This window comes from Triticum aestivum, chromosome 2A, assembly GCF_018294505.1.
Source record: "Triticum aestivum cultivar Chinese Spring chromosome 2A, IWGSC CS RefSeq v2.1, whole genome shotgun sequence".
NCBI lineage: Eukaryota > Viridiplantae > Streptophyta > Magnoliopsida > Poales > Poaceae > Triticum > Triticum aestivum.
This window is the reverse complement of record NC_057797.1, coordinates 778,859,950-778,932,038: the sequence shown is the minus strand read 5'-3', so window position 1 is coordinate 778,932,038 and position 72,089 is coordinate 778,859,950. Positions and strand designations below refer to the sequence as shown.

The 72,089-nt window shown below is 46.9% G+C and overlaps 1 non-coding gene and 2 pseudogenes across 1 annotated transcript; 1 reads left to right on the top strand and 2 right to left on the bottom strand.

Moving 5' to 3' along the window:
• Positions 1-40,153: 40,153 nt before the first annotated feature.
• Positions 40,154-53,602, bottom strand: LOC123038292 (uncharacterized; annotated as a pseudogene).
• Positions 53,603-60,548: 6,946 nt separating this feature from the next.
• On the bottom strand, positions 60,549-60,621 carry TRNAR-CCG (transfer RNA arginine (anticodon CCG)). The gene has a single exon. It is a non-coding gene; the product is annotated as a tRNA-Arg (tRNA).
• A 540-nt stretch (positions 60,622-61,161) lies between these two features.
• On the top strand, positions 61,162-65,807 carry LOC123191175 (L-type lectin-domain containing receptor kinase IX.1-like; annotated as a pseudogene).
• The last annotated feature ends 6,282 nt before the right edge of the window (positions 65,808-72,089 follow it).

Sequence of the window (72,089 nt, the reverse complement as noted above, 5' to 3'; positions counted from 1 at the left end):
AAGAGGCTCGACAGAGCGTCCGTCAATCTAAGGCCTTCACTGTGATTAGAGGACAACTGTTCAGGGAAAGCGTGACTGGAGTTGGTCATAAATGCATAACGCCAGAAGAAGGTCGAATGATCCTCAATGACATCCACTCGGGGACCTATGTTCACCATGCGTCCTCTCGGGCCATCGTGGCTAAAGCATACCGAGCCGGATTCTATTGGCCACGAGCAAATGAAATGGTGAAAGATATAGTCGACAGATGCGAAGGCTGCCAGTTTTACTCCGACATGTCTCACAAGCCAGCGTCGGCCCTGAAGACCACTCCCCTCGTCTGTCCCTTTGCTGTTTGGGGACTGGATATGGTTGGACCACTGAGAACTGGTAGGAGCGGCTTCACTCATGTGCTCGTTGCAGTCGACAAGTTTACCAAATGGATCGAAGCTAAACCTATCAAGAATCTTGAAGCCAGCACCGCTGTCAGTTTTATCAGAGAATTGACACTCAAATATGGAGTCCCTCACAACATCATCACTGACAACGGATCGAACTTCGATTCTGATGAGTTTAGAGCTTTCTGCGCTTCTCAAGGCACACGAGTCGACTATGCTTCAGTCGCTCACCCGCAGTCGAATGGACAAGCAGAAAGAGCCAATGGCCTAATTCTCAAAGGATTGAAACCCCGACTGATGCGTGATCTCAAACACGCAGCAGGCGCTTGGGTCGATGAACTTCCATCAGTTCTGTGGGGTTTAAGGACAACTCCCAATCGGTCGACTGGACAAACTCCTTTCTTTTTGGTTTATGGAGCCGAAGCTGTTCTGCCAAGTGACCTGCTCCACAACACACCCCGAGTCGAGCTTTTCTCCGAAGAAGAAGCAGAGCAGGCCCGGCAAGATTCAGTCAATCTCCTAGAGGAGGAAAGAGAGATGGCCTTGATCCGTTCGACCATCTATCAGCAAGACTTGCGTCGATTCCACGCTAGAAACGTGAGGGGTCGAGCCTTTCAAGAAGGAGACCTGGTTCTTCGAGTGAATAAACAGAAACCACACAAGATCGCCCCAGCTTGGGAAGGCCCCTTCATCGTCACCAAAGTTCTCCATAATGGAGCATACCATCTTTACAGTGTTGAGCATCAGAAGGATGAGCCACGAGCCTAGAACGCGAAGCTGCTCCGCCCCTTTTATACTTAAGCACTCGTTCGAATAAAATGTAATAAGAAACACCTTTGTAATTTGTTTACCAAAGACAAGAGCTTTACAGTCCTCTCGTACGATTGTTGTTGTTCTTATTTACCTCTGAAATCCCCCAGTGGGTGGGCTTAGCCGCGAATCCGTTTCGCCTAAGTTCGAAAGAAAATCCTACCGAGTGATGAGCAAGCCTCTCACTCGGGAGGCGTAGCTGCGAATCCATTTCGCCTAAGCTCGAATGAAAATCCTACCGAGTGGTGAGCAATCCTCCCACTCGGAGGCTTAGCTGCAGTCCAGTGCTCGCCTAAGTTCTCTTACTCGGAGGCTTAGCTGCAGTTCGGTACTCGCCTAAGTTTGAAAAAAATCCTACCGAGTGGAGAGCAATCCTCCCACTCGGGGGCTTAGCTGTAGTCCAGTATTCGCCTAAGTTCTCTCACTCAGAGGCTTAGCTGCAGTCCGGTACTCGCCTAAGTTTGAAAAAATCCTACCGAGTGGAGAGCAATCCTCCCACTCGGGGGCTTAGCTGCAGTCCAGTACTAGCCTAAGTTCTCTCACTCGAAGGCTTAGCTGCAGTCTGGTACTCGCCTAAGTTAAAAAAACCCTACCGAGTAGAGAGCAACCCTCCCACTCGGAGGCTTAGCTGCAGTCCGGTACTCGCCTAAGTTTGAAAAAAATCCTATCGAGTGGAGAGCAATCCTCCCACTCGGGGGGCTTAGCTGCAGTCCAATACTCGCCTAAGTTTAAAAAATCCTACCGAGTGGAGAGCAATCCTCCCACTAGGGGGCTTAGCTGCAGTCCAGTACTCGCCTAAGTTCTCTCACCCGGAGGCTTAGCTGCAGTCCGGTACTCACCTAAGTTTAAAAAATCCTACCGAGTAGAGAGCAACCCTCCCACTCGGAGGCTTAGCTGCAGTCCGGTACTCGCCTAAGTTTGAAAAAATATCCTACCGAGTGGAGAGCAATCCTCCCACTCGGGGGGCTTAGCTGCAGTCCAATACTCACCTAAGTTTAAAAAATCCTACCGAGTGGAGAGCAATCCTCCCACTCGGGGGCTTAGTTGCAGTCCAGTACTCACCTAAGTTCTCTCACTCAGAGGCTTAGCTGCAGTCCGGTACTCGCATATGTTTGAAAATATCCTACCGAGTGGAGAGCAATCCTCCCACTCGGGGGCTTAGCTGCAGTCCAGTACTCGCCTAAGTTTAAAAAATCCTACCGAGTGGAGAGCAATCCTCCCACTCGGGGTGAGGGAGTCCTGGATTAGGGGGTGTTCGGATAGCCGAACTATACCTTCAGCCGGACTCCTGGACTATGAAGATACAAGATTGAAGACTCCGTCCCGTGTCCGGAAGGGACTTTCCTTGGCGTGGAAGGCAAGCTTGGCGATACGGATGTTCAGATCTCCTACCATTGTAACCAACTCTATGTAACCCTAACCCTCTCCGGTGTCTATATAAACCAGAGGGTTTTAGTCCGTAGGACAACATACACATCAACAATCATACCATAGGCTAGCTTCTAGGGTTTAGCCTCTCTGATCTCGTGGTAGATCTACTCTTGTACTACCCATATCATCAATATTAATCAAGCAGGACGTAGGGTTTTACCTCCATCGAGAGGGCCCGAACCTGGGTAAAACTTCGTGTCCCTTGCCTCCTGTTACCATCTGGCCTAGACGCACAGTTCAGGACCCCCTACCCGAGATCCGCCGGTTTTGACACCGACATTGGTGCTTTCACTGAGAGTTCCTCTATGTCGTCTCCGTCAGGCTCGATGGCTCCTACGATCATCTATAGCGATGCAGTCCAGGGTGAGACCTTCCTCCCCGGACAGATCTTCGTCTTCGGCGGCTTCGCACTGCGGGCCAATTCACTTGGCCACCTGGAGCAGATCGAAAGCTACGCCACTGGCCGTCAGGTCAGATTTGGAAGTTTAAACTACACGGCTGACATCCGCGGAGACTTGATCTTCGATGGATTCGAACCACTGCTGAACGCGCCGCACTGTCACGACGAGCACGATCTAGCTCTGCCGCCGAACAGTGCCCTAGAGGCCGCACCCGCATCGGCTCCGACCCTTAGTTCGGAGCCAACCGCGCCGATCAAGGATGGGCGGTTGGACGCCACCTCGGGGGCTGTAATCCCAACGGCGGTTGAGCCGAACACCAGCCCCGTACTCTGCGAGACTCGTGACTCCATGGAGCCGGATTCTTCTCCGGACTCTGAACCCTCCGCGCCCCAGCCGATCGAATCTGATTGGGCGCCGATCATGGAGTTCACAGCCGCGGACGTCTTTCAGCACTCGCCTTTCGGCGATATCCTGAAGTCACTGAAGTCTCTCTCTTTATCAGGAGAGCCCTGGACGGACTATGGTCAGCAAGGTTGGGGTACGGACGATGAAGAAATTCAAAACCCACCCACCACACACTTCGTAGCCACTGTCGACGACTTAACCGACATGCTCGACTCCGACTCCGACGACATTGACGGTATGGACGCCGATGAAGGAGACGATGAAGAACCAGCGCCTATTGAGCCTTGGGACACCACCTCGTCATACGATGTATACATGGTGGACGCACCAAAAGATGACGACAAAGAGCGGAAGGACGCACCGAAGGCTTGTTCCCTCGAAAAGCAGTCAAAGCGGCGACGCAAGCGCCGCCCCAAATACCGCCTCGACAGAAATAGCGATCACACAGACCCAGCGCTGGAGCAGGGCGAACTGCTGCCGGACAACGGCAATCTGGATAATCAAACCAAACAAACAAACCCTATCAAGGATAATGGTCCGGACGACATAACGCCGGACAAACACCCGGAGCAGCAGACTGCCCGTAAAAGGCTTGTTGCCACTGCGAGAAGTCTGAAAAAGCAGAAGCAAAGGCTCAAGGCTGCGCAAGACACACTCCACATTAGATGGAGCAAAATACTCAACACAGCAGCGAGGTACGGCGACAATCGCCCCTCCAAGAGCTACCCAAAGCGGAAGCTGCTACCCGAATTCGATGAGGAGGCCGCAGATCCCCCACAACCAAATATCAAAGCAGCCACCTGGTCGGATAGACAACCCCTCTACCAACACAGAGCGGCATACAACGCCGCTCACAATACAACACGCGACCCAGGCGAGGGTTCGCACCCAAAGGACGGTGCAACAAGATCCATCTATGGACCACGCAAGCGCCCCCCAGCATACAATGCAACACAACAAGTATCCGAACAACGCGGCACACCCAGCTACAGGGGTGCCGCACACCCCCTGTGTTTCACCGATGAGGTGCTGGACCATGAATTTCCAGAGGGATTCAAACCCGTAAACATAGAGGCATACGATGGAACAACAGACCCTGGGGTTTGGATTGAGGACTATATCCTTCATATCCATATGGCTCGAGGAGATGATCTCCATGCAATCAAATACTTACCCCTCAAGCTCAAAGGGCCAGCTCGTCACTGGCTCAAAGGCCTCCCCGAAAGCTCCATTGGAAGTTGGGAAGAGCTCGAAGACGCCTTTCGGGCAATTTTTCAAGGGACTTATGTCTGACCTCCGGATGCGGATGATCTGAGTCATATAACTTAGCAGCCCAGAGAGTCAGCCTGAAAGTTTTGGAATAGGTTTCTTACTAAAAAGAACCAGATTGTCGACTGTCTGGACGCCGAAGCCTTAGCGGCTTTCAAGCATAGCGTCCGTGACGAATGGCTCGCCAGACACCTCGGCTAAAGTAAGTCGAGAATGATGGCTGCATTAACAAACCTCATGACCCACTTTTGCGCGGGTGAGGACAGCTGGCTAGCTAGATGCAGCACCAGCGACCCCAGTACATCGGAAGTTAGAGATGGAAATGGGAAATCACGGCGCAACAGCAATAACAAACGCCGGAATAAAGAAGACAACACGAAGGGCACGACAGTAAATGCCGGATTCAAAAGCTCTCGTCCAGGTCAAAAGCCGCCCACTAAAGGCACCAGGGATGAACTGTCCAGCCTCAACAAAATTCTGGACCAAGTATGTCAGATCCACAGTACCCCGGGTAAACCTGCTTATCATACCTACAGAGAATGTTGGGTCTTCAAGCAGTCCGGCAAGCTCAACGCCGTACACAAGGGGGAGGACAAACCAAGTGAAGACGAGGACGAGCCCCCCAAGCAAGACACGGGGGAGCAAAAGAAATTCCCACCAGAAGTCAAAACAGTAAACGTACTACACATGATCAAGGGAAAAAACAATGCGGCACCCCCAGGAAAATATACCCAAGTGCCTGTCACCTTGAAGTCCTGCCAATGGTCGTCTCAACCGATCACTTTCGACCATCGTGATTACTCAGCAAGTATCCGACACGCAGGATGGGCTGCCTTGGTATTAGACCCAGTAATTGGCGGATATCACTTCACATGAGTCTTGATGGACGGCGACAACAGCCTAAACCTAATATACCAGGATACAATCCGCCGGATGGGGTTAGACCCAACACAAATTCGCCATAGCAATACGACCTTTAAAGGAGTAACGCCAGGCCCAGGGGCTCGTTGTACGGGCTCCCTCCTACTACAAGTTATATTCGGCTCCCCCGATAACTTTCGTCGCGAGCATTTAACTTTCCACATCGCTCCATTTCAAAGTGGCTATCAAGCACTGCTCGGACGCGAAGCTTTCGCTCGCTTTAATGCAATACACACTACGCCTCCCTCACACTCAAGATGCCCGGTCCACGTGGCATCATTACAGTGCACGGAGATATCAAGCGCTCTCTGCGCGCCGAAGAGAGTGAGGCTGCCTTGGCAGCCGAACATTAAAGACGTCCGGACCAGCGATCGAGTCCGGCGCCGCTATTTACACCGAATAAGTGATCACACCCCTATTCATCAATACATGGGGCTCAGCGCGCATAGACAAGTGGCAAATTCTTATCATCTTCAATTATACATGGTTTCTTTAAAAACCATGTTTTTGCACGACAACTCTTTCACTTAACGTCCTCTCTTTTACAGACGATCATCGTGCTACACCCGTCCAGGATACGGCACAACGGAGACACGGGCGCAGACGTGCAGCAGGGACCCGCTCAAAGGATTCTTTTTAGATTAAGACCCTGCGTAAACCTTTTTTACTGTCTCTTGTTGATACATATCCATTGTTGTGAAGGATGCTGACGTCTTGGCATGTGGCCACGCTAGAACAATGCACATACCTGGACACAAGGGGCTTCTTACAAAGGCCATTATTTAGGCCTGGTTTATACCACAAAGACCGAATACCTTAGGGAGTGTTCGACGTCGCGAGTTTGGCCCTATATGCATCAGCTCCGAATAATTGTCTTTGGTCAAATGTTGGGTTTGTCCGGCTCCTGTGTTTTGGTGCCTTACGTTCCGCTTTACCGGCTAAGGTAGCACCAGGAGAACTACTGCAATTGTGCCATGGTTCATCCGGACGAGCACCTTACTTGAGAAAGCCGAAAACTGACTGTCATGATATAGCGTGAGACTGGTCAACCACTCGATGACCTGTGGGAATGTTAGAATTCCTCCGCCTTAACAAAGGGACGTTTTCCAGCCAGGCATATATGCACCCCGAGATCGGGAGAGTGCGGAGCCACCAGGGGCTATCTAGTAGCCCAACTGTCAAACTCCTATGGCTAAGTGAAAGTGTTAAAGCATTATAGTCCGGTTGCCTCGCTCGCTCCGCTATCACCTCCTTAATAGGACCAAGACGTTGGGTTAAGTGTGAACACGTGTTTTTGCTAGCACCTCTGCATTATATGCGTGGGGGTTGAAGCCGACGACTGCAATCTTTCAGGTTATACACACGTATACAAAAACGGCCGCCCAGGAGGCATCATATTACTTTCAGGCAAAAGTATAAAAATAGCCTTATACAACTCTATAAAAGCATTTCGCTTACAATGAGATTACATATCACTCAAACATAATATTTTTTGAGCACTGGGTCTCTACCAAACGGGCACCCTCAAGAACTTCTTCAAAGTAGTGCTGAGCAGCCGTTCGACCTATGGCCGAATCCCGCACTGCAACATTGGTAGCATCCATCTCCGCCCAGTATGCCTTGACACGGGCAAAGGCCATCCATGCGCCCTCTATGCACGCCGACCTCTTCATCGCATCAATGCACGGCATCACATCGAGTAACTGCTGCACGAAGCTGAAATAGCTGTTCGGTTTTGACCCTTCCGGCCATAACTGATCCACAACAGACCTCATGGAGAGTCCGGACAACCTATTTAGTTCAGCCCATTCAGCTAATTGGTCAGTCAATGAAAGTGGACGCTCGGGAGTATGGAATTGTCTCCAAAACAGCTGGTCTACTCCACGGTCCGTCTGACCCTGGAAGTACTTGGCCGCATCGGCAGCGCTCGCCGCCAAATCCATATACAAATCCTCCGAGCTCCACAGCCGATCCAGGGGGGCATACCGTGGACCTCCGAACTTCCTCCGCAACATAAAGGATTTCCCAGCTACAATATCCTCGGCTTCCCGCAGCTCCTCCTTCTTTGCCCTCATAGCAGAGCGGAGGTCCTTTCTCGTCACAGCAGCCTTCTCAAGGTCCGATGCCTTCGCCTGGTTTTCCTTTTCAAGAACCCGGCAACGGTCGGCGGCGGCTTTTAATTCTATGGCCATCTTGGCCATCTTGTCTCGGCTCTCACCATGTGTGGCCTTCTCGGCTTGCAACTCTTCGGCCGCCTTTAAAGCAGCCGCATTACCGAACCTCGCTTGTTCCTTGGCTCGGGCAAGTTCTGCCCGCAAGGCTTCAACAGTGGCAGCCCCATCTGCAGTCACAACATATTAAAGACACTGGCATCATGCTACTCTTCCCATGTGACGTTCACCAGATAATGGCACTTGCCCTGTGCCTTGTCAAGCCTTTTGTTAACAAGCTCGATGTCGGTGTCCGCCGCATCCAACTGCCATTCTACATGGGCAAAGTCGGTAGTCCGGCTAGCCACCGGAGCTTCCATCACCTACACATCGAGGCAGTATGGTTATTACCTGGGAATATAATCCTCTATTCGTCGTCGTTTCCAACAACAACCAGAGTCTCAAGGGCTACTATCTACACAGGGCACACCTAGTATGTGCAGGACTATCATACATTATTTTACATACCTCAAACCCTATCAGTAGACTCATAAAAGCTTTATGCAATCTGCTTTTGGCGGACGAGATTCTCTCCATCACCGTATTCATCAGCACACGGTGTTCATCCGAGATGGCCGCTCGCCCCACCAACTCCCTCAGAACATCCGACCGCACACTAGACGGTGCCGGACTCGTTTGTCTGCTCTCTTCGGGAGCCGGACACTAGGAACTTCGGGGGTCGACGAGATTATCTTTTGGCCTCGCCGGACTCGGAGAGGCCCTCCGCGACGACACTTCAGGGTCGCCCTCTTCCGGAGCGGAGGAGTCCGGAGGAGGCATTTCGCTCTCCATCATCTCTGGAAGAAGATCCCCCAAAGACGAGCTCATTTGAGAGGGGCTAAGGCCCGAACTGCAAAGATACATGCAGCGGTTATCTTCTCAGAAGAAAAGATGACATATCTGTACTATTAAGGTATTTAGGGTCACTTACGACTCGTGGGAGAATTGATCCCCTCGCAGACTTTGTGCGGCAACGGCGCCCCCCGAGGTAGGACCCTCTGTGGGAGACTTCTTCCCCCGTTTGGAAGTTTCGGCTTCCGAATCCCCGGGCGCAGTTCTTTTCCTCTTCTGGTCGTCTTCCTTCATGGAGACGCTCGCTCCCTCGGGTAGAATGGGCAGCGTTGAGGGCCCGTGTCCACCCGCATTACCCTCCATAGTATTTTCCTTTAAGGGCTCCGGGCAGGGTGCGGTCTGGAGCATCTTCTCCAATACCGGATTTTCCAAACCCTCAGGGAGGGGGGCCGAACACCGAATCAACTTCGCCTTTGTTAGCCAGTCCTGGTCAAAAAGTGAACTCTCAGAAATAACTTCATAACAAAGGAGAGATTGTATGTTCGGCCGGAAGATGCCTTACCTGTTCGGCGGCGCGGTTGCTACTCAGGCCTGCGTCGTCGATGAATTCCGGACACTCCACTTGAGGTCTGAAGAACGACTTGTACATCTCCTCATGCGTCAGGCTGAGGAAATTTTGAATGGCGCATGGTCCCTCGGGATTAAACTCCCACAAGAGAAGAGGCCGGCGTTTGCAAGGCTGGACTTGGCGAACCAGCATAACTTGTGCTACCGCAACCAAACTGAAATCTCCATTAAAGAGATCTTGAATGCGGCTTTGCAGTATAGGCACGTCCTTGGCCGGACCCCAGCTCAATCCTCTGCTAATCCATGACATATGTTGTGGTGGAGGGCCCGGGCGGAAGACAGGGGCGGCCGCCCACTTGGCACTTCTAGGAGCCGTGATGTAGAACCACTCCTGTTGCCACAATTCAAACACCTCTGGAATGGAACCTTTGGGCCATGCGGCACCCGTCATCTTGCGTATTGAGGCACCTCCACACTCCGCATGTTGCCCCTCGATCATCTTCGGTTTTACTTCAAAGGTCTTGAGCCATAGGCCAAAGTGAGGGGCAACCCGGAGGAAGGCCTCGCACACAACAATAAATGTCGTGATATGAAGAAAGGAGTCCGGAGCTAGATCATGGAAATCTAGCCCGTAGTAAAACATCAAGATCCTGACAAAAGGATCCAATGCAAGGCCTAGACGTCGAAGGAAGTGGGAGACGAACACGACGCTCTCGTTGGGTTCGGGGGAGGGGACGGCCTGCCCCCGGGGAGGCAGCCGATGCAGAATCTCGGCGGTCAGATATCCGTGACGGAAGAAGGCACCCATCGGCCTTGAAGGCTAGATCCGGACATGACTGAAGGTTCGGAGCACCTGACCTGAACTTTGGGCGTTTGAGCTTGAGGTGGGGGAAGGATTCGATTGAGCACGTGAGGAAAAATAAAAGGCCTCGTCCCTTTATAAAGAGGGTGGATATCGAGCGTCCTCCCCGTGTCCGTTTGGACTTGCCTATGATCTAGGAGTCCTAGAAGCGGTTGGGTTACCCACGCCCATATTGATGAGAATCCCGGAATAAGGGGACACGATCTCTGCTTTAACAAGACGTGCCAAGGGAAACCGCCTCGCATAACGTGCTAAGATGGGACAGCAAAATGGTTCGAATAAAAGCTTGGCCGTGGTGTGATGTCACACTACAGAGTACATCAGCAGATTAGATTTGTGTAAATATTATTCTCTCTATGGCAATATATGGAAACTTATTTTGCAGAGTTGGACACTATCTTTGTGTTCAAAATCTTCTATGAAGTACTTGGAGGAGGAACCCGCCTTGCAATGCCGAAGACAATCTGCACGTCGGACTCGTCGTCATTGAAGCCTGGTTCAGGGGCTACTGAGTGAGTCCTGGATTAGGGGGTGTTCGGATAGCCGAACTATACCTTCAGCCGGACTCCTGGACTATGAAGATACAAGATTGAAGACTCCGTCCCTTGTCCGGAAGGGACTTTCCTTGGCGTGGAAGGCAAGTTTGGCGATACGGATGTTCAGATCTCCTACCATTGTAACCGACTCTATGTAACCCTAACCCTCTCAGGTGTCTATATAAACCGGAGGGTTTTAGTCCGTAGGACAACATACACACCAACAATCATACCATAGGCTAGCTTCTAGGGTTCAGCCTCTCTGATCTCGTGGTAGATCTACTCTTGTACTACCCATATCATCAATATTAATCAAGCAGGACATAGGGTTTTACCTCCATCGAGAGGGCCCGAACCTGGGTAAAACCTCGTGTCCCTTGCCTCCTGTTACCATCCGGCCTAGACGCACAGTTCGGGACCCCCTACCCGAGATCCGCCGGTTTTGACACCGACACGGGGGCTTAGCTGCAGTCCAGTACTCACCTAAGTTCTCTCACTCGGAGGCTTAGCTATAGTCCGGTACTCGCCTAAGTTTGAAAAAATCCTACAGAGTGGAGAGCAATCCTCCCACTCGGGGGCTTAGCTGCAGTCCAGTACTCACCTAAGTTTAAAAAATCCTACCGAGTGGAGAGCAAACCTCCCACTCGGGGGCTTAGCTGCAGTCCAATACTCGCCTAAGTTTAAAAAATCCTACCGAGTGGAGAGCAATCCTCCCACTTGGGGACTTAGCTACAGTCCAGTACTCGCCTAAGTTTGAAACATATCCCCATCCGCAAGGACAGTGAGGTGCAGGTCGACTGCAACCTTCCACCTCAGAGCTACATCTCAAGCACAAGGATTATTCAGAGCAAAAAACAAAGTCCACTTGAAGGCAAAACACTAGCATCTTCAGAAATAAACCAAATTCGGATAAATCCTTAAGTTCCAAGCAGCAAACCAAAAGTATTCGAGCACCAAGCCCGAAGGAGTTTAACGGCTACAGCAATCACTCAGTATTTCGAGGCAAATTTAAGGCAGATTCAAGTCTCATAAGTTTGTTCACTCGGCAGGAGGAGGGCTGGCAGGCTCGACGAATTCGTCCAAGTCGATCCCATCCGCGATCCGAGCGGCAGCAACGATGAAAGTCTCCATGAAGGACTGGAAGTCATACTTTTTGGTGTTAGCGACCTGGATCGCCGCCAGCTTGTCTTCACGAGCTTCCTTGCAGTGGACTCGCACCAAGGACAGCGCCATGTCAGCACCACACCGGGCGGAGGACTTCTTCCATTCTTGCACTCGGTCAGGGATCTCGTTGAGTCGAGCCATCAGGGATTCCAGGTCATTTTGAAGCGTCACCCTTGGCCAAAGAAATGAGTCGACTCATGAGACTGCTTCCTTCAGACGCGCGAGGTAGCTTGAGACACCGGCGACACGAGACTCCAATCGGAGCATGTTCATTGCAGTTTCGTCGCAAACTAGAGAAGCGATAGGGTCCAGACCCGTCTCGACCCTTCCAGTTTCCTCGTCAAAGTCTTGATAGAATTCTACAGTCAAAAAATTAGTGAGTTGACTGGACAGGGTTCATTCGCAAGCATCAACACAGTCGGGTTGAATGGAGTACCTTCCAGCATCATATAGAGCTTCTTGGCGAGAGTTCTCAGATAAGCTTCCGTGTCATTCCTCTTGTGGACCGCAGACTCCAGCTTTTCATTCAGGGAAATTTTATCCTTCTTCAGATGACTCACTTCTTGGTTGGACTCACTGAGGCTGGACTTAAGTTTATTCACCTCCCCTTCCAGCGCTCCTACTGAAGCCAGCTTCTACTCTGCAAGGGCAGTTTTATCTTGTGCTTCTTTTTGCGCGACGGCGAGGTCCGAGTCCTTCTTCTCTAGAGCCAACTTCATTTTCTCTGCAAAAGAAGCAATCGAATCAAACAAGAGATCGAAGAAATATATTGAAAGACAGTCGACAGGCAGTTACCTTCCATACCAGCAGCTTTGTCTTGAGATTTCTTCAGATTCTGCTGGGCCAATTCCAAGTCAAGGTTGAGTTGCCTCTGCTTCTCCTCAAGTTCAGCAAACTTGGAAATAAGAGTACAAGACTTCTGCAGAAGGCAAAAGACGGGTCAATCGACAAGATCAAAGGTTGTTTACTTCCGAGTGGATAAAACCTAAAGAGGTCACTTGAGACCCCAGCCGACTGCACGCAGTCGACTGTGCTCTCGGGGACTACACCCAGCGGGTGCACTTGGCGTGCCCCCGCTGATCCAGACCCCACTCGACCGGCCCGCCCGGGTCGAGTATAAAAAAACTATTCAGACCCCGGCCGACTGCGAGCAGTCGACCACGGTCTCGGGGACTACACCCAGTGGGTGCACTTAGCGTGCCCCCACCGGTTTAGATCCTACTCGCCCAGACCGAGTGGAAGAACAGAAAAGAAAAAGGACTCAGACCCCAGTCGACTGCCAGCAGTCGACTGCGGTCTCGGGGACTACACCCAGTGGGTGCACTTAGCGTGCCCCCACCAGTTCAGATCCTACTCGCCCAGACCGAGTGGAAGAACAGAAAAGAAAAAGGACTCAGACCCCAGTCGACTGCCAGCAATCGACTGCAGTCTCAGGGACTACACCTAGTGGGTGCACTTAGCGTGCCCCCATCGGTTCAGATCCTACTCGCCCAGACCGAGTGGAAGAACGCAAATACCAAATACAACAAAACACCCAGTGGGTGTACAGATTCGACGCAAACAACAGGAGATTGTATGGAAGAAAATGTTTCAGATAGCATATCTTGACAGAACAAGGTCAGCCAAAAAGTCTACTTACCTGGACATTGCCCGGAGAGCAGCGCTGGCGTCATAAGCAGCCTGGCTATTCTCATGCACCGTCTTCATCCACTCCATCATCATGTTAGCCTGACGGATGGCTTCCGCAGCCGCTTCCGACTGGTTGTCCGGAACGCGGTAGCTGGTGAAAAAGAGAGCAGACGACCCAGGTGTGGTAGTTTGGAGCTCCGTGGCGTGGAGTTGGACGACTGAAGGAATCACCGGTGCAGTCGACGGTGCATGGTGCTCACTCGACAAGGGTGCAGCGAAGGTTACAGAGGCCATGTCCGTGTCTTCAGATTGACGGACGGGTGGTGTTATTGTTGGCCCTTGTTGAGACATCCTGCCAACTGCTACCTTTTTGCTCTTCTCGGGCTTAAGAGCCACATCTTCATCGTCATCTGGAAGATCGATGACGTTGGGTGGAGCTGCAAGACAGATCAGTCGACCCCAAGTGAACCACTAGAATGCAATCGACCAAATAATCAATAACAAGATCATAAGAGTTTCTACCTGGGTTGGAGGTAACCGCATCTTCCATCTCCTCGTCTCGATACTGGAGGGAAGAGGTTCCTGATGTAGCAGCATTGCAAGCGTCCGTACTTAGTCGGTTACGTTCTATTGCTCGAATTGACGAAAAGAACAAGTCAGATGATTACCCGGATATGGCAGGGATGGTCACTTTGATCCTGGGCAAAGCCTTGGGCAGTTTGGAGGAGGTGGCCTTTGGTGCTTTTAGAGCTGGAGGCGGCACAACCTTAGGCTGCTTTGGGGCCTTATCAATCGGCGCTAGGGAAGACGTACGGGGCGCTTCGAAGACTGCCCAGTCGGCACGGTCGCCAGGTCCGGGGTGCTCGCTGGGTCGTGTGCGTGCTTGGACCTCCTCTCTCTGCGAGGAGGCGAGTCAACTTCTTTGTCATCGCTCGAGTCGTCGCTTTCCTCGTCCTCCTCTGCATCCGAGTGCGACTCGTCGCTCTCGCCCCCGCTCGCTCCCTCCTTGACGTCTTGCTCCTGCACTTCGTTGGGCATCGAGTACATGTCAATGAGAGCCTGAAAGAACAACGAGCAAAAGGAGTACAGTCGACCATCAACAAGGTGTCACACAGTGAACCCGGAAAGATACTTGATAAAACAGAATCATACCTGCTCCAGCTGGCGCGAGTGGTCGAATGGAATCACCCTCCTAGACCCCCGGGGGTTGTCTTTGTTGCTGGTGATTCCCATCAGCCACTTCTCCAAGATGTCTTCACTAACGTCCTCCGGGTGGATCCGAGTGGAGTCCTGGAGTCCAGAATACATCCACATCGGATGATCACGGGCCTGAAGCGGTTGGAGACCGAGAAAGACCTCCAGCAGGTCCATCCCAGTCACCCCGTCGCGGACGAGTTGGACGACCCGCTCGACCAGCACCTTGACCTGCGCCTTCTCTTTGGGAACCACGTTCAAGGAGGAGGGCTTGTCCACTCGAGCCAGGGAAAAGGGAGGAAGTCCAGTCGACTGACCCTGGGTCGGCTGATCCTTGCAGTAAAACCAAGTCGACTGCCAGCCGCGGACCGAGTCGGGAAGGATCATCGCCGGGAAGGTGCTCTTGTTCCTCATCTGGATCCCCAGGCCCCCGCACATCTGGATCATGTGCGTCCTCTCATCACTTGAATTGACCTTTTTGACCGACTCGGAGCGGCAGGTGAAGATATCTTTGAAGAGGCCCCAGTGCGGTCGACGGCCCAAGAAATTTTCACACATTGACACAAAAGCGGCCAGATAGACTATGGTGTTTGGAGTGAAGTGGTGGAGCTGAGCCCCTAAGAAGTTCAAAAAGCCTCGAAAGAAAGGATGGGGAGGCAGAAAAAATCCCTCGATCGACGTGGGTGGCGAGGAGAATGCACTCACCCTCCCTTAGCTGCGGCTCGGTCTCGTCCCCCGGGAGCCGCGCCGATTTGTGGGGAATCAGTCCCCCCTCCACCAAGTCGTCGAGGTCGTCCTGGCTGATCGTCGAGCGGATCCAGTCGCCCTGCATCCAGCCCGGCGGCAGGCCGGATCTCGATGAGGATCCGCCCCGACTGGTCCGCTTGCCCTTCGCCTTCGCGGTCGCCTTCTTCGCGTGCTCCAACGCCACCATCTTCTCTTTTCCCATGGTGGCGGATCGAGTTCGAGCGAGGGTTCAGCAACGAGAGCAAAAGCGAGCGTGGCGGAGAGGTCGGAGGAAGAAGAAAAAAGAATGCGAGCGCACGGTGCAGAGACCCGGTCCGGTGCCTTTTATAAGGTCATTCCCCGAGTGACTGACTGGTTGGCTCGGATGATCTAAACAAATCCCGCAACAGTCGCGCACGTAGTACATGGCGAAAAAGGTGGCGCGGAGATCGAGGAGACCTGCCTAATCCGTCCCGATTACCACGGCCTCGCCCGTCTGGCGCGCTTCCCGAAGGAATCCCGCAAAATCCGCGGAGAGCAGAGCAGCTTGTCAGACTGAAAACGTCCTCCGTATTATCATTCAGAATTATACCGTGAGAATTGACTCGACAAAAACTAAGAATGGACCAAGGCGACTAAAAAAGAAGTTGATGTTGTCTCCTCAGTTCATGGCTCCACAACAAGTTATACTCACAACACGAAGAATGAGTCGGAAGTGTTCTCAACTCCTTGCCCACTCAAACCCTGATCCATTCAAGGGCTAATGACGAAGCTATGTACCTAGGGTAGGGTCATGGATCTGTCCAAGATACCCTCCCCAAGGACATCTCTAAAAGAACCAGAAGCAGTCGAGGAGAAATCATCATCCACTCGACCATGAAGCTATGTTCCAGTCGACAGTCTTGAAGACACTCGACCATACGAACAACCACTCGACCACCAGAAGATGTGAAGCCACTCACTCCGCAACGGTCGGGATTTAAGTCATAGCTTTAATAATCATTTATAGCACTTTACTTCAGATGTTACCAGTAACGCTCCTCCTTTATGAACATTGAACCCTGTGTAACGGAGGGGAGCTGGGGTCCTGGCGCACTCTATATAAGCCACCCCCTCCTCTGGGACAAGGGTTCGCACCCTTTGTAATACACACGCATATATCCAGTCGACCGCCTCCGGGCTCCAAGATGTAGGGCTGTTACTTCCTCCGAGAAGGGCCTGAACTCGTAAAACTCGCATGTACAACTCCTCCACAGCTAGGATCTTTCCTCTACATTCCTACCCCCCTATTCTACTGTCAGGCTTAGAACCACGACACCACCCAAGCAACAACGTCCGGATAGGTTCATGGCGGCCACCATGATGCTTGGCAGGCCACTCTTGGTCGATGAGGAGTCGCTGGTCCGCCCGGGGCCAGTCCGTATGCGTTTCGCATGCCGCAACCCAGCCAAGCTCCAGGGCATGGTGCAGATCTGGTTTAATGGTGAGGGTTTCAACATCTCGGTCGAGCTAGAGTTTGGTGAGGATTAGCTGGCGGCGCCAGCCCTTCCCTCCCCGCCCCTTCCCCGTCCCAACAACGGCAAGGGTCACGACCAGGACGGGCCGGGGCGAGACGATGACAAGGATCATGATGCAAGTATGGAGGATGATTCCATCGACATGGCGGCTTCGGAGAAGCTGGGCATAACTGACAAAGGAGGGGCGGCGTTTCCCTCTCAGCAGAAGCAGCATGAGCACGAGGGGTTGTCCACTGGGATGGAGCGCTTGATCCCGAACCAGTACGGCTCCAATCTGAGTTCGGTGACTTCCCCTCCGGTGCGGATGGTGGACGGGGTGACCTCGGACCTGGTGGAGGCGGCGCTGTCCGACGATGTGCGTACCCCTATCCTCATGTCCGTCGACACATCGCAGCTCCTCCCTCCCGTTCGCCGACCCAGGGTGGACGCAGTAGCAACAAGGTCAGCACGGTGAACAAGCTCAAGAAGGTGGCAGTTCGCAAGGTCAGCGCGGAGGCAGGGCGGGTGGCCGAGCATCTAGGGGCCCCTGCGAATCCTCGCCAGACGGTCATGGCCCTGGCGGTGCCCAACTCCGCCCAGGCCATGCCGAAGGAACCCAAGATGGCGCCCATCCCGAAGGCCAAGCGCTCCAAGGCCATGGCGGAGGCGCAGGTGGCCCCGGTGTGGGTCAGCTCACGCTCCAAGGGTGCCAAAGGGAACCCCCTGTCGCTCCAGCGCGCTCAGCTACTTCAAGCACAGAAGAACCTGGAAACTTCAGGTAACCCACCGCCCCGTTTTACGATTCTTGATGCCTTTTCGGACGACCATTTGAGCGCGGTGCTGGGGGAGAGCGGGGCAGAAGCGTTAGGTGCGGGAGGGACCAATGAGCTCATCTCACTGATTCGTGCTAAGGAGCTAGCGCAGGCAGTGCTTGTAGTGGCGGCTGTGCAACACGCGGACCGGCTGGCAGCTGAGGCAGAGGCCTCGGAAATGCTTCCAGTCAGGCCCGATGGGGACACAACAACAGGGGTTGTTGCCCCCCCTCACCAAGCCGCGATAGGGTGAGGCGAGTGTCCAAGGCGATCACCTCCAGGGGTGTTCGTCTGCGAAATCACGTTATTTAGATGCATGTTTTATTTTGGAACATTCGTGGTTTTGGCCACGTGGGGCGTCGCACTCAAATGAGAGAATACATTAGGAAAGAGGCTGTCGATATTGTCGGGCTTCAGGAAACGATCAAAGCCAAGTTTCGCCACCAGGATATTCTATCAGTTGATCCCCTTGAGCGATTTGCATGGAATCATAGCCCAGCGACAGGCCATTCTGGCGGTATGCTGCTTGGTGTCTGCAATTCCACGTATGAGGTACTGACCTGGGAGGTTGGTACCTTTTTCATGACCACCAACATTCGTGTTCGCGCGTTGCTTCGCGAGCTCATGATCATGCAAGTCTACGGACCAGCGGACCACTTACGCTCGGGAGAGTTCTTGGGAGAACTCCAAGCCAAGGTGCTCGCGGTTTCAGCAGCCCAGATTCCCCTGATGGTAAGGGGTGATTTCAATCTGATCCGCTCAGGCGCTGATAAGAAAAACGACAACATCAACTGGCCAAGGGTGGCCATGTCTAACAAAGGGTGGGGCGCGAACCAAGGGCACGACGACAAGCTACTCAGGGCGAGTCTCGTGATACGTCTTCAATGTATCTATAATTTTTGATTGTTCCATGCTATTATATTATCTGTTTTGGATGTTTAATGGTCTTTAATATGCTCTTTTATATTATTTTTAGGACGAACCTATTAACCTAAGGACCAGTGACATTTTCTGTTTTTTTGCCTATTTCAGTGTTTCATAGAGAAGAAATATCAAACGGAACGAAACCTTCGCGGGGATCTTTCTTGGAACAAACGCAATCCAGGAGACTTGGAGCGGAAGTCTGGAACTCCGCGAGGCATCCACAAGGTAGGAGGGTGCGCCCAGGGGGGTAAGCGCGCCTCCCACCCTCGTGGACCCCATGGAGCTCCACCGACGTACTTCTTTCGCCTATATATACTCTTATACCCTAAAAACATCAAGGGGAGCCACGAAACCACTTTTCCACCGCCGCAACCTTCTGTACCCGTGAGATCCCATCTTGGGGCCTTTTCCGGCGATCTGCCGGAGGGGGAATCGATCATTGAGGGCTTCTACATCACCACCATAACCTCTCCGATGATGTGTGAGTAGTTTACCACAGACCTTCGGGTCCATAGTTATTAGCTAGATGGCTTCTTCTCTCTCTTTGATCTTCAATACAAAGTTCTCCTCGATGTTCTTGGAGATCTATTCGATGTAATACTTTTTTGCGGTGTGTTTGCCGAGATCCGATGAATTGCGGATTTATGATCAAGTTTATCTATGAATAATATTTGGTTCTTCTCTGAATTCTTATATGCATGATTTGATATCTTTGTAAGTCTCTTCGAATTATTGGTTTAGTTTGGCCTACTAGATTGATGTTTCTTGCAATGGGAGAAGTGCTTAGCTTTGGGTTCAATCTTGCGGTGTCCATTCCTAGTGACAATAGGGGCAGCAAGGCACATATTATATTGTTGCTATCAAGGATAAAAAGATGGGGTTTATATCATCTTGCTTGAGTTTATCCCTCTACATCATGTCATCTTGCTTAAGGCATTACTCTGTTCTTATGAACTTAATACTCTAGATGCATGTTGGATAGTGCTCGATGTGTGGAGTAATAGTAGTAGATGCAGAATCGTTTCGATCTACTTGACACGGACGTGATGCCTATATTCATGATCATTGCCTAGATATTCTCATAACTATGCGTTCTTCTATCAATTGCTCGACAGTAATTTGTTCACCCACCGTAATATATGCTATCTTGAGAGAAGCCACTAGTGAAACCTATGGCCCCCGGGTCTATTTTCCATCATATTAGTTTTTGATTTACATTTCTAGTTTCCTATTTATTTTATTTTGCAATCTTTACTTTTCGATCTATACAACAAAAATACCAAAAATATCTATCTTATTATCTTTATTAGATCTCACTTTCGCGAGTGGCCATGAAGGGATTGACAACCCCTTTATCGCGTTGGTTGCAAGGTTCTTGACTGTTTGTGCAGGTACTAGGTGACTTGCGTGTTATATCCTACTGGATTGATACCTTGTTTCTCAAAAACCGAGGGAAATACTTACGCTACTTTGCTGCATCACCCTTTCCTCTTCAAGGGAAAAACCAACGCATGCTCAAGAGGTAGCAAGAAGGATTTCTGGCGCTGTTGCCGGGGACATCTACGCTCAAGTCAAGACATACCAAGTACCCATCACAAACTTTTCTCCCTCGCATTACATTATTTGCCATTGGCCTCTCGTTTTCCTCTCCCCCACTTCACATTTGCCTTTTCTTCGCCTCTTTTCCATTCGCCACTTTTCGCTTGCTTCTTGTGTGCTTGTGTGTTGGATTGATTGTTTGTCACGATGGCTCAAGATAATACTAAATTATGTGACTTTTCCAATACCAACAACAATGATTTTATTAGCACTCCGATTTCTCCTATTAGCGATGCTGAATCTTGTGAAATTAATGCTGCTTTGTTGAATCTTGTCATGAAAGATCAAATTTCTGGCCTTCCTAGTGAAGATGCCGCTACCTATCTAAACAACTTTGTTGATTTGTGTGATATGCAAAAGAAGAAAGATGTGGATAATGATATTGTTAAATTGAAGCTATTTCCGTTTTTACTTAGATAACGTGCTAAAACTTGGTTCTCTTCTTTGCCTAAAAATAGTATTGATTCACGGAATAAGTTCAAAGATGATTTTATCTCTAAGTATTTTCCTCCCGCTAAGATCACCTGTCTTAGAAATGATATTATGATTTTTAAGTAACTTGATAATAAGCATGTTACACAAGCTTGGGAGAGGATAAAATTAATGATACATAATTGCGCTACACATGGTTTGAATTTATGGATGATTATACAATTTTTTTATGCCGGATTGAATTTTGCTTCTAGATATCTTTTAGATTCAGCCGTGGTAGGCACTTTTATGGAAATCACTTTAGGAGAAGCTACTAAACTCCTAGATGATATTATGGTTAATTGTTCTCAATGGCACACCGAAAGATCCACTAGTAAAAAAGTTCATGCGAATGAAGAGATTAATGTTTTGAGTGGAAAGATGGATGAACTTATGAAATTGTTTGCTAATAAGAGTGTTTCGTCTGATCCTAATGATATGGCTTTGTCTACTTTGATTGAGAATAATAATGAATCTATGGATGTGAATTTTGTTGGTAGGAACAAGTTTGGTAATAACGCGTATAGAGGAAACTTTAATTCTAGGCCGTTCCCTAGTAATTCCTCTAATAATTATGGTAATTCCTACAACAACTCTTTTGAAAATTTTAATATAGAGTGCAATCCTTCATGTCCTATTGTTGGAAATATGAATTATGTGACCATAGATTTCATCGTTCTTGATACAGATTGCAATCCTTTATGTCCTATTATTCTTGGTAGACCTTTCCTTAGAATGATTGGTGCAATTATTGACATGAAAGAAGGAAATATTAGATTCCAATTTCCGTTAAGGAAAGGCATGGAACACTTCCCTGGAAAGAAAATTAAACTACCTTATGAATCTATTATGAGAGCCACATATGGATTGCATACCGAAGATGGTAATACCTAGATCTATTCTTGTTTTTATGCTTAGCTACGGGCGTTAAATGATAGCGCTTGTTGGGAGGCAACCCAATTTTATTTTTGCTTTTAATTTTTTATTCCAATTTAGTAATAAACAATTTATCTAGCATCTGTTATGATTGTGTTTTTTTATGTTTTACTTAGTGTTTGTGCCAAGTAAAGCCTTTAGGATCTTCTTGGGTGATTGTCGTTTGATCTTGCTGATAAAAACAGAAAGTATGCGCTCACGAAAATAATTATCATCTTTTACCAGAGAGCGATAAAATACCAATTCTAACTGCAGTAGATCAATATACTTTTTATCCTGGTCTTCCTAAGTTCTCAGAATTTTTGGAGTGATCGAAGTATTCGAATTATCCAGATTGCTACAGACTGTTCTGTTTTGACAGATTCTGTTTTTCGTGTGTTGTTTGCTTATTTTGATGAATCTATGAGTAGTATCGGAGGGTATGAACCATAGAGAAGTTGGAATACAGTAGGTTTAACACCAACATAAATAAAGAATGAGTTCATTACAGTACATTAAAGTGGTGGTTTGTTTTCTTATACTAACGGAGCTCATGAGATTTTCTGTTAAGTTTTGTGTTGTGAAGTTTTCAAGTTATTGGGTAAAGATTTGATGGATTTTGGAATAAGGAGTGACAAGAGCCTAATCTTGGGGATGCCCAAGGCACCCAAGGTAAAATTCAAAGAAAACCAAAAGCCTAAGCTTTGTGATACCCCAAGGTAACTTTACTTGAGGCCAGGGGCGGACCTAGAACAAAAATGTTCCGGTGTCCATGTGTACATCATATATATAATAGCACACCTGACAACTCAAAATGTATGGCAGTAAGATTTCCTCCCAAAATGAAATTTCTCACTTCCACTTGAAATACTAGTTGATTATGTGAAGTTCAACACGAAAGCATGCAAACTCCAAACAATGAAAATAAATATAATCGGACAACGACATACGACAATAGATCCTGATTGCCTATAAAAAAACAACTTAGTACATGTTAAATGAACTTGTGCAATAATTCATAAATAAGTTATGAGCATTACTTTTTAAAATAACCCTTTACGTCCTTTCCATCAATTTTCCTGTAATTTGCCGATTGTTGTGTTTGAAAAAAATGCACAACGAGTTACATCATCTGTGTTTGAATATGCAAGAATAGAAACAATAAATAAGCATATTGGTTAAACTTTACAATTGAGGAGTAAAATTTACTGGACATTGTGCCTTCCTGCTGCCGTTCACGTGGTTGAGAAATAATCTAGTTGGATGTAAATCACTAACCGAAATTGGCAAATCGCAGCAATTCGTTCCCAATTGTATTATCATTTTAGAACCCTAACCATAAAATTAGGATAACAGAAAATATATAAAATTGAGATGCCTACTGATAGTTGAGGGAGTCAGAGAGATCCACAATTAGTACCAAGTGCAGGGCGTCGTACCTTTGATTACTTCAAAAGTCAAAATTCCAGAAAGCTACGAGTGGAAAAGGCCGGGATGATAGAGTCTGGCGGTTGGGTGGTGTGGCGACTGGGCGGACTGGCAACTGGCCATCTGGCCGAGCGGCGGAGGGGGTTTAGGGTTTAGGGCGACGCCGTGACCAGATGCAACAAACTAGAAAGGCTAGAAGCCAAAAAGGCGAGCAATCATACAGAGATATGAGTAAATAGAGATCGATTAATCGATCGGCATCTAATTAGCTAGCGAGGACTAAGGTCTGGGTGTGCGCGACGTGGGCTGCACTACCTCGCTGCTTAATCGCTAGGCTGGCCGGTGTCCAGCTCAAAAAATTACCGGTGTCCAACCCATAAATATGGAACTCATATAGTATAAGCACGAGATTTACCCGATGTCCTGTGACACCGGGAGGGCTAACTGTTGGGGAACGTAGTAATTTCAAAATTTTCCTACGCACACGCAAGATCATGGTGATGCATAGCAACGAGAGGGGAGAGTGTTGTCTACGTACCCTCATAGACCGGCAACGGAAGTGTTGACACAACATAGAGGAAGTAGTCGTACGTCTTCCCGATCCGACCGATCCAAGTACCGAACGTACGGCACCTCCGAGTTCTGCACACGTTCAACTCAGTGACGTCCCTCGAGTTCCGATCCAGCAAAACATTGAGGGAGAGTTTCGTTAGCACGAAGGCGTGATGACGGTGATGATGTTCTACCGACGCAGGGCTTCGCCTAAGCACCGCTACGATATGACCGAGGTGGAATATGGTGGAAGGGGGCACCGCACACGGCTAAGGAATGATCACAAGGATCAACTTGTGTGTCATGGGGTGCCCCCTTGCCTTAGTATATAAAGGAGGGAGAGGGGGAGGTGCGGCCGGCCCTATGGGTGCGCCTGGAGGAGTCCTACTCCAACCGGGAGTAGGACTCCCCCCTCTTGCCTTGTTGGAAAAGGAAGGAGGAAGGGAGAAAGAGGAAAGGGGGGCGCCGCCCCCCTTCCTTGTCCTATTCGGACTAGGGGGGAGGGGGCGCGCGGCCTGCCCTGGCCGGCCCTCCTCTTCTCCCTTATGGCCCATGTAGGCCCAATAACCCCCGGGGGGGTTCCGGTAACCCCCGGTACTCCGGTAAAATCCCGATTTCACCCGGAACGTTTCCGATATCCAAATATAGGCTTCCAATATATCAATCTTTATGTCTCGACCATTTCGAGACTCCTCGTCATGTCCGTGATCACATCCGGGACTCCGAACAACCTTCGGTACATCAAAACACAAAAACCCTAATTACGATCGTCACCGAACTTTAAGCGTGCGGACCCTACGGGTTCGAGAACTATGTAGACATGACCGAGACACGTCTCCGGTCAATAACCAATAGCGGAACCTGGATGCTCATATTGGCTCCTACATATTCTACGAAGATCTTTATCGGTCAGACCGCATAACAACATACGTTGTTCCCTTTGTCATCGGTATGTTACTTGCCCGAGATTCGATCGTCGGTATCTCAATACCTAGTTCAATCTCGTTACCGGCAAGTCTCTTTACTCGTTCCGTAATACATCATCCTGCAACTAACTTATTAGTTGCAATGCTTGCAAGGCTTGAGTGATGTGCATTACCGAGAGGGCCCAGAGATACCTCTCCGACAATCGGAGTGACAAATCCTAATCTCGAAATACGCCAACCCAACAAGTACCTTCGGAGACACCTGTAGAGCACCTTTATAATCACCCAGTTACGTTGTGACGTTTGGTAGCACACAAAGTGTTCCTCCGGTAAACGGGAGTTGCATAATCTCATAGTCATAGGAACATGTATAAGTTATGAAGAAAGCAATAGCAACAAACTAAACGATCAAGTGCTAAGCTAACGGAATGGGTCAAGTCAATCACATCATTCTCCTAATGATGTGATCCCGTTAATCAAATGACAACTCATGTCTATGGTTAGGAAACATAACCATCTTTGATTAACGAGCTAGTCAAGTAGAGGCATACTAGTGACTCTCTGTTTTTGTCTATGTATTCACACATGTATTATGTTTCCGGTTAATACAATTCTAGCATGAATAATAAACATTTATCATGATATAAGGAAATAAATAATAACTTTATTATTGCCTCTAGGGCATATTTCCTTCAGTCTCCCACTTGCACTAGAGTCAATAATCTAGATTACACAGTAATGATTCTAACACCCATGGAGCCTTGGTGCTGATCATGTTTTGCTCGTGGAAGAGGCTTAGTCAGCGGGTCTGCAACATTCAGATCCGTATGTATCTTGCAAATTTCTATGTCTCCCACTTGGACTAAATCCCGAATGGAATTGAAGCGTCTCTTGATGTGTTTGGTTCTCTTGTGAAATCTGGATTCCTTCGCCAAGGCAATTGCACCAGTATTGTCACAAAAGATTTTCATTGGACCCGATGCACTAGGTATGACACCTAGATCGGATATGAACTCCTTCATCCAGACTCCTTCATTTGCTGCTTCCGAAGCAGCTATGTACTCCGCTTCACATGTAGATCCCGCCACGACGCTTTGTTTAGAACTGCACCAACTGACAGCTCCACCGTTCAGTAAAAACACGTATCCGGTTTGCGATTTAGAATCGTCCGGATCAGTGTCAAAGCTTGCATCAACGTAACCATTTACGATGAGCTCTTTGTCACCTCCATATACGAGAAACATATCCTTAGTCCTTTTCAGGTATTTCAGGATGTTCTTGACCGCTGTCCAGTGATCCACTCCTGGATTACTTTGGTACCTCCCTGCTAGACTTATAGCAAGGCACACATCAGGTCTGGTACACAACATTGCATACATGATAGAGCCTATGGCTGAAGCATAGGGAACATCTTTCATTTTCTCTCTATCTTCTGCGGTGGTCGGACATTGAGTCTTACTCAACTTCACACCTTGTAACACAGGCAAGAACCCTTTCTTTGCTTGATCCATTTTGAACTTCTTCAAAACCTTGTCAAGGTATGTGCTTTGTGAAAGTCCAATTAAGCGTCTTGATCTATCTCTATAGATCTTAATGCCCAATATGTAAGCAGCTTCACCGAGGTCTTTCATTGAAAAACTCTTATTCAAGTATCCCTTTATGCTATCCAGAAATTCTATATCATTTCCAATCAATAATATGTCATCCACATATAATATCAGAAATGCTACAGAGCTCCCACTCACTTTCTTGTAAATACAGGCTTCTCCAAAAGTCTGTACAAAACCAAATGCTTTGATCACACTATCAAAGCGTTTATTCCAACTCCGAGAGGCTTGCACCAGTCCATAAATGGATCGCTGGAGCTTGCACACTTTGTTAGCTCCCTTTGGATCGACAAAACCTTCTGGTTGCATCATATACAACTCTTCTTCCAGAAATCCATTCAGGAATGCAGTTTTGACATCCATTTGCCAAATTTCATAATCATAAAATGCGGCAATTGCTAACATGATTCGGACAGACTTAAGCATCGCTACGGGTGAGAAGGTCTCATCGTAGTCAATCCCTTGAACTTGTCGAAAACCTTTTGCAACAAGTCGAGCTTTGTAGACAGTAACATTACCGTCAGCGTCAGTCTTCTTCTTGAAGATCCATTTATTCTCAATTGCTTGCCGATCAACGGGCAAGTCAACCAAAGTCCACACTTTGTTCTCATACATGGATCCCATCTCAGATTTCATGGCTTCTAGCCATTTTGCGGAATCTGGGCTCACCATCGCTTCTTCATAGTTCGTAGGTTCATCATGATCTAGTAGCATGACTTCCAGAACAGGATTACCGTACCACTCTGGTGCGGATCTTACTCTGGTTGATCTACGAGGTTCGGTAGTAACTTGATCTGAAGTTTCATGATCATTATCATTAGCTTCATCACTAATTGGTGTAGGTGTCACAGAAACCGGTTTCTGTGATGTACTACTTTCCAATAAGGGAGCAGGTACAGTTACCTCATCAAGTTCTACTTTTCTCCCACTCACTTCTTTCGAGAGAAACTCCTTCTCTAGAAAAACTCCGAATTTAGCAACAAAAGTTTTGCCTTCGGATCTGTGATAGAAGGTGTACCCAACAGTCTCCTTTGGGTATCCTATGAAGACACATTTCTCCGATTTGGGTTCGAGCTTATCAGGTTGAAGCTTTTTCACATAAGCATCGCAGCCCCAAACTTTCAGAAACGACAACTTTGGTTTCTTGCCAAACCACAGTTCATAAGGCGTCGTCTCAACGGATTTCGATGGTGTCCTATTTAACGTGAATGCAGCCGTCTCTAAAGCATAACCCCAAAACGATAACGGTAAATCAGTAAGAGACATCATAGATCGCACCATATCTAATAAAGTACGATTACGACGTTCGGACACACCATTACGCTGTGGTGTTCCGGGTGGCGTGAGTTGCGAAACTATTCCGCATTGTTTCAAATGTAGACCAAACTCGTAACTCAAATATTCTCCTCCACGATCAGATCGTAGAAACTTTATTTTCTTGTTACGATGATTTTCAACTTCACTCTGAAATTCTTTGAACTTTTCAAATGTTTCAGACTTATGTTTCATTAAGTAGATATACCCATATCTGCTTAAATCATCTGTGAAGGTGAGAAAATAACGATATCCGCCACGAGCCTCAACATTCATTGGACCACATACATCTGTATGTATGATTTCCAACAAATCCGTTGCTCTCTCCATAGTACCGGAGAACGGCGTTTTAGTCATCTTACCCATGAGGCACGGTTCGCAAGTACCAAGTGATTCATAATCAAGTAGTTCCAAAAGTCCATCAGTATGGAGTTTCTTCATGCGCTTTACACCGATATGACCTAAACGGCAGTGCCACAAATAAGTTGCACTATCATTATCAACTCTGCATCTTTTGATTTCAACATTATGAATATGTGTATCACTACTATCGAGATTCATCAAAAATAGACCACTCTTCAAGGGTGCATGACCATAAAAGATATTACTCATATAAATAGAACAACCATTATTCTCTGATTTAAATGAATAACCGTCTCGCATCAAACAAGATCCAGATATAATGTTCATGCTCAACGCTGGCACCAAATAACAATTATTTAGGTCTAATACTAATCCCGAAGGTAGATGTAGAGGTAGCGTGCCGACCGCGATCACATCGACTTTGGAACCATTTCCCACGCGCATCGTCACCTCGTCCTTAGCCAATCTTCGCTTAATCCGTAGCCCCTATTTCGAGTTGCAAATGTTTGCAACAGAACCAGTATCAAATACCCAGGTGCTACTGCGAGCATTAGTAAGGTACACATCAATAACATGTATATCACATATACCTTTGTTCACTTTGCCATCCTTCTTATCCGCCAAATACTTGGGGCAGTTCCGCTTCCAGTGACCAGTCTGCTTGCAGTAGAAGCACTCAGTCTCAGGCTTAGGTCCAGACTTGGGTTTCTTCTCCTGAGCAGCAACTTGTTTGTTGTTCTTATTGAAGTTCCCTTTCTTCTTCCCTTTGCCCTTTTTCTTGAAACTGGTGGTCTTATTGACCATCAACACTTGATTCTCCTTCTTGATTTCTACCTCTGCGGCTTTTAGCATCGCGAGGAGCTCAGGAATAGTTTTATTCATCCCTTGCATATTATAGTTCATCACAAAGCTTTTGTAGCTTGGTGGCAGTGATTGAAGAACTCTGTCAATGACACTATCAAAAGGAAGACTAACCCCCAGTTGAGTCAAGTGATTATGATACCCAGACATTTTGAGTATATGTTCACTGACAGAACTATTCTCCTCCATCTTGCAGCTATAGAACTTATTGGAGACTTCATATCTCTCAATCCGGGAATTTGCTTGAAATATTAACTTCAACTCCAGGAACATCTCATATGCTCCATGACGTTCAAAACGTCGTTGAAGACCCGGTTCTAAGCCGTGAAGCATGGCACACTGAACTATCGAGTAGTCATAAGCTTTGCTCTGCCAGACATTCATAACATCTGGTGTCGCTCCTGCAGCAGGCTTGGCACTTAGCGATGCTTCCAGGACGTAATTCTTCCGTCCAACAATGAGGATAATCCTCAAGTTACGGACCCAGTCCGTGTAATTGCTACCATCATCTTTCAACTTTGCTTTCTCAAGGAACGCATTAAAATTCAACGGAACAACAGCACGAGCCATCTATCTACAATCAAACATAGACAAGCAAGATACTATCAGGTACTAAGTTCATGATAAATTTAAGTTCAATTAATCATATTACTTAAGAACTCCCACTTAGAAAGATAACCCTCTAATCCTCTAAGTGATCACGTGATCCAAATCAACTAAACCATGTCCGATCATCACGTGAGATGGAGTAGTATCAATGGTGAACATCAATATGTTGATCATATCTACTATATGATTCACGCTCGACCTTTCGGTCTCCGTGTTCCGAGGCCATATCTGTTATATGCTAGGCTCGTCAAGTTAAACCTGAGTATTCCGCGTGTGCAACTGTTTTGCACCCGTTGTATTTGACCGTAGAGCCTATCACACCCGATCATCACATGGTGTCTCATCACGAAGAACTTTTGCAACGGTGCATACTCAGGGAGAACACTTATACTTTGATAATTTAGTGGGGGATCATCTTATAATGCTACCGTCAATCAAAGCAAGATAAGATGCATAAAAGATAAACACCACATGCAATCAATATAAGTGATACAATATGGCCATCATCTTGTGCTTGTGATCTCCATCTTCGAAGCACCTTCATGATCACCATCGTCACCGGCGCGACACCTTGATCACCATCGTAGCATCGTTGTCGTCTCGCCAATCTTATGCTTCCATGACTATCGCTACCGCTTAGTGATAAAGTAAAGCATTACAACACAATTGCATTGCATACAATAAAGCGACAACCATATGGCTCCTGCCAGTTGCCAATAACTCGGTTACAAAACATGATCATCTCATACAATAAAATTTAGCATCATGTCTTGACCATATCACATCACAACATGCCCTGCAAAAACAAGTTAGACGTCCTCTACTTTGTTGTTGCAGGTTTTACGTGGCTGCTACGGGCTTAGCAAGAACCATTCTTACCTACGCATCAAAACCACAATGATAGTTTGTCAAGTTGGTGTTGTTTTAACCTTCGCAAGGACCGGGCGTAGCCACACTTGGTTCAACTAAAGTTGGAGAAATTGATACCCGCCAGCCACCTGTGTGCAAAGCACGTCGGTAGAACCAGTCTCGCGTAAGCGTACGTGTAATGTCGGTCCGGGCCGCTTCATCCAACAATACCGCCGAACCAAAGTATAACATGCTGGTAAGCAGTATGACTTATATCGCCCACAACTCACTTGTGTTCTACTCGTGCACAACATCAACGCATAAAACCTAGGCTCGGATGCCACTGTTGGGGAACGTAGTAATTTCAAAATTTTCCTACGCACACGCAAGATCATGGTGATGCATAGCAACGAGAGGGGAGAGTGTTGTCTACGTACCCTCGTAGACCGGCAACGGAAGTGTTGACACAACATAGAGGAAGTAGTCGTACGTCTTCCCGATCCGACCGATCCAAGTACCGAACGTACAGCACCTCCGAGTTCTGCAGACGTTCAACTCGGTGACGTCCCTCGAGTTCCGATCCAGCAAAATGTTGAGGGAGAGTTTCGTCAGCACGATGGCGTGATGACGGTGATGGTGTTCTACCAACACAGGGCTTCGCCTAAGCACCGCTACGATATGACCGAGGTGGAATATGGTGGAAGGGGGCACCGCACACGGCTAAGGAACGATCACGAGGATCAACTTCTGTGTCATGGGGTGCCCCCTTGCCTCAGTATATAAAGGAGGGAGAGGGGGAGGTGCGCCCGGCCCTAGGGGTGCGCCTGGAGGAGTCCTACTCCAACCGGGAGTAGGACTCCCCCCTCTTGCCTTGTTGGAAAAGGAAGGAGGGAGGGAGAAAGAGGAAAGGGGGGTGCCGCCCCCCCCCTTCCTTGTCCTATTCGGACTAGGGGGAGGGGGCGCGCGGCCTGCCCTGCTCTTCTCCCTTATGGCCCATGTAGGCCCAATAACCCCCGAGGGGGTTCCGGTAACCCCCCGGTACTCCGGTAAAATCCCGATTTCACCCGGAACGTTTATGATATCCAAATATAGGCTTCCAATATATCAATCTTTATGTATCGACCATTTCGAGACTCCTCGTCATGTCCGTGATCACATCCGGGACTCTGAACAACCTTTGGTTCATCAAAACACAAAAACCCTAATTATGATCATCACCGAACTTTAAGCGTGCGGACCCTACGGGTTCGAGAACTATGTAGACATGACCGAGACACATCTCCAGTCAATAACCAAAAGAGGAACCTGGATGCTCATATTGGCTCCTACATATTCCACGAAGATCTTTATCGGTCAAACTGCATAACAACATACGTTGTTCCCTTTGTCATCGGTATGTTACTTGCCCGAGATTCGATCGTCGGTATCTCAATACCTAGTTCAATCTCGTTACCGGCAAGTCTCTTTACTCGTTCCATAATACATCATCCTGCAACTAACTTATTAGTTGCAATGCTTGCAAGGCTTGAGTGATGTGCATTACCGAGAGGGCCCAGAGATACCTCTCCGACAATCGGAGTGACAAATCCTAATCTTGAAATACGCCAACCCAACAAGTACCTTCGGAGACACCTGTAGAGCACCTTTATAATCACCCAGTTATGTTGTGACGTTTGGTAGCACACAAAGTGTTCCTCCGGTAAACGGGAGTTGCATAATCTCATAGTCATAGGAACATGTATAAGTTATGAAGAAAGCAATAGCAACAAACTAAACGATCAAGTGCTAAGCTAACGGAATGGGTCAAGTCAATCACATCATTCTCCTAATGATGTGATCCCGTTAATCAAATGACAACTCATGTCTATGGTTAGGAAACGTAACCATCTTTGATTAACGAGCTAGTCAAGTAGAGGCATACTAGTGACTCTCTGTTTTTGTCTATGTATTCACACATGTATTATGTTTCTGGTTAATACAATTCTAGCATGAATAATAAACATTTATCATGATATAAGGAAATAAATAATAACTTTATTATTGCCTCTAGGGCATATTTCCTTCACTAACGTAGGTCCGCCCCTACTTGAGGCTATACTTTTATTCACCACATGATATGTGTTTTGCTTGGAGTGTCTTGTACAATTTGAGTCTTTGCTTTTTAGTTTACCACAATCATCCTTGCTGTACACACCTTTTGAGAGAGACACACATGAATAGTAATTTATTAGAATACTCTATGTGATTCACTTATATCTTTTTATTTAGATAATTTTGCTCTAGCGCTTCACTTATATCTTTTTAGAGCACGGTGGTGGTTTTATTTTATAGAAATTATTGATCTCTCATGCTTCACTTATATTATTTCGAGAGTCTTTTTGAACAGCATGGTAATTTGCTTTGGTTATAAATTAGTCCTAATATGATGGGCATTCAAGATGGGTATAATAAAAACTTTCATATAGAGTGCATTAAATACTATGAGAAGTTTCATACTTGATGATTGTTTTGAGATATGAAGATGGTGATATTAGAGTCGTGCTAGTTGAGTAATTGTGAAATTGAGAAATACTTGTGTTGAGGTTTGCAAGTCCCGTAGCATGCACGTATGGTAATCGGTGTGTGACAAATTTGAAGCATGGGGTGTTTCTTTGATTGCCTTCCTTATGAGTGGCGGTCGGGGACGAGCGATGGTCTTTTCCTACCAATCTATCCCCTAGGAGCATGCGCATAGTTCTTGGGTTTGATGACTTGTAGATTTTTGCAATAAGTATGTGAGTTGTTTATGACTAATGTTGAGTCCATGGAGTATACGCACTCTCACCCTTCCACCATTGGTAGCCTCTCTTGTGCCGCGCAACTTTCGCCGGTACCATAAACCCATCATTTACCTTCCTCAAAACAGCCACCATACCTACCTATCATGACATTTCCATAGCCATTCCGAGATATATTTCCATTCAACTTTCCACTATTCCGTTTATTATGACACGCTTCATCATAGTCATATTGCTTTGCATGATCAATGTAGTTGACATCGTATTAGTGGCAAGGCCACCATTCATAATTTTTCATACATGTCACTCTTGATTCATTGCATATCCCGTTACACCGCCGGAGGCATTCACATAGTGTCATATTTTGTTCTAAGTATCGAGTTGTAGTTATTGAGTTGTAAGTATGATCTTCATTATTAGAGCATTGTCCCATGTGAGGAAAGGATGATGGAGACTATGATTTTCCCCCACAAGTCGGGATGAGACTCCGGACGAAAGAAAGAAAGAAAAGAGGCAAAAAAAAGAGAAGGCCCAAACAATAAAAATGAGACAAAAAGAGAGAAGGGACAATGTTACTATCCTTTTCCACACTTGTGCTTCAAAGTAGCACCATGATCTTCATGATAGAGAGTCTCTTATATATGTTGTCACTTTCATATACTAGTGTGAATTTTTCATTATAGAACTTAGCTTGTATATTCCAGTGATGGGTTTCCTCAAATTACCCTAGGTCTTTGTGAGAAAGCAAGTTGGATGAACACCCACTTAGTTTCTTTTGTTGAGCTTTCATATACATATAGCTCTAGTGCATCCGTTGCATGGCAATCCCTACTCACTCACATTGATATCTATTAATGGGCATCTCCATAGCCCATTAATACGCCTAGTTGATGTGAGACTATCTTCCTCTTTTTGTCTTCTCCACAACCACCATTCTATTCCACCTATAGTGCTATCTGCATGGCTCGCGCTCATATATTGCGTGAAAGTTGAAAAAGTTTGAGAATACTAAAGTATGAAACAATTGCTTGGCTTTTCATCGGGGTTGTGCATGATTAGAGCATTTTGTGTGATGGAAATGAAGCATAGCCAAACTATATGATTTTGTAGGGATGAGCTTTCTTTGGCTATGTTATTTTGAGAAGACATAATTGCTTGGTTAGTATGCTTGAAGTATTATTATTTTTATGTCAATATTAAACTTTCGTCTTTAACCTTTCAGATCTGAACATTCATGCCACAATAAATAAAATTACATTGAAAAATATGTTAGGTAGCATTCCACATCCCAAATTCTGTTTTTATCATTTACCTACTCGAGGACGAGCAGGAATTAAGCTTGGGGATGCTTGATACGTCTCCAACGTATCTATAATTTTTTATATTATCTGATGTTTAATGCGCTTTAATATGCTCTTTTATATTATTTTTGGGACTAACCTATTAACCTAAGGCCTAGTGACAGTTTCTGTTTTTTTGCCTATTTTAGTGTTTCGTAGAAAAGGAATATCAAACGGAACGAAATCTTCGCGAGGATCTTTCTTGGAATGAACGCAATCCAGGAGACTTGGAGTGGAAGTATAGAACTCCGTGAGGCGTCCACGAGGCAGGAGGGCGTGCCCCTACCCTCGTGGGCCCCACAGAGCTCCGCCGACATACTTCTTTCGCCTATATATACTCTTATACCCTTAAAACATCAGGGGGAGCCATGAAACCACTTTTCCACCGCCGCAACCTTCTGTACCTGTGAGATCCCATCTTGGGGCCTTTTCCGGCGATCTGCCGGAGGGGGAATCGATCACGGAGGGCTTCTACATTAACACCATAGCCTCTCAGTGACAGTAGGGGCAGCAAGGCACGCATTGTATTGTTGCCGTCGAGGATTAAAAATATGGGGTTTATATCATATCGCTCGAGTTTATCCCTCTACACCATGTCATCTTGCTTAATGCATTACTCTGTTCTTATTAACTTAACACTATAGATGCATGCTGGATAGCGGTCGATATGTGGAGTAATAGTAGTAGATGCAGAATCGTTTCGGTCTACTTGACACAGATGTGATGCCTATATTCATGATCATTGCCTAGATATTCTCATAACTATGTGCTTTTCTATCAATTGCTCGACAGTAATTTGTTCACCCACCGTAATATATGTTATCTTGAGAGAAGCCACTAGTGAAACCTATGGCCCCGGGTCTATTTTCCATCATATTAGTTTCTGATTTACAATTCTAGTTTCCCATTTATTTTATTTTGCAATCTTTACTTTCTGATCTATACAACAAAAATACCAAAAATATTTATCTTATTATCTTTATTAGATCTCACTTTTGCGAGTGGTCGTGAAGGGATTGACAACCCCTTTATCGCGCTGGTTGCAAGGTTCTTGATTATTTGTGCAGGTACTAGGTGACTTGCGTGTTATCTCCTACTGGATTGATACCTTGGTTCTCAAAAACTGAGGGAAATACTTACGCTACTTTGTTGCATCACCCTTTCCTCTTCAAGGGAAAAACCAACGCATGCTCAAGAGGTAGCACCTCTTCAACGAAATCGCGCTCCTTGATGCTCAGGCTGACACGAGACCATTCTCTGAGTAGGAATGGGCTCACCGGTACGCCCTGGAAGGGCAAGTCAAAGCGCTGCTTCGATCTGAGGAGGAATATTGGAGGCGCAGGGGCGGACTCAAGTGGACGCTCAAGGGGGATGCCAACACCAAATATTTCCATGCTTACGCGAATGGTAGGCGTAGGAAATGTGCGATTCTTAGGTTGCAATCGGAGCAGGGGCTCCTACTGCACCAATCGGAGATTTCGCACCACGTCTATGATTTTTACATCAACTTGATGGGTACCAACGAAGACCAACGAGCGGGTCTGCGCGCGAATGTTTGGCTGCCCTCCCAACGGGTCCTAGACTGTGAAAACGACGAGTTGGAGCTCGCATTTCTTCCCAAGGAGATCGATGAGGCGCTCCTCAGCATGAAAACAGACACGACACCGGGACCCGATGGATGGCCGGTGGCGATGTTCAAACACTTTTAGCCTCTGTTGCGCGAACCCATATTCGAGGTATGCAACGGCTTTATGTGTGGCTCAGTGGGCTAGGCTAAATTTCGGTGTGCACTCGCTCATTCCCAAAGTAGTCGGGGCAGACAACATTCGTCAGTACAGACCCATTGCTCTTATTAATGTTTCTTTCAAGATCTGTGCTAAAGCTTTCTCCACTCGTCTCATCCCGATCGCTCATCGAACCATTAGCCGATCGCAGTCTACCTTCATATGCGGACGACACATTCTGGAGGGCCCGCTGGCCTTGCAAGAAACCCTGCCCGAGCTAAAACATACGAACGAACCGGCCATTCTCCTCAAACTGGATTTCGAAAAAGCGTAAGACCGCGTTTATTGGGACTTTTTGCGACAAGTTCTCATCAGCCGAGGTTTCTCGCCTGCTTGGGTTCATCGAGTTATGCAGTTGGTCTCGGGGGGCCAAACTGCCATCTCGGTTAACGGAGAAGTAGGGTACTTCTTCCGGAACAAACGTGGATTACGTCAGGGAGACCCCATTGTTGGAAATATGCCCTAGAGGCAATAATAAATTGGTTATTATTATATTTCCTTGTTCATGATAATCGTTTATTATCCATGCTAGAATTGTATTGATAGGAAATTCAGATACATGTGTGGATACATAGACAACAACATGTCCCTAGTAAGCCTCTAGTTGACTAGCTCGTTGATCAATAGATGGTTACGGTTTCCTGACCATGGACATTGGATGTCGTTGATAACGGGATCACATCATTAGGAAAATGATGTGATGGACAAGACCCAATCCTAAGCCTAGCACAAAGATCGTGTAGTTCGTATGCTAAAGCTTTTCTAATGTCAAGTGTCATTTCCTTAGACCATGAGATCGTGCAACTCCCGGATACCGTAGGAGTGCTTTGGGTGTGCCAAACGTCACAACGTAACTGGGTGGCTATAAAGGTACACTACAGGTATCTCCGAAAGTGTCTGTTGGGTTGGCACGAATCGAGACTGGGATTTGTCACTCCGTGTAAACGGAGAGGTATCTCTGGGCCCACTCGGTAGGACATCATCATAATGTGCACAATGTGATCAAGGAGTTGATCACGGGATGATGTGTTACGGAACGAGTAAAGAGACTTGCCGGTAACGAGATTGAACAAGGTATCGGGATACCGACGATCGAATCTCGGGCAAGTATCGTACCGATAGACAAAGGGAATTGTATACGGGATTGACTGAATCCTTGACATCGTGGTTCATCCGATGAGATCATCGTGGATCATGTGGGAGCCAACATGGGTATCCAGATCCCGCTGTTGGTTATTGACCGGAGAGTTGTCTCGGCCATGTCTGCATGACTCCCGAACCCGTAGGGTCTACACACTTATGGTTCGATGATGCTAGGGTTATAGGGAAAGTATGTACGCGGTTAACGAATGTTGTTCGGAGTCCCAGATGAGATCCCGGACGTCACGAGGAGTTCCGGAATGGTCCGGAGGTAAAGATTGATATATAGAAAGTATGGTTTTGGCCACCGAAAGTGTTCCGGGCATCACCGGTAGTGTACCGGGACCACCGGAGGGGTCCGGGGGTCCACCGGGAGGGGCCACCAGCCCCGGAGGCTTGCGTGGGCCATAAGTGGGAAGGAACCAGCCCCTATGTGGGCTAGGGCGCCTCCCACCAAGGGCCCAAGGCGTCCTCAAAAGGGGAGGGGGCAAACCCTAGGCGCAGATGGCCCTAAGGCCCACCCTAGGTGCGCCCCCCTCTCTCTCCCCCTAGGCCGCCTCCTAGATGGGATCTGGGGGCTACCGCCACCCCTAGGGAGGGAACCCTCGGTGGGGGCGCAGCCCCTCCCCTCCCCCTATATATACTTGAGGTATGGGGCTGCCCAACACACGTGATTTGCTCTCCCTGTTGGCGCAGCCCTACCTCTCTCCCTCCTCATCTCTCGTAGTGCTTGGCGAAGCCCTGCTGGAGTCCCGCGCTTCTTCACCACCACCACGCCGTTGTGCTGCTGCTGGATGGAGTCTTCCCCAACCTCTCCTTCTCCTCTTGCTAGATCAAGGCGTAGGAGACGTCACCGGGCTGTACGTGTGTTGAACACGGAGGTGCCGTCCATTCGTCACTAGGATCATCGGTGATTTGGATCACGACGAGTACGACTCCATCAACCCCGTTCACTTGAACGCTTCCGCTTAGCGATCTACAAGGGTATGTAGATGCACTCTCCTTCCCCTTGTTGCTAGATTACTCATAGATTGATCTTGGTGATGCGTAGAATTTTTTTGAATTTCTGCTATGATCCCCAACACCCATGTCCCTGATTTTGTTCAGTTTCATCGTTGACGCGCTGGCAGCAATGCTGCGGAGAACCACTGAGGTTGGACACATCAAAGGAGTGTTGGGGCACCTTATCCCAGGGTGGATATCCCACTTGCAGTACGTGGATGACACGCTACTGTTGTTCCAGCCATACCTCCACAGCATAGCCACAATCAAAGCCCTTCTTCTAAGCTTCAAGCTCATGTCAGGGCTCAAAATCAACTTCCACAAGTGCGAAGTGCAGCCCATGGGTTTAGAAGCGGCAGAAGGCCCGCGTATCGCTGACTTGCTCAACTACAAAGTTGGCAAGCTTTCGTTTACGTACCTTGGTGTCCCATTAGACGCCAAGCGCATCACGATTGATGGCTGGGCTCCGCTTTGGACCAAGGTGGGAGGGCAGGTCTGCCCGTGGAGGGGAAAATTTCTCTCCTCCGCAGCCAGGTTGGTTCTCACAAACTCGAGCCTCTCCTCGCTGCTCCAGTTTGCGATGGGTCTTTTCCTCTTGGCTGAAGGTGTACACGCTAAGATGGAAACGCCGCGGTCGTCGCAGTTCTTCTGGGAAGGTTCGGGGCCAAAGCGCAAATACCACATGGTCAAATGGGCCGCGGTTTGTCGCCCCAAAGACTGGGGGGCTCGGCATCACAAACACGAGAATCCTCAACATAGCATTAACGTGCAAATGGATTTGGAAGATATCCCAAGGGGTGACCGGCCTGTGGGTCGATCTGTTGTGGGCGAAATACTTCCCGAATGGGAACTTTTTCGAAGGTGCAGCGAGGGGATCACCTTTTTGGAACGAGCTCCAAGCGATTCGTCCGGCTTTCACCATGGGGGCCAAGTTCATCATCGGCGACGGTCGATCGGCCAGATTCTGGCTGGATTATTGGGTCGGACCCCAACCTCTCTGGTTGGAATTCCAGGACCTGTACACTTTGGCCGTCACCCCAAACCAATCCGTGGCCTCGGCCCTTGCCACGTCCCCCCTCCCCCCCCCCCCCAGCGATCCACTTCCGCCGCGATCTCAACAGGCAAGAACAAGCGAACCTAGCGACACTGCTAGAGTTAATCAGCCTGATGGAGCAGTCCACGTTCACGGACTCGGTGACTTGGGCTCTCACCTCGTCCGACAAGTTCTCGGTCAAGTCCCTTTACCGAAAACTTTGCCAAGGGCCGTCCCTTCAGGTGCCAAAAGGGTTGTGGAATGCACGCCTTCCGCTCAAGATCAAGGTGTTCTTCAAGCAGCTGTTTAGGAACAGACTACCCACCTCTAAAAATGTGGCCAAACGACAAGGCCTGGCAACCGGCACATGTGCGATCTGTAACGTTGCAGAGGACGCGAACCATGTTTTCTTTCAGTGCCCGTTGGCCTGTTTTGCTTGGAGCGCGGTCCGGACTGCGACTGACGTTTCCTGGGACCCTCGATCGGCAAATGATCTTACATCCATCCCCGACTCCGTCCAGGGGAGTAACAAGCGCGTGTTCTGGAGCTGTGCTGGGGCACTGTTCTAGGATTTATGACTTACTAGGAACAAATTAGCGATTGAGGGGATCTTCCCGACTCATCCGGCTAACATAATCTACAAATGCAACCTCTTCCTGTAGCAGTGGAGTCCGTTGGCGAGGTGTAAGGATACTGAGAAGATGAAGCAAGCTCAAGACCGTCTGCGCCAGGTCTATGTATTGGCTAGGGAGCCAGCCGCCACTTCCTCATCCTGAAGTGGTCCTTTTGGTGTGTGCGTGAGCCTGCGTGCTCCATGATTTGGCCTCATGCCATGTATTTTCTCCGATCGCGATCCTTTGGCCGCTAAACCTTAAACTCTCCGTGACAGTATGGCCTGAGCTTCCGTGCTCGTGTAAGTTGATTTGGTTGGTACGCTGCCTATGTTATGAGCTTTATTAATTTAAAGCCGGACGCCCCTAACGTCTTCGTTCTAAAAAAAGATGGCTCAATATTATTACATTAACATTTCCCACAAGAAATCAAGTGTCTAGCAGTACTAGTATTGATGTTTCAGTAGCCAAGAAGAGGCCTTTGAACTGGTGGTGGAAGTGCTAGTGTTGAAGGAAGTAGTGGTACTGGAGGTGTGCGGCTGCACGCTGGAGTTGGACGACAAGTCCGCCAGGGCGAACGGGGGAGACGCATACATGGGTACCGGCATCTTGGAGGGGAGCACCAGCAACTGACTGCAGGCTCCGTGGACCTTGGAGTTGGACTGGAGCGCCCCAATGGCTGTCCTGATGGACGGTCACGCACTCGGATCGGGATGTGCGCACCACAGCCCGACGACCATCATCACCCTCTCCACCCATATAGCCCCCAGGCCCACTCGACCAACCGAAAGACGCCGACGTTGTTCTGCTTGTCCTGGTCGGCCGAGGTTATGCTCATTGGCCTCTTGCCGCATGCTACCTCCAGTAGAACCACGCCAAAGTTGTACACATCGGACTCCGCGCTGGCCCTACCGGTGTTGACGCACTCCGGGTCCAAGTAGCCCGGAGACCCCGAAATTACGGTCATTGTTTGCACCCCAACAACATGGTCAACGAGCCTTGCCAGCCCGAAGTCGCCTAACTTGACTCCAAAGGACTCATCGAGCATCACGTTGCTGGGCTTGATGTCCCGATGCAACACACATTTCTCCCACTCTTCATTGAGGGTGGACACGGTCCGGGCCGGTCTGGGCCTGACCGAGCCACCGTTTTGACCGGCCGCCGGCGGTCCGGACCGGATCAGACCGACCAACCTGACGGTCCTGTTCTTAGGGACCGGACCGGCGACGGCGAAGCTCGGGCCGAACTAGCGGATCGGCCAACCATCACTGGGGGCAACGTGCGAAGGTGCAGCGGCGAGGTCAGGGATGGGCGCGGGTGCTGTGGCGGGGTTGACGACGTGCGCGAGCGCTGGCGGCGAGGTGGACGACGTGCGTAGGAAGTGCGCTGCATGGTGGCAAAGGCGGGATTGTTCGTTACTTAGCAGTTTGTTTGTTCCATGCAAGTAATTTAGCGCATGCGTGAGACCACGACTCTGTGTGTATGGGCCTTGCCGTGATTGGCGGATCAATTCTGACGTGAACTTAGTCATGGAATGACACCGTGATTATCGGATCGAACCATGCATGTTTCCTTCGTTCTTTCTGTTTTCAGCATGTTCACTGAATAAAAGGAAACGGCTGCATGGGATGGCGCATGATTATCGGATCGAACCTATTTCTCTCGCAAATAAAAGGAATGGCAGCAAGGAGTTGTTGTGGGAAGGTGCCTTAATTATCGGATCGAATGAATCCCGTTTATCTTGTTCTCTCTACCTTTTGTGGACTGATTAAAAGGAAAACAAAGCTGCAGGGCATGACTGCCTCTTCCCATGCATGTTCCTTCTATTCTCTGTTCTCTTCTACCTCATGCGCATGGCATGAGTTTTCTTCTCTGTTCGATTGAATAAAAGGAAACAAATCGAGGTGGGGCGCAGCCGCGTGGGAGAAGGACGTCAGGGTGGACTCGCAGCGCGCGGATCTCACCGGCCAGACCATGGTGTCGCAGCGGTGACGATGAACAGTCTACAACTCGCTTCGGTCCGCTCGGTCGGACCGGTCAAAGACCGGACCGGACCGAGTAAATTTCAGGCCTAAATTCTGTAACCGGACCGGCCAATTACTTAAGCGGGCCAGTACCGTACGGTCCGGTCCTGAACGGGCCACAAGCGGACCGAAAAGCCCGCTCGCTCCGTCCAACCTGACTCCTCATGGAGGTAGACACTGGCGGAGGGCTCCGGTGGGCAGGGTATGGTGCCCGCCATACCTTGATTTTTGGCCAAAAAAAATATTATGTCTACGTATCTATCACTTTTGTACTGCCTAGACATCGGCTGGAGCATCGACCGCGGCCAGATGGGGCTCTGCATCGAGCGCCCACTAGTGTATACCTAGAAAAACAGAAAGAAATGAACGCCCGCATACACCGACGCCGCGACGCGAACACGACCAACTCCACCCACCCAGACGCGACCAAACCTAGCGCGGCGGCGGCGGCTGGCCAGGTCGCGAGGTCCAGGCGGGCGCGACGATGGGGCAGTCGACGGCGTCAGCGGGCTGGGGGCTTGGAGGGCTGCTGCACAGCGGCGCTTGCAGCGGCGGCTCCGGCGGCGCAGCAAGCGGCGGCTCCGGCGACGGCTTCAGCAGCGCGGGGGCTTCACCGGCGGCTTCAGCAGGCGACGGCCACAGTCAGGGTCGGGGATTTTTCTGGTAATCCCTAAGGGCTAGGTCTGAACTCTGAACTTTGTTGGGGCATTGGCGTTTTTTCTTCTGTCAGTTCTCCATGATCTGAAGTTTCTGAACCAGAACTCCAGAACTTCAGATTTGTTTATATTCATTCATGCTAGTGTATTGTCATTGCCTGGGTCTTCTAGACGCCATTGAAAGTATCATTATCGGTATGTTTTAGGTTGTTTTCCTATTGAAACATGCCTACATTTTCAGTGTATTTCATTTTGAGTTGTAATGTGTATTGACTCTTTCGATTTGCATCAAAAGAATTCTTTCCTTAAGACTTCGCCACACCTTAATTTTTTTCCGTCCTCCGCCTCTGGAGTTAGAGCAGTGCAGACCCAAGCTCCAGCAATATCTTCATCCTAAAGTAGCACTTGCATTTAACATACATATAATATATAGCCAGTTTTATGATGTGTTACGCTACATAAAAAAAATAGGTACCTCATTGGCCACGTGAGGAAGGTGCCCTGCTTGCCACGGAGATGGATGTCGAGGCTGCGGTTGGGCATGAGCTCGTAGACCAGCAACAGCTCCTCGCGGTCATGGCACCAGCCGAGGAGCTGCACAAGGTTCCGGTGACGCAGCCTCCTTATCACCTTGATCTCTGACCTGTACTCCCTTTCTCCTTGAATGGAAGACTCCTCATGCTTGGAGTTGGAGAATCTCTTTATGGCAACTCCTAGACCAGCTGGCTCTCCTCTCAGATAGCCTCGGTATACAGCGCCGACGCCACCTTGCCCAAGCTTCTCGTCCGCGGCGAAGTTCCTCGTGGCTTCCACCAACTCCTGGTATGGGAACCATCTTGGCCCCATCCTCATCGCTATCTCCGTCATCGGCTTGCCTTCACATTCTAAGTCTGTGTAGTTATCCTCGGTCTCCATCATGTTCCCATGACGTCGGTGGCGCAATACGAGTGTTGCCGCAACAGCGAAAAGGAGCACAAGGAACATTGTGGTACCGATGGCTGCTCGGCAATAACTCTAGAACCTGGGCCTCGCCCTGGTGGTGGTGGTGGTGGTGGTGGTGGTGGTGGGGCCTGTGGTTCCAACGAAGAGTTGAAGGACCAAGAGTGTAACTGATGCACTTCCGCGGACGTGGACGTGGACGCGGAGAAGCCAACGGAGACCTGCTCCGGCAGTGCACTCTTGAGGTCAACCTCGAAGCTAAGCCAGTAAATCCTGCCTCTCGGCCGGCCATATTTATCATCACCGAGCCATACTGTCATATTTAAGATGCTGGAAACGCCATCGTACTCGATCTCGGCGGTCAGGTTGTCCATGAGGTCAAAGCTCTCTAGGGACAATGTTTCCATCGATACTAGGGAGTTGACGTCTATGCCAATGTGGTCATAGCTGGTGTCGGGGTCAGGCACATCTGTATTATTGAAAGTGTCGAACTCTACCGCCACGAACCGGCTGTCACCGGAGGCCAGCTCGCCTGGGCTCTGGTCGGTGAGGCCGAGGATGTAGCTGGGGCAGTTGGCCGGCATGCTAGATTGAGCGGTGTGGAAAAAGGCCATGCCCTGCCCCTTGTTGTTTATGTCACCTACAATGGCGAACGTGAAGCGCGTGGTGAAGCTGTCCACCTCGCCTGTCGCCTTGTCCCAGAGCAACATCGGCTGGGCGTTGTACCATGCCCGACCATTGCTGCCTTCGATACCATTGTGCCTATTGGCGTTGATGTCGATCCATCCGACGTTGAAGGATGCGTCGCCTTCGATCTTGATGTTGTTTCCGTCTGTTGAGCTGAAGGAGGAGTAATCAAAGGACAAGGTGATGTGCACATAGCTATCTTAGAAACGTCTATGAATATTACACGGCAATTTAATAACCAGGTACTTTCGTTCTTTTGGATATATTATTTAACAAATAGAACTATGATATTACACTCATGTTGTGATTTATTTGTACCCAGAAACGAATGGACCAGAGAGTCAACAAGAGATGCTCACTTAGAGATGAAAGATGGAGATGCATGTTCGTTCACAAGAAGAAAAAGTAATTGCATGAACGTGTTTCCCACCAATTCATCCAACATGCATGCAATGTGGTCCATAACGTCCAAGTGCGCAAGACCACACAAGTTTTGGACTTTGCTCCTAGGATCCAAACCAGCCACGCACGTGGGTCCAAGACCTTATTTTTTGGTGCGTTGGGAGAGCAACTTTGGGCCAGTGAATAAACTAGTCCGGCCTGCTGTGCATGCCTCCGTATGGGCCGTCTCATCGTTTGGACGTATTCACCAAGACCTATCGCATCAACATCCGAAGGCGGTGGACGGCTTTAATAAATAGCTAGCTACTGTTAGGGTTTAGATTCGGGTTTTGTTTAGAGAAGTTTATCTATTGCTAATTTTATTTGTCTTCGCTCGTAGCGGCTAGTGCGACCGTTAAGACATCCTATCGGAACCCCATCTTGTGAGATTAACCTCATCTAGCATATTCGCAATTTTAAGATTGCTTGGCTATTATTTTCTTGCATGTTCTTCGATTTGCTTGCAGGAAAAATCCTTCGTGGATAGGTCGATCGCGCCGTTGGCTCGGTCGATAACGCCGTGGAGTTGGTTCAGCGATTGCCGTGGATATCAGTCGTGTACGGTTCTTCCTGTACGGTTTGTAGCCGGATCGTGAGGGTCAAGTCCCACCCAAAATCGTAGTTATCCTCTCTCATCGAAAGATCGGGTCCCCAGTGCACATCAAGTGGTATCAGGAAAAAAAAGAAAGAAAAAAAAAAGGAAAAGTGCAAAGTTGAGGCCGCATAGCATTTTGATATCCAGGACTTCTGCTCTGTACGAGCGACAGTTTATACCTCACTTATATCTAGCTATTTAGAGCTAACATATTTGCATCGCTTTTCACACTCATTTGATTCAGTATCTGGGCTTCGATTATTTTCTCTCTTTCTAGTCGATTGCCAGCACTAGTTAGGAGTTTGAGCAATTATTCAACTTGCATTGCGTTTTGCTAAATTGTGCCACTAATATTGTGAGTTGAGAAGCCTTTGCCAAGCTACACTTTTTCCTACCAATAAGTGCAGGTCCCTACTTTACTGATTCATGGTTATCGCTCCATTCAATCTCCATTGGTAGTTTGAAGCCAACACACCAACGCGTCGATCACCACCTGTTGTATTGGTAAGAACAAGTAAGAATTTGATACTAAGCTTGAGTATGAGCGAATTTTCTCCACCACGTCCTACTAGTTGGTAGGGATTATACATTGTGTTTTTTCTCTCTCTAACAATGGCCCAGGAACAACCCACACTTGAGGGCCTCACCACAGATGTGAAAGTCACCAGCGAGTGTCTCGCCCAACTTGAGGGTGCCCAAATTGCGGCCGAAGAGAGGCTCAAGGCCATCGAGGATGCACAGGGTGTTGCCAACACACATCTACAGGACATCTTGTCACGTCTGGATGAGTTGCAGGCTGCACCCCGCGTCAACACCAACGTTGATCCTCGCAACTCCGCAGGTGTTGCCGCTATTTCGCGAGCTCGACGTGTGCCCATGGGTCATCCACAACACCCAGCTACTGCCACTGATGCCGCCACCATAAACCAGCACCAACAAATTCCTCCCCGCGTTGAACAACATGGGGACAACTACGAGGATTATTCTGGTGACACCGAAGACGACCAAATGGTCAACCACCACAATGGTCGTGGTCATCGGCAACTACGTTTCAACCGTCAAGGTATGGCACGAGGTCAACCCAGGTATGATGCTAGAGATTATGAACACCCTAGTGCTAAAATTAAATTTACTATACCTGCTTTCAATGGTAAATATAATCCAGATGTTTATCTTGACTGGGAACTTTCTGTTGAACAAAAATTTGCATGTCATGATATTCCTGAGAACCAAAGAGTTAGGGCGGCCACTAGTGAATTTGCAAACTTTGCTTCCATGTGGTGGAGTGAATATTGTCGTATTAATGCGAATAATATACCTACTACTTGGGATGGTTTAAAACGAGCTATGCGACAACGCTATGTTCCTTCATATTATGCTCGTGACAAACTAAATGAATTGCAACGTTTAAAACAAGGTAGCAATTCTGTAGAGGATTATTATCAAGAATTGCAAACTGGTTTAGTGCGATGTGGTTTAGTTGAAACCGAAGATGCTATGATGGCTAGATTTTTAGGTGGTTTGAATTGTGATATTCAGGATATCTTGGACAATAAGGAGTACAACTCTATTACTCATTTGTTTCATTTTGCTTGTAAAGCTGAAAGGGAAGTACATGGACGACACAACAAGGGACGGTGTAATTTTTTTGCAGGTCGCCGCTCATCATGGTCACCCTCTCCTACTGTGCCGTCCACTACTGAGTCAACACCACCTATCTTGCACAATGGTGCACACCCTTCAAGTTCAAAATCAGCTGCACAATCATCCGAGGCTTTGAAAGCAATTTCTGTAGCACCCACCACTTCGTCTGGACGCACAAGGGACATGAAGTGTCATATATGTAAAGGTGGCGGGCACTTGATGAAGGACTGTCCAAATAAACGAACATTCATTGTACGGGAAGATGGTGAAGACTCTTCTGCTAGTGATTTGGATGAAGATACACGTGCTATGCTTGCCACTAATAATGTAGGTAACACTGAGGAGAATGAGACAGAGGCGATACATGTTAATGCAGCGATGGCAGATCAATATCCAAGCCTTGTCACCATGCGAGTACTTAGTGCCCAGGTTGGGCATACTGAGATGCCTCAACGCCATAATCTTTTTCAAACTAAGTTTGTTGTCAAAGGGCATTTCGTTCGTGTGATCATTGATGGTGGAAGCTGCAATAATTTGGCGAGTATAGAGATGGTCGAGAAACTTTGCCTCACCACTACGAGACACCCCATCCATATTACATCCAATGGTTCAACGACTGTGGTAAGTTGAAGGTAACACGTCGTGTGCGAGTACAATTTACACTTGGTTCATATCGTGATTACGTTGACTGTGATGTTGTACTTATGTAAGCTTGTTCTTTATTGTTAGGTCGACCTTAGCAATATGATAATAGTGTTACTCATCATGGTAGAACAAATTACGTATACTCTTGTGTTTGAAGGAAAAACCATCAACTTGCTTCCTATGACCCCTGATGAAATAGTAAATGATGGGAAAGCTAAATCAACGGATCGTACTATGCACACTATGCTTGCTATCAATTTTGAAATGTTTCCGTTGATTGTCCCACCTTGTGATCCGGATATACAGTGTACCCATATAGTTAGTTTGCATCCCCATAATTCATACATAGACTTTGTGTGGGGTCAAACTTTTCATGATATTCCTAATGGTGCTATAACAAATTTATTTCATCCTCATGAGCTCATGCTTTTGGAACGACCTATATGTGTTGCATCTATTTTTGCTTTGCTATATGATGTGTTCCAGATAAATAAAAGCTGAGGGCGGCTTTGTTTTTAAGGAAGGGAGGATGATGTGCACATAGCTATCTTAGAAACGTCTACGAATATTACACGGCAATTTAGTAACCAGGTACTTTCGTTCTTTTGGATATATTATTTAACAAATAGAACTATGATATTACACTCATGTTGTGATTTATTTGTACCCAGAAACGAATGGACCAGAGAGTCAACAAGAGATGCTCACTAGAGATGAAAGATGGAGATGCATGTTCGTTCACAAGAAGAAAAAGTAATTGCATGAACGTGTTTCCCACCAATTCATCCAACATGCATGCAACGTGGTCCATAACGTCCAAGTGCGCAAGACCACACAAGTTTTGGACTTTGCTCCTAGGATCCAAACCAGCCACGCACGTGGGTCTCATCGTTTGGACGTATTCACCAAGACCTATCGCATCAACATCTGAAGGCGGTGGACGGCTTTAATAAATAGCTAGCTACTGTTAGGGTTTAGATTCGGGTTTTGTTTAGAGAAGTTTAGCTATTGCTACTTTTATTTGTCTTCGCTCGTAGCGGCTAGTGCGACCGTTAAGACATCCTATCGGAATCCCATCTTGTGAGATTAACCTCATCTAGCATATTCGCAATTTTAAGATTGCTTGGCTATTATTTTCTTGCATGTTCTTCGATTTGCTTGCAGGAAAAATCCTTCGTGGATAGGTCGATCGCGCCGTTGGCTCGGTCGATAACGCCGTGGAGTTGGTTCAGCGATTGCCGTGGATATCAGTCGTGTACGGTTCTTTCTGTACAGTTGGTAGCCGGATCGTGAGGGTCAAGTCCCACCCAAAATCGTAGTTATCCTCTCTCATCAGAAGATCGGGTCCCCAGTGCACATCACAAGGAGACAACAGGTGTAGCAAGGTAGGAGAAGAAGATGAGGAGGAGGAGAGCACCAGTGGTGGCTGCCGAAAAGCCAACCACCCCGGGCGCTGGCTCAATCTCTTTGTGTGTGTGTGTGTGGTGTCCGTGCACGTTTGGTGGTGTGTAAACTATATATACATATATAATGTTGTGTAGAGTACAAGGAAACAGCAGGAACAAGCGACATAGTACCTATCAGCCCGGCTGGCCTTTCTTTGATTATTCTTTGTTGGGTCTTCTAGCTAGTCTTTCTCTTTTGGCAAAGCTCTAGCCCAGTCTACCTTACAAAGCTGAAACCTTCCAAGTCACCAAGTCAGCTGTGACTCCGTGTCGGCCGAACCGACAAATCTAACTCTCGTGCAAGTTCGGCCAAAGATATATGGCCCGTCTCCAAAACTCTTAACTAAATCTAACCCTTTTGCTCAATGCCACAATCTTCGGCATAGAGCTTGGTCATGTCAACACAACACACATGGATGTTGAAAAAGATTTAGCGATTTATGAGGTGTGGCTAGATCTCAATCGATTCAGATTTAACCAAGTCTCAATCAAATGACAATGACATATAAAAGAGAAAAAGAAAAAGGTGATTTTTTTACATGGATTCTAATGTAAGATCGCACAAATATAACATCGATTGTAACTTAACAAAGTCTGTTCACGAATAAAATGCAGTTTACGGGGTTAAATACCAGAGGGTATGACGTTGAATAGCTCAACACCGAAGGGTGTGACGTTTACACCTTGAGCTCCGCGCCATAGGGCCGGCGTGTGCGCCGACGAGGGGTCAACTAGTCAACCACAACTCCTTGTCATACTTAGTTGAATCCAGTCCATCAACAACCCGTTGGGGTCTCCGGAAAGACGACCACCATTCGTTAGGATGTGCGCCTGCACGCCGGACAGAAGCCGTTGTAATGTACTTGTAACTCCTAGAAATAACAGGTCCAGAAATTCGCTTTGGCACATGGGAGCGTGCGCTCCTGCCATCAGAAAAAATATTTTGAAGTATGAAAAAATTCCAAATAGAAATTTGGCATACATCTTGATATTATGTGTGTGCACGTCAACTTCAAAGGAAATCGACATTTTATGGCTTGTGTAAAAAGATACAAAATTGGCCCTCATGTGCCAAAACGCCGCTCTCGTTCTCTTCATGGCGAGGACGGGGCGTCGACCCGTTGGCTGGGCAGTTGAGGTTGCTGCCAGCCCACCCGAGTTCAAGTCCCGGCTTGGACGCGTGGTGCTCGCGGAGTTTCTCCTATAAATAAATGCCAACGAGGGTTAGCCCTTGGGTTGGTCTCATTTTTTTGTTCTCTTCATGGCAATCTCGTCCCCCGGCATTGCAGCTGATGTGACTAACGGCTGGTACAACCCGTGGGCCAAGATTCTCTCCACACACAGACAAACACAGGTATTTAATGAATGAATGAATGATAGTAATATGAAAAACCCTCCATTTTAGAGTAGACTGATTTTCATTTTCATACAATTTTTTTGCATCTTCACGCATAGAAAGAGCGACACATGCATGTCACTATATCAAAGCTGTGATTTCTTATATTTTTAATAATTCAATGTCAATCTTTTTTTTTTGCACTGCGCAAACAATAGCATATGGCACTATCGAATAAAAACTCATTTTCCATGATTACAAAACCTCAATTAAAGCCTTGCTTGCTATGGTTTACATGTTTCAAAGCTTGTAAAAACAAGTGTAATGGACTGTGTTCTGGATAAAGATTTCGCACAAAAAAGAAACACAACAAAAACTCAATCTACCTTATTATTATCACCTACCACCATAAACTATTCAGAGAACAAGTGATTTTATGTTTATCATGGTCATCTGCCATGAAGATCAGTAATCAGATCAACTCCAATGTGAAATTTGTACATATCAAGGTCATCTAGTATGTATGTACAAAGTTATCGAAGATCTTGATATTGCAGTGATGCCTCTAACTTGAGCTTCATCTCCAGCCTTTTGAAGTGCAAAGTTGAGGCTCAGTTTATGTGCAAAAAAGACATCAAGGCAGGAGTTGAGATCTTCAGAAGGGGGGCAGTGTTGGGAATGCTGGTATGACCTTCTTTCTTGGCTACATCTTTGTTCCCATTGTTTTCACTTTAGCAAGCCAGTAAATTAAACCACCATGGAGAGAACTGGGTTTAGGTAATGTTGGTCTGTGCCACTAGAATTTTATATCTACTAAATGGCTCTTGATTGTAGTATGTTGCTTCGATTTCGTGATCATAACACATGAACTCTGCCTCTGTTTTCACAAACACAGCCAGTCCTAAATCTAGGAAAAGGAGGAGGGTTGTGATCATAGTTTTAAATAGCCAGCTATAGTCCCGCTATAGCTGTTTGAGCATGTTGCCGCTAAATGATTTCATGTACAATTTGCCGCTATAGCCCAGCTATAGCTGTTTTTAAAGATCGCCGCTATATGTCATAGCCCGCTATTTAAAACATTGGTTGTGATAGGCTTTGTGAGCCAACATAAAAACCAACCATTCTTATGAATATGAAACACTCGAACATACTGATAACCATTCCAGCTGCCAGTCCCATCCTGGCATCATTAGTCATTAACATCAACACTCCGCGAACATATCAAACGCACGCCATAAATTACTACTGCTACTGATGTTTGAGTAGTGAAGAAGAGGTCTTCGAACTGTTCGTCTCAGTGCTAGCGTCGGAGGTTGTGGTACAAGAAGTGTGCAGCGGCATGCTGGACGACGTCGACGACGACATCCCAATGGTGTGGGAGGATGATGATGACATCCCAACGACATTGGCCCAGGAGAGCGGCGGCGCCGGCTCATACATGGGCACTGGCATCTTGGAAGGAAGCACGGGCAGCTGGTAGGCTTGGTCGACCTTGGGCTGGAGCGTGGCCATGGCTGTCCGGATGGACGGCCGCACGCTTGGGTTTGGGTGCGCGCACCACAACCCGACGACCATCACCGTCTCCACCTCTGCCGCGTCGTAGTCACCATTCAGCCGCTCGTCGGCGGCCTCAAGGATGGATCCCCGGCCATATAGTCCCCAGACCCACTCGACCAGCCGGAAGACGCCGCCATTCTTCTGCTTGTCCTGGTCGGCCGGGGTTATGCTCATTGGCCTCCTGCCGCATGCCACCTCCAGTAGAACCACACCGAAGCTGTACACGTCGGACTCGGCGCTGGCCTTGCCGGTGTTCACGCAATCGGGGTCCAAGTAGCCTGGAGTTCCCGAGATTGCGGTCATGGTCTGCATCCCAGCGGCGTGGTCAACAAGCCTGGCTAGCCCGAAGTCGCCTAGCTTGGCGCCAAAGGACTCGTCAAGCATGACGTTGCTGGGCTTGATGTCCCGGTGAAGCACGCATTGCTCCCACTCCTCGTGAAGGTAGAGCAGGGCAGACCCAAGCTCCAGCAATATCTTCATCCTGCGGTTGTACTTGCAACCATCAACATACATACAATACATATGTGTAGTTATATGATTGCACCGCGGCAGTGCATACAACTTATAATGAAGACGTACCTCATTTCCCATGTGAGGAAGGTGCCCTGCTTGCCATGGAGATGGATGTCGAGGCTACGGTTGGGCATGAGCTCGTAGACCAGCAGGAGCTCCTGATCATGGCCATGACACCAGCCGATGAGCTGCACGAGGTTCCGGTGACGCAGCCTGCTTATCACCTTGACCTCGGATTTGTACTCCTTCTTTCCTTGTATGGAAGACTGCAACCTTTTTATGGCCACGGCAAGCCCAGCTGGCTCTCTCAAATAGCCTTGGTATACGGCGCCAAAGCCGCCTTGCCCAAGCTTCTCCTCCGCGGCGAAGTTCCTGGTCGGTTCCACGAGCTCGTGGTATGGGAACCGCCTTGGCCCCGTCCCCGGACATCGGCTCGCCTTCGTCTTCTTCTGAGTCTGTGTAGTACTCTTCCGTCTCCATGATTTTCCGACGACGGCGGCGGCGGCGCACTACGAGTGCGGCTACAGCGGCGAAGATCAACACGAGGGACACCGTTGCACCGACAGCTGCTCCGGCTATAACTCCCCCTGCCGGGGAGTGTGGTGGTGGCCGTAGTTCCAAGGAAGAGTTGAAGGACCAAGAGTTTAGATATACCTCGCCGCTGGACGTGGAGGCGGAGAAGCCAATGGAGACCTGCTCCGGCAGTGCGCTCTTCAGGTCAACCTTGGAGTTAAGGTAGTAACTCTGTTGGTCTTGATCCCATAACGTGACCGCTAAGACGTTGGAGACATTGTCGTACTCGATCACGGACAAAATCAGGGTGCCGCTCGTGAGAGTGGAGCCCTGCAACTTCAGTGTGCTCACCGATCTGAGGGAGTTGACGTAGATGCCGATGTGGTCATAATCGTAGCTGGCGGTGGGGTCAGACGCCATTGGATTGTTGAAGGTGTCGAACGCCACCGCTACAAACCGGCTGTCGCCGGACGCCACGGAGTCTGCGTTTTGGTCGGTGAGGCCGAGGCTGTGGACAGTGCCGCCGGCAGGGAGGCTAGACGGATAGCCGGCGAGGAAAAAGGCCATGCCCACCTCGTCGTTACTGCCGCTGGACATGAGGAACTCGAACCGCGTGGTGAAGCTGGCCACCTTGCCGGCCGCCTTGTCCCAGAGTTGCACCGGCTGGGTGTTGTAGGACGCCCGGCTGACGCTACCGTACAAGTTTGCGCTCATGTCGATCGATCCCATGGATGCGTTGCCGATGAAGGACGCGTCGCCTTCGATCTTGATGTCTTTCCGCTCTGCTGTGGTGAACTCGGGGAAGTTGAGGGAGAAGGAGACGGCAGGAGTAGGATGGTAGGAGAAGATGAGGAGGGGGAGGAGGAGAGCACAGGTGGCGGCGTTCGAAAAGCCGGCCATCCCGGGCGCTCGCCAAGCTAGGTGCTCAATGCTCTTGCTCGGTGGTGTGCCTCCGTGTGTTGTTGCCGTGCAAACTTTATACACACAGTACTCCTAGTCAGTCTAGCTGGCATTTCTTTGATTATTCTTTCTTGGGTCTTCTAGCTAGTCTTTCTTTTTTGGCAAAGCTCTAAGCTAGTCTAGAATGTTGAAGCCTTCCAAGTCAACTAGTCAACTGCAGTTCACTGTCGGCCGAACCGACAACAAGCTAACTCTACTCTCGTGTGAAAGTTCGGCCAAAAATGACCAGTCTCCAAAACTTTAGGACCCCCCAATGTTCGCCCCACAGCGCGAACGGCCCTCCCCATCGGCCCTACAGCCCGGTAGCGAAAAAAAGCCCACCTATTTTTTTTTTGCTATGCCAGATTAAAGTCCATATTTTGCTGAGCTAGCGAAGAGAAAAGTCATCAACTTTAAAAGCACAAGAATGCCATGGGTAACAAGTTTTTTTCTTTTTGCAATGACACGAAGAAAAAATAATCATGGCAATTTCCATCATAAAAACAAAAAAAATAGTCTTTCTTTTTTGGCAAACCTCTAGGCTAGTCTAGAATATTGAAACCTTCCAACTCAATTAGTCAACCACAATTCACTATCGGCCGAACCGACAGTGAAGCTAACTCTTCCATGGCACTAAATAATTAAATTTGCATCATGAAAATTCAAGAAAAGAAGGGAATTTGCTATGGTCCATGATCTTGGACATAAATTTCCATGATCTCAAAACATAAATAAAGCCATCACACTATCTATAATGAAATGTTTACATATGGCAAATTTAGTAAGTTTTTCTTCAAAACAAGATGGAAAATTCATGAAAAATAATCTAGGAAATCCATACTACACGACAAAAAGTTGCCATGCTATATAGTGAATGAAATAAAAATTTGCCATGAAAAAATGCTAAATTTGCCATGGCAATAAAAGTTAAATATTTGCCATGGCGATTTAGGTAAATTTGCAATGTCAATTAAGGAAAATTTACCATGGCTTGGCAAAAATAAAAAGTAAAAATCACCATGGCAATAAAAGTTAAGAATTGCCATGGCGATTTAGGTAAATTTGACATGTTAATTAAGGTAATTTTGCCATGGCAAAAATAAAAGGTTAATTTCATTGCCATGATATCTTACTATATACATGAAGACACATAAAAATGTGGACTAAAAAATGCCATGGCAAATAAAAACAAAAATTCCCTGGCAATAAAAGTTAAGAATTGCCATGGCGATTTAGGATAATTTGACATGTTAATTAAGGTAATTTTGCCATGGCAAAAATAAAAGGTTAATTTTATTGCCATGATATTTTACTATATACATGAAGACACGTAAAAATGTGGACTGAAAAATGCCATGGAAGAAAATGTAAAATTTGCCATGGATGTAAAAGTTAATTTGCCATGGCAAGTAAAGAAGTAAAATTGCCACGATATGGCTCCTCTCGCGAGTGTGAATATATAACCTGACGTGGGTCTCTTACTATCCACACACCCAGCAAAATCAGAGTCTGAATAATCAATAATTTCTAGGTTATCAGTTCTTTTATATGTAACCATGAAATCCTTAGTTCCTTGCACATAACAAGACTTTCTTTGTGGCCTTCCAGCGGCCTGGTCATAGATTTGATTGGTATCTGCCAAGCATCCTCGTTAACAAACACAAATCTGGGCGTGTACAAACTTGAGCGTACACGATTCTTTCGACAGCTGAAGCATAAGGAACCTACTTCAGCTGATCACTTTCATACTGGTTCCTCGAACATTCTAAGGTGTGTTTGGTACAGGTCACCGAGTGGAATGGTGGGTCCAACCCATCCTTGGGCCTCATTCTTGTGTTCGGTACACAGGCAGAACGGAACCCACTCGTTCCCAGAAAAGGAATATTCGGCCCAGATCCGTAATCGAGTCGTTCCTCCAAATCGAGCGGACGACAGGGAACCGCTCGCTCTCGTGACTCTCAACGCCCGCTTATCTCCTTCCCTCGTCTCTCCCTTGCATCTGGCAGGCACCGGGAGGCGGCGCCCGAGGCGAGCGGCGGCGGGTTGCAACAGGCGGTGGCGGCGGGTTGCAACAGGCGGCGGCGGATCGATTCCAAGCGTGTTCCTAGCCTCACCGCCCGCACACTCGCAGCTGACGCTGGCGGCGACGACCCGGTCGTGACCGCCCCATCCCCTTCTCGACGAATCCGACAAGGTCCAGCGACGGCGGCGGCCATCTCTGGTAGCCGCGTTGGTTGCCTTTCCTTTCAACTTGCCTCCAGTCGTCCTCCTCGTAGCCGGGCTGCTCTCCTCGCCTTTATCTTTGCTTTGGACGCTCTTGTTTGCAGAGTTGGAAGACTGAACATCGTCAACACCCATACCTGAATGTAGCAAAAGCTCGTTCTTGAACACCTGAAGCAAGTAATGCACTTGCTGCTATTGTTGTTGTGTGTCGTGCTGCTATTGCTACTACTCGCGGCCTGCACTTTCTCCGCTGAATTTGATGTTACGTGTCTTGTTTTTGTTTGATGCTGAAGTTCAATCACAAGAAAACAAGTGGAAAGATGAACAAATTCCATTCCTTCGAATTACCCCTACCAAACATCAAGATGGAACCGTTCCATTCCTTTGAATTACCTCTACCAAACACAAAGACGGAACCAACCCATTCTAATGGAATGGAACCATTACATTCCATTCCACTTCGTTCCCAAACCAAACACACCTAATGTCCCAAACTTATCGCCCTTGACTATAGGAGCAGGTGAGGGTGAGCACTTATGCATATTGAATTTCTTCAACACTCTCTCAAAGTATGCCGTTTGAGATAGTCCTAATGTTCCTCTGGACCTATCTCGATGAATCTCGATGATGAGGAGACACGAGGCTTCACCAAGATATTTCATATCAAAACTGGATGACAGAAAATTCTTGGTCTCATGCAGCATATCGTTATCGCTACATGCCAACAATATGTCATCAACATATAGGACTAAAATTGTGAACCTACTGCCTTTAAATTTAACATGGATGCAGTTGTCGACAACATTTTCTGGTGAAACCAAAAGTTTTGATAATTTTATCAAACTTGAGGTACCACTCTCTTGAAGCTTGCTTCAAGCCATAAATTGATTTCTTTAGATGACATGCTAAATGTTCCTTCCTTTTCACAACAAAGCCTTCCGGCTGAACCATGTAAATCTTTTAGAAATGCCATTTTAACACCCATTTGATGTAGTCCTAGGTCGTAATGAGCTACTAATTCCATGATAATTCTAGAAGAATCTTTGGTTGACACAGGGGAGAAGGTTTGTTTATAGTCAATTCCTTCTTTTTGTGTGAACCCTTTTGCCACAAGCCTTGCCTTGAACCATTCAACATTCCCTTTGGAATCATACTTGGTTTTGTAGACCCACTTGCATCCTACTTTCTTAGCTCCATCGGGAACTTCTACTAAGTCCCAAACATCGTTTGAGCCCATAGATTTCAACTCGTCTTCCATGGCAACCAACCACTTGGACGAAATTTCGCATTTAATGGCTTCCTTATAAGAGGTTGGCCCCCCCACCTTTCCTATATCATTTATATCCTCAATCATGAAAGTGACATAATCATCTGATATGGCTTTCTTCCTCTCATGCCGTGGTCTACCCACAGGAGGAGGTGGTGGTGGTACATCATCATTTTGAGGATCACTATTTTCCTGGGGATCCTCATTTGTGTCTGGATTTTCATTATTATTAGTTTCCGGATCACCATTTGGTTGAGGGATTGAACTGTTAGATTCAAGATCATCAGATGGCACATTTCTTTGTATTGGAAAAACAATATCTTGGATAATTGGGGATGGTGCACAAACCCGCTTCTCCTCAAGATCGATCTCCCTTATTTTTGTGACCTTATTATCCTAAAAAAATACCGCTTGTCTAGTTTCCACAAACTTGGTGGTGTGACTTGGACAACAAAAATGACATCCCTTTTCCCTATGAGGGTATCCAACAAAGAAACATCTAACTGTTTTTGGATCCAACTTCTTAAGTTGTGGATTGAAAACCTTAGCTTCAACAGGACAACTCCACAACCGTAAGTAATTCAATCTCTGTTTATTTCCCGCCCACGTCTCGTAAGGTGTGTTTGGTGCGGCCTTAGTTGGAGCAAGATTTAGTATATGTGCGGTTGTATTTAATGCCTCCATCCAAAGGTCTATTTCTAAACTCGAGTGACTAAGCATGCTTCGCACCATATCCATAAGAGTGCGATTGTGACGCTTAGCCACACCATTTTGTTGTGGTTCACCAGGCATTGAGTATTGAGCAATGATTCCATTTTCGGATATGAACTTGGCAAAAGGTCCAGGAATTTGCCCATAAGGAGCATGCCTACCATAATACTCTCCCCTGCGATGAGACCGTACAACTTTGATTTTTGTGTTCAGTTGATTTTCAACTCAGCTTTATAGACTTTGAATTTTTCCAAAGCTTGCGATCGGCCACGTATTGGATAAATATACCATAGCGGGAGAAGTCGTATGTCAATGTAATGAATGAATCAAAACTGTCCACAGACTTAACGTTAAGGTGTCCACACATGTCAATGTGAATTAATTTTAAAACCCCTATGGCTCTTATTGCTCCCTTCTTAATTGTTTTTGTGTATCTTCCTTTAGTGCAATCGACACATTTGTCCGCATCTGAGAAGTCTAATGGGAGGAGTATTTCATTTTTAACTAAGTGTTCCATTCTAATGGGAGGAGTATTTCATTTTTAACTAAGCGTTCCATTCTCCTCCTCGAAATGTGGCCCAAACAACAATGCCACAATTTTGAAGAATTACTGACTCCTTTCCATTTCTTCTCAACATTAATTTCATCACTCACATGCATAACTAAATCATTATTAAGAGATAACATGTATAACTTGCCTTGTCTAACATCGAGGCCGACATTCTTATTACATTTGTTCAAAACAAACTATTTGTTGCTAACCTGGCACTCGTACATATCATCATCTAAACAAGAAACTGAAATCAAATTCCTACTCAAGATAGGCACATATATAAATACCATTATTCAATCTAAGAATGCGGCTAGTGTGTAGCTCCAATGTGAGAGATCCCACAACTTCAACATCGGCTTCAACTTCGTTCGCTACCTTAAGCTTTCTTGTTGACGGAGGAAATTCTCGTCAGATCCCTCGGTAGGGTTCATGATGTGATTGGTAGCACCGAGACGGACTCTGCACACACAGTTTACCCAGGTTTGGGCCTCCGAAGAGTAATACCCTACATATTGCTTCTTCTTGCCATTCATGGTGAGGGGATACCTCGTGCAGAGGATTACAATGATGTTGAGATGGCTCCCAAGAGTTGAATGTCAGATTGGATTCGGAATGAGGACCTAGGCCTCCCTTTATATAGACAGGAGAGGCCTAGGGTTTACATAAGGGGGGTAGGTCAGGTTCGCTCGCCTGCCGCCCTCTATCTTGGGGAACACGCTCATTGCCTCCGTCTTCTTAGGGTTCCCTGGTATTCTTTGGGCCTGGTGGGCCTTGGTCGAACTCGAGGCCGAGCTCTGCACGTCGGGTACCCCGGGTTTAAGACCCCGTTAGGAGCTCCCAAGCATGGCGGAGGTCGCAAGCACCCGGACTCTGAGGCCTTCGTTGGGCTCCTCTCTTCGTGCATTCAGTCTCTTGAATTGTTGTGGGGTGAATTTCTTTTCCATCGCACTAATAGTGTTGCCACCTTTCCTGCGTGATAGGGCCCAAAGCCCAAGGTTCCATGGGCCGGCGGGAAGGGCGGCCATGAGTGTGTCGCGGGGCAGTTCGGGAGAGGTGTGGGATGAGGTAGGAGTTTTTTCTTATTCGAGACAGAGGTGGAGGGTTTAGTCCAAACAAGGTTATTACCGATGTCAATGGTGAGTAATTAGAGTGTCAAGGAGTGATTTAGGTCATCCTATCAGCACGGTTAGATTTTTGTTTTTTCACCCTTCGTGCTCCTGTAGAGGTAGTAGATAAACAAAATAAAAATGCATATCCTATATACCTATGAAAATGATCCACACTAACTTATTGATCTCAACATGCCACATCACCATATAATTATGGATGAGATAAGTCCCACCCGGACATACAACGACGATGCATGAGAAAGGACTCACCACCGCAAGCCATCATGCATGAGAAGATATTTTTTATTCCATGACTACTTATATTCAATAAATATTTTACAACTATACATAATCAATATAACAGGTCGTTTGTTTTTTAAAATTTTCACATGTTATTAATCCTTGGTTCTATAGTAATCTCTCAGTGTTTGAGTTGACTAATCTGATGGTACTTGAAGAAGAGGAAAACAATATTATTATTATGTTGCACAAATCAAATATCATTGAAATGTTTTGCAACCGATTTTGCAGCATCTCCCGCTGGGGGTGAAATGCTAGATGTTAGAATGTAGAAAGAGGGGGGGGGGGGGGGGGGGAGGGCGAACACATAAACGGCGGCGGGACATGAACACATACAACGACGATGCATGAGAAAGGACTCACCACCGCAAGCCATCATGCATGAGAAGATATTTTTTATTCCATGACTACTTATATTCAATAAATATTTTACAACTATACATAATCAATATAACAGGTCGTTTGTTTTTTAAAATTTTCACATGTTATTAATCCTTGGTTCTATAGTAATCTCTCAGTGTTTGAGTTGACTAATCTGATGGTACTTGAAGAAGAGGAAAACAATATTATTATTATGTTGCACAAATCAAATATCATTGAAATGTTTTGCAACCGATTTTGCAGCATCTCCCGCTGGGGGTGAAATGCTAGATGTTAGAATGTAGAAAGAGGGGGGGGGGGGGGGGGGGGGAGGGCGAACACATAAACGGCGGCGGGACATGAACGTGCAAAAGACAAAAAATGCGACCACGCTGGGACTCGAACCCAGAATCTCCCGCTCCGGAGGCGAGCGCCTTATCCATTTGGCCACGCGGTCGTCGTGTCACTCCTGCTTAGTGAGTAATTAAATAGAGATGCGAATTCATACTGCCAAGAGTCACTAAAATACTTGGGACTCATCCACACAATTAATCAATTGCCAGGACATAATTTACCAAAAGCATGCAAGAAGAATAGCCTAGCAGCCGGTCGTGTTAAATACTATCAGTCCCAGGTCCGAAGAAAACTACAATGTCACAACGTTTTATATTTCAAAAAGCAACCTCAAAATCCTATTTTTGAAATGTTCATTAAAATTTACCAGTTATTATATCCTAAAATCCCCGTAAACTAGAAAACTCCCATTCTTATGAGATGCGCAAACTTAACTAAGTGGAGCAAGTTTTTCCTTTTGTTGAGTATACGTGTATTAGTATGATCCATCTCATGAAGAAAGGTTTGGAGATTTTTTTTTTCAAAATTAGTCTGGAGAGTAAGTGTGTGTGTCTTTGAGAGAAATGTGAGTGTACGTGTCTGGAAAAGAAAAAGAAAGTGCGAAATGAACCTTTTTTCTTTTTGAGTGGTTGTGCGGAATTAACTGAGCCACGAGGCCTGCTTCGGGTAGCCCGGGCCCACTAGAATGCGCTCCACGACGGCCCGTCCAGCCGTCAAGCCCCCCTCCCCCAAATCTCACCGGAATCCTCCGCCGCCGACGGCCACCGTCCACACCGCGGCCCGTATACCGCCTGACTTCCGCGAGGCCGGCCTGTGGCGCCGGCGCTGGGAGGAATGCAGGGGCAGCTCGAGATCTGGCGATGCATCGGAGTAGGCGACCGAGCCGCCGACGGGGGCCAGGCGAGCGCTGTTCTTTGCCGTGGAGGAGCGACGCGTCGAGGGGAGGCTCCGGCGATTAGCCACTACGAAGGGCAGCTCGGCAACTACGCAGGTAGAAAGTTTATGCTTCAAATTTGCCCTGACCAGGACAAGAGGGTCACTAATCAAGTCAACTCCAGTACTTAGCTCTTTAACCTGTGAAATCTGTATGATCCATGGTTTGGTTACATGCACGGTACTAATCTGTCTATCTATGATCTTCATCTCATAGCGATGCTCTAACTTGTTCGATCTCCAGGCATTGCTAGTCCAAAGTTGATTATCAGTATGTGTGCACAATCCATCATCAGGTCAGGCAGGAGGTGAAATCTTCACAAGATAATCTAGACCTATATGTTTTCTCAGCTTGTGGCAGTGTTGGGGAAATGGTTTGGGTATTGCCGCCTGGTACAACCTTTTCTTTTTCTTCTGTACTCCCCCCTTCCAAGTATTTTCACTTTTGGCAACCTAAGAAATAAACCACCGGGGAGAAAACTGGGATTAAGCAAGTAGTGCTGGTCTGTGCGGTGCGCCGGTGCCTAAATGCCCACTGGTTGCCGTACGTACGGCTTAGGTTTCCTGAAAATTGAGAGAATAAAAAGGTCCAGTGCTTTGCGTCTGCTCTGAATTACCCATTATAGTCTGTCTAACTCAGCAAGTCAGCAGGATTCTCCTTTCGGATAGTTTATTATCTGCATATTGCGTATTGTTTTCTTGCTTGTGTGTAAACATCTTCCCTTATTAATATGAGGTTACATCTTTTGCTTGAGTCAGCACGTTTACACAATGTATCTCTGTTATTCATATTTTTTAATGTTTATTGGTATATTCATAATTGTATGATGTGAACAAGTAGGCGTAATTTATTCAAATGGATCCGTGTAGCTTCCCCTAGCTAGTGTAGTACTTCCTCTGCCCCAAATTATAAGACGTTTTGGTAGGCACGTCTTATAATTTAGGACGGGGGTAGACGGGTAGTACTATTTGACAATCAGGCAGCTGTTGGGTTGATCTAGCAATTTCTCATCCTGAAAACAGTCCTAATACCTGCATGATCTGAGTTTTAACTAATGTAGCCCTTTCCTTGGATAGGGGAATGGAAAAATATACGTGAAATCTCAGCATAGCAAGTTCACTGTTCTTTTCAAAGAACAATGAATTAAGTATTTAGCAAGTTAACTGTTCTTTTCAAAGAAAATGAATTAAGTGTTGGGCAATGATGTACCCATGTGGGTGTTTACTTATGGAATGCCACAGACAACGCCGATCAGCAATTTAGCAATGGTCATGGTATGTGCGGACTAACTGATGCTTAAAGCTGATAGTTTGCCATTTGCCATGGTGGTTCCAACTTGCTTGTTTTGTTAGTTTGTCCTTGGTGCGTAGGATCCTAAGGAGTATTAATTAAGAATGCTCCTTTTTTTTCCTTGAAAAAAGTAGTATCGTTGAACAAGTATGCTTGATTTGTTCAACCATATTGTAGCTGTCTTAACATAGTGGAAATTAGAAGATGTTACGTTCAAATATATATAGAGTACTATTATTCATGACGTGGTTTAACGAAAACGCTGCTGCCTGGCCGGTCGCTGCTGCCCACTGCTGCTTTGTTCAGCTTTTTCTTTTGACGAAAAGTAGCCTGTACATGAGGATATGTAGTACTCCCTCTGTAAACTAATATAAGAGTGTTAGTTTACGGAGGGAGTACATCTGTATCAGAGTTCAGAAATAGATAGAAGAAATTTAGAAAAGAAACCACCATCTTCAGCTCAGTTCAGACTCGTCTCCGCTCTGTGTCATCCCCGTCCCCGTCTTGATCATCATGAATCACGGATGAATCGCCCGACCTAGAAATCGTCTGCAGTTTAATGAAAACGGGGCGACTGCATTTTAGCTGATCTGCAGAAAATCTGAGTTTCTTAGCTGGAATGAAGCTAAGGAGTCTCTTAGCTGGAATGACTTATTCCTGGCGTTTCTCTTTATGCATCGTATAATAGAGTTGATGCATCGTGATCATCGCCGATGCGAGGATGGTTGGCTTTTCGGCATCCACCACTTGTGCTCTCCTCCTCCTGCTCATCTTCTTCTTCTACCTTCCTACTGTTGCCATCTCCTTGTCCTTCAACTACTCCACATTCAGCTCAGCGGACCAGAACGCCATCAAGATCGAAGGCGACGCATCCTTCAGCGTTGGATGGGTCGACATCAGCGCCAACAGGTACGGAAGCATCGACTACAGCAATGGCCGGGCATCGTACAATGCCCAGCCGATGCTGCTATGGGACAGGGCGACCGGCGAGGTTGCCAGCTTCACCACGTGCTTCTCGTTCGTCATCTCCAGCAACATCAGCAGCAAGGGGCAAGGCATGGCCTTCTTTCTCGCCGGCTACCCGTCCAGCCTGCCAGCCCGCTGCCCTGACTACAACCTCGCCCTCACCAGCCAGAGCGCGGATGCCGTGGCGGCCGGCGACAGCCGGTTCGTGGCGGTGGAGTTCGACACCTTCAACAATACAGTGGTGTCCGACCCCCACGATACCTTCGACCACATCGGCATCGACATCAGCTCCCTCCGGTCGGTGCGCACACTGACTATGCCAAGCTTCGAGCTGACGGGCAACCTGACTGCCGACATCAACTACGACAATGTTTCCAGCATCTTGTCAGTGACGGTGTGGCTCGGTGATGATAACGAAGGCAAGCCAAGAAACAGGAGTTACAACCTTCGCTCCAAGGTTGACCTCAAGAGCGCACTGCCGGAGCAGGTCTCGGTCGGCTTCTCCGCATCCACATCCAACGCCATCGAACTGCATCAGCTACACTCTTGGTCCTTCATATCTTCATTGGAACCGCCGCCGCCGCCAGCAGCAGCAATATCTTCCCTGTCAAGGCTGGGTCCGGGAGTAATAGCCGGGGCAGCTGCTGGTGCATCAGTGTCCCTCGTGCTCATCTTCGCCGCTACAGTGGCACTCGTTGTGCGTCGCCACCATCAACAAAAAATGGTGGAGATGGATGAGTACCACACAGACTCGGAAGGCGAAGGTGACCCGATGATGGAGATCGAGATGGTGAAGGGGCCAAGGCGGTTCTCATACCACGAGCTCGTGGAAGCGACGAGGAACTTTGCCGCGGAGGAGAAGCTTGGGCAAGGTGGCTTCGGTGCGGTTTACCGAGGCTACCTGAGAGCCAGCTGGGCTTCCCGTGGCCATTAAGAGGTTCTCCAAGCATGATTCTTCCCTGCAAGGAAAGAGGGAGTACAAGTCAGAGATCAAGGTGATAAGCAGGCTGCGCCACCGGAACCTCGTGCAGCTCCTCGGCTGGAGCCATGGCCGCGAGGAGCTCCTGCTGGTTTACGAGCTCATGCCCAACCGCAGCCTCGACATCCATCTCCATGGCAAGCAGGGCACCTTCCTCACATGGCCGATGAGGATGAGGATAGTGATGGAGCTCGGGTCCGTGCTGCTCTACCTCCACGAGGAGTGGGAGCAGTGCGTGCTGCACCGGAACATCAAGCCCAGCAACATGATGCTAGACGAGTCATTTGGAGCTAAGCTGGGCGACTTCGGGCTCGCAAGGCTTGTCGACCATGCCACCGGGACGCAGACTATGACCGCAGTCTCAGGGACTCCGGGCTACTTGGACCCCCAGTGTGTCGTCACCGGCAGGGCCAGCGCTGAGTCAGACGTGTACAGCTTCGGCGTGGTTCTGCTGGAGGTGGTGTGCGGCAGGAAGCCGATGAGCTTCACTGCGACCGATCAGGACCAGCAACAAAAGAACGGTGGCGTGTTCCGGCTGGTTGAGTGGGTTTGGGGGCTGTACGGCCGGGGATCTATTCTTGAGTCCGCCGACAAGCTGCTGAATGGTGACTTAGACGCAGCACAGGTGGAGAGGGTGCTGGTCGTCGGGCTGTGGTGTGCACACCCGGACCCGAGCGCGCGGCCAACCATCAGAGAAGCCATGGCCAAGCTCCACTCCAAGGTCGACAAGCTGCCAGTGCTCCCCTCCAAGATGCCGGTGCCGACATATGCTCAGCCACCGTCCGCCTTGGACGTGGATGATGGGCTGTCAACGTTGCTGCCATCGTCCACCAGCACCAGCGTCCCACCGCACACCACTTGTACAACAACCAGTTCTTCAGACGGACATGGTAGCACCTCGACGACCAGTTAAAACACGGCATATTCTTCTCTACTGAAACATCAGTACTAGTGCTGGTCATTTGTTTAGGTTATGGCGTGCGTTTGATTGTTCTCTTCTTTATTTTAGGAAAAAAAAACCTTTGATTTGTTATCGGGAGTGTTGGATTGATGATGTGGTGATCTCTCGTTGTCATATATAGTAGGCAGGTGGAACATGATTCCAAGTTACTAACTGTCACCGGCCGGCTCTAGTACGTGATCTGGTCATACTCTCTATTTTATAGTACATTGTTTTGTTTGAGTATGGAGGACAGGCTTGATTAGTTGGTAACCTTATGGAATCCTCTACAGCCTTTATTTCTAAGTCCGTTGAGATATCATGTATTAAGAAATGTACATCATGTATTTCAAATATATTCAACATGTCCCAAAAAATGTTACACATGAATAGATAAATATGCAATGTGCACTGAGAAAAGTAGACATGTGTTAAAAGGAGAAAGTTAATAAGAAAAAAAAGGAGAAAACTGGTGAAAACAAAAGAAAGAAACAAAGAAAACCGAAGGAAAAAAAAAGAGAAACTGAATAAAATCGCTAAAGAAATACAAAACCAAAGAAAGCCGCAAGAAAAAAGATATAAGCAACACGGGAATAGTGTTGAACCTTGGCTAGTTCGTAACTATTTCTGTGCGGGAGTATCTACTAAACTTTCCAACTCTAAATTCTCATTGTATCAGTGTCGAATTTATACATCAATGTTTTGTTGTTCTGGTTGTGTGACTTGTGACGCTGTGATTTTATGAAGAGTTGATATCTATTGTCATAGAGATTATCATGATTGTGATGCAAATTATCTTGTAATGTTCCTATTTTTGATACAAATTTTACCTAAGTTAAAATTTTGCCTGCAAAAAAGAAACTAATTCGAGATTCCAGTTCAGCAATTGAAGAGAAACTTAATCTTAAAGGTAAATTTAAACTAATACTATCGCTGAAGCGAACCTTTTTCTATACGGTTTTTTTTTTTGCATTGGATACTTTTTTACCTATACTTGACTTGCCCCCCCCCCCCCCCCCCCCCCTATATTCAAATCCTGGCTCCGCCCCTGCACACACGTGTCATTTGTCCAAGGTGTTATGAGTCGCATGTCATTATGTCCTTCGTGGCAGTTCCATGGGAGGAGAAAGGCAAAAAGGTTGCCGCTATGGACGACATGTGTGGGATTTTATGACTCCTCCTGATGTTATGCTCACGCTTGAGGGTATTTCAAGAATGGTGTCCAAAATACTTCCTCCATTTCAAAATAAAGTACGCCCATGCTTCTCGAGGTTCAATTTTGACCATAAATTTAACCAACAAGACCGATTGCGGCGGAAGAAAAAAATATGTAATTGAAAACTTCTTTCGAATACGAATTCACTGGTATAACTTTTACTCCCGCCGCAGTCGGTCTCGTTTGTTAATTTTTTGGTCAAAGTTGAAGCACGGGAATAGAGGAAGCACTATATTTTGAAACGGAGGAAGTAGTTGCATTGCCATCTTGCCCCTGGTGATGTTGGAACAAGTCTGTGTGCAAACATGACGTACACCATTCCCGCGGGCGTAAGAACTTAAGGTGATTCGATCTTTCTAGAAGAGCACACAATGCAAAGACACAGTGAAACTAATATAGTAGCATGATTTTGATACAAAATTTGTTGGCCAATGGTTTACTGCCGAAGATGATTGTAGATGGTCGCACAAGGAAACATTGCCTCTTCAACCACGTCTAAGTTTGCCAAAGATGTCACACCGGAACCACTCCCAAAACCACGAAAATAGCAAAAAGAAAGACATACAGGAGGAAATAAACAAGGGGTAAAACCCTACAAAAGAAACAACATCGTATGTTTATAGCTCCATTTGTATGCCAAAAGATAGAGAGTAGCTCGCTTCCTTGCAAAAATATAAAATAACAGAAAGAGTAGATTGTTAAACTTATGGATGTTTTTTTTACATGTTGGAAATTCATATGGGTGGTTTTCTGGCCGCCTAGACCCTTAAAAAAAGTATGTACTGCCCCTTCATTTCTAAATGTAAGCCTTTCTAGAGATCTCAATATGGACCACATATGAATGTACTATATAGATGTATTTAGGAGTGTAGATTCACTTATTTTACTCGTATGTAATTCATATTTGAATCTCTAAAAAGGCTTATATTTAGGGACAGGGTATATGAATTTAGCACGGTGAAAATGACATGCATGAGTTGCGAGCAACTTCTACCTGGTTGTGAATGCATGCATGGTATCAACGACCACCCATCGAGCAAGCAGTCCAATCATCATGGCCCACTGCTGTGTCAGGCATGCATGGTATTCCATGGTCACATGCAATTTTGCTCCTGTGTATATTGAGCCGTATTTCAACTGATTTGACCTCAGATGGGACGGAGCCCTATAGATTCGTTTTTAGTAGCTCCTAGGCATTGCCATGCCTCCTTTTCCCCGGACGACCTTTTCTCCACGCCGTCCTTGTTTAGGTATTGCTGCAAAAGTATATCTGGGTCAGATCTGCTAATTGTACCATAGTAGTCTCTAGTTTATCTGCTAATTGTATGGTCTAGGATTATTAATAATTGTAAAAGAGCTTTTCTTCTACTAACCGGGTTATATGGCCAATATTCAAGACACACCTAATATAAAGTTCTTCGGAATACCCGAACAAAGTTCTTCAGAGGACACCTCAGATCAAACAACAGGAGCATAGTTGAAAATAAATTAGTCCAGACACAGGAGCATGTGCAGCACTGTCACAGCTAGTACGTCATCCGCATGCGGCCGCTAGCAGATGCTGTCATCTCTTCAACACAAACTTGCGTTACAAACAAAAACGTTACCGTATCTTGTAAATAGATTATGCAAATTTTGATTCATTTATTTAGTTGACTTTTAAATGGCGAGATCTTCAAAACAAGTCCAATATCAATATATTTTAAAGCTAATATATATTGAACACTAACAAAAAAATCATTGATCAACTCATAGTTTTCGTATTATTCATTTTGTATGAATCAAGTCAAAAACTATTACGGCGATATATTTTCCCTCGATCTCCCCGCCAACCAGCCCGTGGATTAGCCTCCCGCTACCTGCCGCTCCGGCAGTCAATGATGGGAAGGGGAATCTTGATGCCTTGACTCAAACGAGTAGAAAAAATACACCAAATATACATAATATAAAAATAAATTTCATAGAAAATCTCCTCCGAGATGTTAATATATTTTTACTAAGACTAGATCAAACTTAAACATGTTTGACTTGGGCCAAACCCAAAACTTCAATATTTTGGAATGGAGATAATAGTATAATATTTTGGTCACGTCATCGCTTGATGATTCGTAGTATCATCAAAAGTTCATGGCAATGTCGCCGGACACTTCCGTGAAATAGAAGTTGGAGACCTAACATAATATATTTGAAATTGATCTACACACGACATGGTATGGCTGATGTGCAGTCGACACCGACTCTATACCGTGAGATCGATGTGCATCTACTTTACGAACGGGCTGATGGGCAATGTCGTCTGAGTATCGTGTGAAAAGTATCAGCTGTATAGTAATGCTCTAGTATATTTGGGGTGCACCCACAAACTCAAATAAAATATTATCTAGCAGGGAATGGCTTTGACATAGAAGAGGAGAGTCCTGATCTCGGGCATGTATGTCTAAAGTTCTTCTAGCTAGGAGTATTACCCCCGCCTTTACATAAGAGTGATGCATGCAACTCCTGTATTAAGCAAATTATCCGAAAAGTCTACGGTCCAGTACAATCTTCCTCATAGCTAAAATAATAATAAAAAAGTTAAAAGTTGCCACAACCGATAAAAATAAGACGAGATGACTAAACACCCAGCCTACTATTGGACCACCATTCAAACCGGTTGTAGATATGTCGAGCTAACATCCCAGTAACCAAAGGCTCTGTGGCTTCTGTAGGAGTGAGTAATGATCACTGTAATTATATGCTGCAAAAAAATTATATGCTTTTGTCTGTTAAAAATCATATCATTTCTACAATTTCATATAGCCCAAAGTAATGCGCATACTCATATCTGAATATGTCTCGCAGTAGTTGGCTCTACTCCATTTAGTCATGTCCCAAATAACGTGTGAATACCATAACAGTTTGACTTCCCTCCTAATTACGCTTTGTCAGGTTATCCTTAGTCAGAATCACCTCCTTATGCACAAGCCACATGAAGAATTTGATTTTTAGCGGCACCTTGATCTTCCAAATATGTATCGATTTCGGAATCGGACCATACTTAGTTATGTCCACATACATAGATTTCACTGAGAAGATTCCGTTAATAGTTCTTGATAAAATCTGATGGCTACTTGGGTAGTTTGATGGGTGCTTATGTGCTCCGAGATGAATGACTTTATCAAACAAAAATTGTGTGAACTTTATCAAACTACTCACTAAAGTCCTTCATCTCGAATCATATAAGCTCCGGATATGCTTAAATATCGTAGCATGGTCGAGCGGTGTCACCTCTTGATAAAGTCCTTCATCTCGGAACACATAAGCACCAGTCAAAAATAAGTAAAGTATTATAGACGATCAATGTCACCCCCATCTAGAGTCCTCCATATCGAGCCACAAGAATACTGTTCGTGTGCATTTACTCGAACTACTTGATGGAGTCCTGCGTCTCGAATCATATGAGCTCCGGATATGATTAAGTATCGTTGCATGACCGAGCGGCGTTACTTCTTGATAAAGTCTGATGGGTACTTGGGTAGTTTGATGGGTGCTTATGTGCTCCGAGATGAATGACTTTATCGAACGAAATTTGTGGGAACTTTATCGAACTACCCACTAAAGTCCTTCATCTCGAATCACATAAGCTCCGGATGTGCTTAAATATCATAGCATGGTCGAGCGGGGTCGAGCGGTGTCACCTCTCGATAAAGTCCTTCATCTCGAAACACATAAGCACCAATCAAACATAAGTAAAGTATTATAGACGAGCAATGTCACCTCTTTTTAAAGTCCTTCATCCACAAGAATATTGTTCGTGAGCATTTACTCGAAATACTCACTAAAATACTTCATCTCGAATCATAAGGTCCGATATGATTGAGTATCGTAGCATGGTCGAGCGGTATCACCTCTTGATAAAGTCCTTAATCCGGAACACATAAGCATCAAACATACACAAGTAAAGTAGTATAGTCGAGCACTGTCAACTCTTTCTAAAGTCCTTCATCTCGAGCCATAAGAGTATTATTCGTGTGCAATTACTCGAACTAATCACTAAAGACCTTCATCTCGAAACACACAAGCACCAGACATACATAAGTAAAGTATTATAGCCGGGCAATGTCACCTATTTCTAAATTCCTTCATCTCGGGCCATATGAGTACTATTCGTGTGCATTTACTCGAAATGCTCACTAAAGTCCTTCATCTCGGATCATATAAGCTCCGGATATGCTTAAGTATCGTGGCATGGTCGAGGGGTGTCACCTCTTGATAAAGTCCTTCATCTCGGAACACATAAGCACCAATCAAACATAAGTAAAGTATTATAGGCGAGCAATGTAACCTCTTTCTAAAGTCCTTCATCTCGAGACATAAGAGTATTATTCATGTGCAATTACTTGAACTAATCACTAAAGACCTTCATCTTGAAACACACAAGAACCGGGCATACATAAGTAAAGTATTATAGCCGAGCAATGTCACCTCTTTCTAAATTCCTTCATCTCAGGCCATATGAGTATTATTCGTGTGCATTTACTCAAAATGCTCACTAAAGTCCTTCATCTCGGATCATATAAGCTCCGGATATGCTTAAGTATCATGGCATGGTCGAGCGGTGTCACCTCTTGATAAAGTCCTTCATCTCAGAACACATATGCACCAGTCAAACATAAGTAAAGTATTATAGACGGTCAATGTCAGCTCCTTCTAGAGTCCTCCATATCGAGCCACAAGAATATTGTTCGTGTGCATTTACTCGAACTACTTGATGAAGTCCTTCGTCTCAAAGAGAGAAGTGCATATTTCAACCCTGAACTCTTGCCCTAGTCTATTTTACAACCCTGAACTTTAATACCGTCTAAATTACAACCCCCAAGTCTCAAAACCGGTCAGGATTCAACCCTCCCCTCCCTGTTGACCGGTTTTGACCTAGGGTGACCAGTTTTGACTAGTCAATGGGTCCAATCAGCATGCCACGTCAGAATTTTTTTCAAAATTTCAAGAAAAAGTAAATAAAAACCTATAAGATCAGGGAAAAATATAAAAAGGCAAAATTCCGAAAAAATTGTTCGCGAAAAAAGCTAGGGAAAATAAAAATGATTTTTTTCTGGAATTTGAGTTTTTGGGTTTTTTCTGGATTTTTTTTTTGGATTCGTTTTTTTATTTTCCGTGTTTTTCGGAAATTGGATTTCTTATTTCTTTTCCTGGATTTTCTTTGATTTTACAGGTTGTTTCCTCGGAAATTTTGCATTTTTTGCTGATGT